Below are 72089 nucleotides of genomic sequence, written 5' to 3' on the forward strand. Positions count from 1 at the left end.
ATACCTGGACTTTATTTCACGTGACGTGGACATTAAAAAAATCTCAGTTTTGGGCACAGGCAAAGACGAATGTGCAGGATTTATGTAGGCATATATTAAAAACTCATCCTTGTCACTGATTTTCTGAGTTTAACATTTCCAAAAGACAAGGGACTTTGAAGAAGACATCAAAAAGGGAAATGGGGAGGGGGAGGGGAGAGGGGGAGGGGGAGGAAGCGAGACGAGGGAGATCTTTACTCTACAACAAAATCCACATGACACGCTAACATGCTGTGGAAGGCGTAATTCATGGCATATGTTACAGTCTGCTATTTTTCCTTGTGTTATTTAGCCAACTGATTTGTTTTTATTTCGCAGGAGGTGAGCAAGGAATTTCAGCTGAGGACACAAGCAAAGGCTATCGTGCAGAAGGCATATGAAGTAAGAGTGCCCGCTTCGCATTTGTTTTCCTTGATTTGTACTTTTCGTTACCTTTTTTTTGGAGACATAGAAATGGAAAGAGAAATATGTCAAGTATGAGAGAGAAAGGGGTGAAAAAAGCAAAGTAAGCGCTTCTCTTTTTCAATATTTTTATTTTCATAATTTTTTCAATTATTTAATATTTTAATTACTTTTTCAAAATGTTTGCCTTCCAGTTGATTTGATCTCTTTGTCAACACGGCTTAAAAACAAATGAAAGAAAAAGAAAAAGAATCTTAGATAATCTTGGTAAATTTCTTGCATTACAACGACCATAGCATCTACGCATACAAGTCCGGATGTGTAAATGTATCATTATTTTAGACCCAACTTCGGCTCAATCAATTCTATTCTGTCTTTCTTGCAGGCGGCTGGAGATCACAAGGCTGCTGAAGAATCAGCGGCAGTCTTTCAGAATTTATGCCTTTTTGTTTCATTTGAACACTACAGAGTATGATATTTGATACCCTTTGGAAACCTCACAAGAAGGCGTAAACAAACAAACGAATGTATTATCACCATTCACTCGTGTTATGACTCATAACACCCATCTCAACTCATCTTGGCAGTTCTATTGAGGTTTTAGAAGCCAGAACAAACTTTCGATTCCTTGTGTCTTTATCTCTTCTTTCTGGAAGATTGGAAGCGTTCAGATCTAAACGCCCAGTCAGTAACTATCATACCGAGAATGACTTAATTGTGTACAGCGCAATTAAGTAGTGCCCTTGTTTTTGCAGTGTCCTATACTGGCCTGGCGGTGAATCTTACTAGAGAGTATGATATTTGATACCCTCTTGAAAACTCACAAGAAAGCACAAACAAACAAACAAACAAACGCATTATCACCATCCACTCGTGTAATGAATAATGTCATCTATTTCAACCCATCTTAATGGATGAGTGGTAGTCATCATTTCATTTGTAAAGTTTATCGTTCAACCCTGGTTTATTTTCCAGGCTGCCAGAACCCACAGAGACGCCGAGGACTCTGCATTGACATTCTTCGACGGTGTTCTGAAGGTAAGAAATGCGTCTTCAAGAAGCATATTATTATCGATCCTCTTTTAAAAATCTTCATATAGTATTCCAGTCTGCTGACAATGTTCCTAAAAACGATAGTTAAAACACACACACATACACACACACACACACACACACACACACAATAATTAACCAAAGGATTACAGTCGTCTTACATTATCTTTCCTTCACGCAAAACATTGTTTAACTGTCTTTTTTTTTTGTCGTTTCTGTGTACAGGATATCCAAAAGATGTCAGAGCTGAGAGAATGTACACAAAGCATCGTTCAGGATCAGACCGACACATCATGGTCTTCTGTGTCTGCACCTGATGTCAATGGCGTAAGTGTTTATGTCGTAATCATTTTGATTTTGCTGCTGTTTATGTTCGCTTATTTGTCGTGAATATTCATGAAGTGATTATGTGATTAAAAAATCGGGAAATGGAACGACGACCAGGAATAGACGGAGCAGCCTCTCCATCACGTATTTCTGTTTTGTTTTCATCACCAACACATGGTGAGACGTCGGGGTTGATTCTTGGGCGTGTCCAGCCCCATTTCCCAACTTCAAAGACATTCTTGAAGAAAGATTTCTGCCTCCCCCTTTTCTATACAATTGATGTGCTTGGTGAAGTGTAACTTTGATGTACAGAGAACTGCTGTATCAATTTTATAGACCCCGTTTACAGTGCGAGGCTCGGCCGCGGCTCGGCCGCGGCCGAGCCCGCCTTCATTTCAGTGCAAACGCGCAAAAGGCCAAATGCGGAGCCAAAATTGGCCGCGCATTTGGCCACGCTCTGGAGGTGGTCTTGGCCGCGGCTCGGCCGCAGCCGAGCCCGGCCTTTTCTCAGTGTAAACGGAAACTGGGCCAAATGCGCGGCCAATTTTAGTCGGGCTTCCAAACCCTCTGCCCGTACTATTTCGTTATTCAGGATATTAACCCCCTCAACGTCGAAAACTAGTATAGTTTAAGGTTGTTTTGTCCTGCATAGGATTTTTCCTTCGGCAAAGGCCTTTGCCCGAACGGCGACTTCGTCGCCACGGAATCCAGTTGGCAAAGGGTCTGAAAACCAGACTATACCAAATTGCGTTTGTTTACAAGCAGAGCGCCACTACGACGAAATATTTAAAGGTTTGAATTAAAAGCGCGGCCGAGCCCGGCAGTGTAAACGGCCCCGCAATTGAGGCTGGACTCGGCCGCGGCTCGGTCCAGCCCCGCACTGTAAACGGGGTCATAGATGATATTGTAAAATCACATGCAAACAGGGTTTCATTGATGATTTATTCTTAACTTGTACACCTGTCATTCTTTACAATGAAGGATGATGTCATCGGCCTATTTCAACCGTCGCAAGACCTTGATGGTCCCGTTGACTACTCGGACCTCTGCTTATCTCAGAGTTACTACATCAATGGGATAAATATTGATACGGCCGATCCGCAGACGAGAAAGGAACTGCTGTCCAGCCGGGGACCATGGCCCGGAAAAGATGTCATCACCTACCAAGCTCAGTTTGTTGCCGATATGAGAGCACTGGAGGAAGAACTGGCATCGGGAGGGACACAGGACGGCGTCCAAGAAGCACGAGACTCCGACGATTCTGACAGCGACCCCGTCTTCTCTGGAGAGTCTGGACCCGAAAGCGACGATGACGATGAAGACGGTGTGACGATCTCATTCATTATGGGATCAGAAGGTGCAGAGCGAGATGCCTCGTTAGATATCATACAACGCAATGAGGAGTGCGTCATCCTCTCCAAAGACTCTGACGATGATGATGACGATGAGGAGGTTGATGATAATGGAGAAAATCTAGAGATCTCTCAATCGGGGAATGATGACAACCTTGGAGATGGCCCAATCTCCTCTCCACCAACGGCAGTGCCAGTCGTTCTGCCTCCGATCCCTCCTCCCCTCACTTTCCGGGATATCAAAAACCTCGAGCGAGTGGCTCTTCAGAAGATGATCAGTAAGGAGAGGATTCACTTTCCTCCACCTTACCTCCCCTCACCATCATCTTTAAACATCGCAGTGCATGCTGGAGGTTGCTTCATGGTTCCACCTCCTCCCGACCCCATGATGCCTGCTGCTCTACCTCTCCCAGGCGATGCCGCTTCAGGACCAAACACCTCAGCCAACCACCAGCAGCACGCATTAAACAGACGGATGATCACTGGGTATCCTATCAATCCTCTTCTGCCATTCATCCCTCCCCCATCACGGCTGGTTCCTCCACCCCCTCATCCACCGCCAGACGAGATGTCTCAGTTATTTCAGCTGTCCCGGGAGGTCAGAGAAAACGCTGCAAGGGAGCAACTCAACCCAAATCTACTGCATTCCAATAACCAGGTGATTATAATGATTATAATATATTTGATATCCATACACTGTGCCTAATTTTGCTTGTCGATTTTAACAATGATAAGATTATAAAAGACCTGACCTATTGGAGTCAACGAAAATATGTTTTGTTCCACCATCACCGTTAATTTTTTTTCAAAGCTACCGTAGTCCATTTTACAATTCGCCGATAGCATTACCAAAATTTGAGTTTATATGGGCTCCATTATTTATTGTATTATATGCAGGGCAATGTTGCTCAACACTGGGGGCGTCCTCCTGCAAATCGTACATCCGAATCGGACAACCGAAGACCTCCAAACAGGGCGTGGCCCCCTCACAGCATCCCTCCACAACCATTCTCTAGACCACGCCCACCGATGACAATACGACGATGCCATGAGCATATGCATCACCCTCGCAATCATCGCAGAGGGTACAACAACTAATGACTAAAGTGACATTAACTCGCGGAGGACAATGGTGGAACAGAATCCAGAATATAGAAATAACAACAACAACGCACTTTTAAATAAGGGTAGTTGAATTGCCTATGTCAATGGATCGTTTCTGTAATGTATTCGAATTCTGTGCATGTTTTGTTCATATAGGATTGCCTACCACAAAGCTTGTCGGAGGCTTGCTCTACTAATAGCAAATAGCTGATTGATGCTAAATGATTTCCTGCCTAACACTGCCTGAGAAACTTAATTGAAGGCAGCAGGTGAATAATGGTTCGTTACTATAAAAGGCTGTAGGAAAGGAAGCATCAGTGAATTTTAATACATTACAGAAACGGTCTGTGAGAGATGCACGCTCATATCCAGTTATAATAATCAACTTCACCTTTGACATCGCTTGCGAACTCGAGTTTTAAAAATTCGACAGCATAGGCCTACAGCGAATTCATGGTTAATATGCTTTGAAAAAAAAATAAGATGCTGGTAGTGAATACACTGTATAACATACTGGAGCATAGTAATCTTTTAGCAAACCAACGTTCGCAAACACTGAATGCCTATCTTTGAAAGGCTATAAGTACTGGCAAACTAGATCATGCATCTTTGAAAAAAATGATATCATTGCAATCAAATGCATGTCTTTAGAAAGCAAAAACAAACCGAGACAAAGTTTTCAAGCAGAATATACCACTACTACAAATATTATTTTACGGATTTATATCATAGAGGACAAAATAAACCTGTGCTTGCAAGGATTGAAAACGAAAGTTTTTATACTATCTTCCGTGAAGAGTATTTCAATAAAATATTACGGTAAAATTATGGATGGTTGGCAATCTCTCCTATGCCTTGTGTTTTATTTGTTGCCTGACCTGTAGTCCACCCCCACTATTTCTCTCTCTCTCCCTCTCTCTGTCTTATATGTGTATGTATGTATATATATATATATATTACATAATTTATGTGTGTGTATATTATAAACATATTATATATATATATATATATATATATATATATATATATATATATATATATATATATATATAGACTGACAGATAGATAAATGCATGTAAATATAAACTCTCTCCCGTACTCAAAATGTTATAGTGTCAATAACCACAGAGGGCGCAAGCCATGTTGGGTCGAGCAGAGCTGTCGCGCTCGGCCGAGCACTCTTCACCATATACAGCGAGAGGGCCTTGACAAAAAGCTAAACACAACCTGGTATGAAATGTTTGCTTGTCGACATTCTTTGTGTGGTAGAATACAACTGAGAACTAAGTAGGAATGTCTTGAGTGAACGTTTCCTCAGACACAAGTAGGACTTAAGTTCTCCATTATCGAGTAAGTGGAAATTACCGGAGAAATATTACACAGGCACATACCAAAAATCGCCTATATGAGTGGTCGCCTAAACTACACTCAACGCAGAGGGCTTAAAATGTATCGTGCGGTCTGTCACTGCAACAACAATTCATTCAAACTACGGACCTTTCGAGGTTTCTTATCACTTCCTGTCCATAACCGATCTGGGTGCATTCTAATGTTCTAAACACGTTGAATCGGACGGGATCACTATAAAATAAAAATGCATTTTTCGTGATGAGATTTGATGTTCAGCAATAGAGTTTTGGGGAGAAGATTGACGATGAAGTATAACAAATTAATTAGATTTACTGTTTACAGAAGCATGATACACATGGAATATCTCTTTTGTTGTTACTTTCAATTTCATTATTCGTTTTCAGTTATCAAAAACGTCTATGAAGTCACACGTGTGAGACGTGTACTCTTGTCCGCCAATCACAGCCAGGATAGAATAGACAGTTGATCATGCCTCTATCAGCAAGGTACGATAAACATCTCAAGTTAGATATTGATAATCTCGACTTGTCCATGTAATATTTATCAATGTTTAGATCAAAGTGTTTACATGGAAATAAAAAGCAAACAAATTTCAGGGTCTTCAGGGCAAAACCGGTATCCCATCCGCCATGCAGCTGATTATCATTTGAAAAGTCCAAAACTTATTATAGCACAAAAATCCATAAGACATTGTGGACCAGATGTATGAAGTCGTTGCCTGAGGATCTTAGACGCAGTGTTTCTCTGAAATTTTAAATCCTCCAGAAAAAAAACCCCAACAACCCTTTTTCAAACAAAGAAACATTCGAATAATGATACCACTCGTTGATTTATAGTTTATTTCGGTAATATCTCCACTGTTGTTGCTCATTTTACTATGAAGCCGGAAGGCTCAACATGACCTATATATAATTCCTATACTATAGGTAACAATTCTTTGATATACGATTAGAAGAAAGCTACGATCCTTCAAACACTGTTAATCTCTTTTCTCGCTTTGTAAGTTCTACTTCAGGTATCCCCTAGATGTGTCTTTCGAATTCGTCTTCTTATAGTCCTATGTTTAACTAAAAAGATCACTTCAACCTATGATTGTACATGTGCAGTGGATGAAACACATTGTGTTTCATCCACTGCACATGTTAAATCATAGGCAATGTGTTTCATCCACTGCACATGTAAAATCATAGGTTGAAGTGATTTTTTTTTCTTGTCGTTCCTCCTTCAGTTCAAATTAGAACTTCGATTTTTCTTATGTATCATGTTACCCGAGGCCGTCATCCCAGTCAAGCACATTGCTTATTGGTGACGGTCTCCTCCACTTTTACCTTGAAATATAATATTGTTCACACGTATGTTATTTCCTTTTCCTGTGCCTGTATATCTATATTATGTTACGAGAAAGATTAGAGAGTCTCCAATTTTGTCAATTTCATTGTGCATTTTTGTGTATTTCTGTATGAATTTGTAAAAGTGGACAAATGAAATTAAACTGAAAACTGAAACTGAAAATGAAAACCTTATTAGAAGATTGACCCAAGACTACCGACATATTTCTACTTCAGCGTTTTTATGTTTGTTAGAGTAAAAATGAAACTTAATCTTATTGTACTTTACATGGATAGCTATAAAATCATTTTAAGACAAAGGTTATGACAGGATTACGTGGAACTGATAAAAATAAAAGCACCTCAGGACAGAAGCAGAGAGCACAATGGAACATAAATATGCAAAGTCGACTTTGATTTATGTGATAGTCTTTAAAGTCAGGATTGATCGTGACCGTCTATATTTTGATTACATGGTTTGAGATAATGTTAGGAGATTGTAAAAGTGTAGTCCTATGTCTTGCAACAATGTTTATAGGGCCTACTTGACTAGACAAAAACACCTGACTGTGAGTCTAGGACCGATTCAGGGGACTGCTCTCACACGGGCACGAAAACAAAACCCAGAAATCCGTCGATAACATTTCCGATTTTCATTTTGGCGAGGGATAAATCCCTATCATCACAATGACTCATTAATCGAATATTGTCCTCACACCCCCTGATCAGAGGGATTCATCATTTAACATGCATAGGTATTGAGTGTCGTGCGGTATATTCCGCGAAACCAGCGCTGGGCGGGTAGGGTCAGCAAAGACCGTCATGCGACTTTGCTTCCACTATCATCAAACCATTATCATAAAAATCATTGGAGTCAATAATGCGGTATTACGGGTGAAAATGACGTCATTCTCCCTCTCTCTCCAAACACCAAACACCAAACACACGCACACACACACACACACACACACACACACACACACACACACACACACACACACACACACACAACACACACACACGCACGCGCAACACACAAACACACACGGAGACTGATCATGGATTGACGATAGAATTACGTTACGCATACCGCTCTCCCTTGAGGTCACTGTAGCGTGCTGTCGTCTGCGATCCGTAACACTTTTATTCGACTTCGATTCTCTGCGGTAGTCCTACATTATTTATCTTCGCTCCGTGACTCAAAAACACTACGTATGAAAGAAAAAAAAACCTATTTGAAATGTGCGTACAGGTAGGAGGAAGTGATGAATCATATTTCATTGTTGAATGAGCTGCAAATAAAGCCATCTTTACGAGCGCGTTGTCTGATAAAACTACTGTGTTCGCCGGTGTGTTCGAAAGCCTCCACATTCGCGAAAGATTCATTTAGGCAGTCTCCTGTTGCTTTCCGGGGAATCGAAGCTGTGCTAGAGACTACATACCACTTTGTGAAATGTCACACGCCTTGTGGTAAGGAATAAGATGTTTTGTTTTGTTTTTGGTATTGTTGTCAAACAGTGACTGCTCGTTCGACGTCCGTCACACCACTGGATATGGGTTGGGCCTATATTGCTGGCCTAAACGTAACCTAAAAATTGGACTGGTTATTTGCTACGGTTATTGCAGTGAAGCGTGCATCTGAAGATTACAGATTGTGAACAGTAATGTAAGTATCATAACTAATTGGGGATGATTTTCCTCGGTTAAGTGAGCCATTATTATCCATTATACGTACATTTTATGTATTAAGATAGATATTATACTGTAACAAGTATGATTAGTTTTCTATGTTAGAAAATGAATGATGTACATTGTATAAATATTAACAGCCATTTCAACTAACCATGTAATAATTTTTTCTTTTGTGTTTAGCTTTTTAGTATGAAGATCAAGGTGACCAATCTCGACTAGCACTTGTGCTAACTTTTGGTTCCCTTGTTAACAACAACTTTGTAGAATTATGCTACACGTATCATATCTAAATATAAATCTCAAATGTCATCCTTTAATTACGTATTGTAAAGGAGTAATAGATAAGTATTTTTTTTTCACATATGTATGTAATTATACAATAATGTTATGATTGAAAATGTACATGCTCAATTGTTGTTGCTAATAAAACTTCAAACTTCAACTTCAAACTTCAAACTTCAAAATGTGCTCCCTTTCTCTAATTGCGACTTTTTCCTTTTTGTTTTGAATGTAGGCCTAGCAACAGGAGAGAATCGAATCATCAAAATCGATTAGATAGTGATCAATAATGATTATCACATTTCCGTTCTAAAGGTATATAACCAGTGTGCTTGGTTTGGTATCTAATGAAATACAATTTTGTACACGACGCGCTCATCATGACTCGATGCGAAGGATATCGAATACAAATGTTGGAAAACTGACCGCACTACATTGCTGCAAATTGACATTTAGTAACATGATACATACATGAGAATGATTAAGAGGGGAAAACAGATCATAGAGATATTCATGCTGGTAGCACTATTATGAGTCCATGGATGCAGCAATAGTATTACTAATGTTGAATTCAGCACTTTTTAACAGTGATGTTGGCCTATTCTTTCCAGGGGAGATATATGATATATAGGGCTACTATAGTATGTCTCAGGAATAGCTATGATCAAGAGGGCAATCTTGCCCGTTTCTGCTGAAATAACGACAAAGCAATCAGTTTATTTCTTCTCTTTTTTCTTGAGGGTTCGATGCTATAATTTTAGGCCTACATCTTATTGTGTGTCTTTCTTCTCTTAATTTTGTATTTCCTCGGTCCCGTCGTGCAAAATCCCTTTATTATGACCTTCATAGAGTATCACATAGCTGGAGTAATCGTTAATGACTTGCGATGATATTACAAAATTATAATACGGAAATTGTATAATTAATCCTGTGAATACGTGAAGTTGATTGGGTTACACTGTAAACAGAATCTACTCTCCAAGCTTCGCAGGAATATATGATAGAACAAGTGACGGTTAGTGTGGCGGAATAGCAAACCTATCATCCATAATCCGCAAAACGAGAATAATGTATCAAACCGTTGGAAGTATTACGGTATTCCATTGTCTATGTCGTCGCGTCTTGTACTGCAAACAGCATATTTTCATAGCCGTAAAAAGCGGGCTATTTTTTTTTAAAGAGTCGTTTCACGAGACGTGTGTAAGGAACGCTCATTATTTGAGTGAGATTGGACTTCGGACTCACGCGTGATCGCCTTGAAGCGTGATAACGGACCGGGTAGCACATTAATTTATGAGCCCGTTATGATTTATAAGGGGGGGGGGGGGGCGGGGGAGGGGGATAATGTGAAGAGTAAAGCGTGGGGGAGTTTCTGTCAATGGTAAGGGGAGGGCAAAGCTGAAAAGATAGGAGCTTCTTCGTTTTGGCCAAGCTAGCTGTGAGGAAAGTATCACCAGTCACCTCCCTGGTATCACACATGAGGTTTGACATCACCCAAGCCCATACGTGCAATGTACATAGCTCCTTTTTAAAATTGTCAGGTTGGCGTCAATAAATGAGTAAAATATTAACAGACATGTTGATGAAGTAAAATAAAATTCACAAGTCGAACACACTGTCCTAAGGCTACATTACCATTTGTAAATGAAAAAAAAAAACAGCTTTAGTGCTTCAAAATAGGTCCATAATTTGAGTTAGGGGTAGAAACAACCAATGTCAAAATGCTATTCAATATCCAAAAGTAACTGTTAAATATACAACATATGAACGATAGTTTTATTAAAATTGTTTCCCGTTTATTTATAAAATTAGTGATATCTCCTTATAAATGTGGTGTCATTGCAAAATTTTCATATGGTAGGATATTTTGTGATGCAAAGTTCGAAACTATACATGAATATGCGTCTAATGCGATTACTTGAACATTCTTTTAATCACTGCTCCCAATGGTAAATAGTGGCTTTTGTTAAGAAAGCATGGGTTGACAAACTTCCTGTGTTTAAAAAAGACTCCACAGTGGTATGTCACATAACTTTGTATTATATTCACCTCGCAACTCTCTTATCTCACATAGCTCTCACATTCTATTTCATTCGCAGCCGGGAATTTAGTGTAAAGATTTGCCTGCGGATCAAGTGAAGATGATTTTTTGACGCACAATTTACAATGGAGTGATGTCGAACTCTATAATACCGCGAGAATAAGCAGGTCAGACATCCGTTTGAACGGCAGTGAATAGTCGGATGTAGCTGCGCTAATATTACTGGCTCCTCAAGCACTGCTATTCAAAAGAGGACCAACTCGTTTCAATAGTCCAAAGATATTGTCTCTTCAGTCAATTTTTACTTTCACTTCGCTTTGTCTGGTTGCCTAGTTTGCTTTTGCTGTTGTTGTTGTTGTTCGTTTGTTTTGGGAAATATTACTTACTCAAAACTGATTTTCTACTGATGCATTTTCCCACGCAATCTTCTTGAAAAAGAATTTCCCACACAATCTTTGTGCCTCTTTCAGAAAGCAAGAGAAATATTGTCCTTAATATGATTTAGTAACAAGCCAAAGGAATGTCTACCTTTCATAAGAAATGAAATTTTGTGAAATATCTTTATATTTTTCCTTATATCATTGTCCATGTGTAACGCCACGAACAGTAGGAGTCTTCTTATCCGGCAATGGTTGTACCAAAATGTAAAGATGAATTACTTTTGAACGGACTGTCAGATTTTCGTCTAGCTTTTTGTGATGTATTCTACTGATATTGCTGCAGTCAATGCCCATGTGCATTTAGTTTCATTCCCCTTTGTGTCCCTGTACTGGCACTGCCTAAAGTTTAAATTTCTGACATTATAGTTTAATGTATTGGTAATAATGTCCCTCAGAAATCTGGGAGTGTGATGCTGCTCCCACACAGAGATATCGAATTAAAAAGGTCAGTCGAAAACGCTTAAAATCACAGACACCTTAATCTATAAAACTGGTCTGGAAAATCAAATGACTACACTCGTTAACTAAATGTGGTAGTGAGAAATGAATATGAATATGATTACACAGTGTATAATATACGCGCATATTAATATATAGTGAAATCCAAACTGTAACGGCTCACTGACAAGAAAACTACCATGTGCAGCGCTGTTACGCATAATTATATCTGCTCACATTACAATGTGCAATGAATTTGTTATCTATCTCCAGCCGCATTTCTCACATATACTCCAACCAACATAACACCGTCACCCACAGAGTTAAGATAGAGGTCCACTTTGTCACATCAGTATAAAACCCGTTAACTATACTATGACGTATATACTGTGTCCAATACAGTGATACAAACTTCGCCAATTTGTGTTCAATAATGATAATTATCATTATAAACGATGCTCACAATTAAGATTTTAGTTTCGGGGTTGTGCGTTCTTCGAGCGCGGGGGCGATTTATGATGTATTCTGAATGTGTCTCCGTTGAGTGCTATTATGTTAGTTAACAATCGGTCGTTTATATCACTGTCTTTGTTCACTTTAAAGATCTAATTTCGGTTCCGGAGCATGATTTCAATATCCACACTCAACAATGATTTTATACATCTCAATGACAATGAGTGTCCTGTCATTAGAATGTCACCTGCTCTCTCTCTCCACTTCCAAAGGTCCTTGATGTATATAAATAGTGTATGCTGAAAGATGAGGGAATCAAAAGCGGCAAATATCCCCTAGCTCTATATACACCGACAGACATTCCAGTAGTGTGAAAATGTATTCGTGTCGCTACAAAACGAAACACATCTGTGTCAACTTGTTGAAAAGAAAGAGCACGAAAGAGCAGCAAAGACGAACGGCTTTGCGAGATTCAGTCTATAACATCATCATTTAAACGCATAGAAGAACTCGTTGATTTCGTGAACACTTTTACCTAATTAAGTTGTATAGAAACAGCTAGGTCATAGCAGTGGTTAAATGAAAGACATTCAGTAAGCATTTCCCCCATAATTATGACGTCATAATATGATGAATGTTCGAAATTAGGCCTAATTAGTATCTGAAAGACTACGTTGTAAAAACAGTGTCTCACATAATCACCGCAAACCATTGCTATGACAACACCTGCAACAAAATTGTATGATATAACAAAATAATGATTGTCATGCTATAAGCGTTACCAAAAAAGGATTATCGAACCTTGTCCTCACTTCACGCCCCCTCCCGTTAGCACTACCCCCCCCCCCAAAAAAAAAAAACAACAACAAAAGTGACAATCAAGCAACTCATCTCAACATCCGATTGTCTATTCGATAAAGTACATTGTCACGTCATGCTTAGGTTGATAGGCCTTATCAAAATTGATAGGAAAATAACACAAATATATAATGGGAGAGGTTCCATTATAATGATTCATTGTGGTTGATTACAAGTTATGAGAAAAGTGATACATTTTGACCTTTGACAGATTTTCAATTGCATTAATGATGACTTTGGTCACAATTTCATTTGCAAGTTCGACAAGGTAATGACGTCAGCGCTCCTACAAAGTCTTCCGTTAAATACACTCAAATTTCGCTGTGTGTCCCGTTCTTCATTGAATAAAAGGAGCATGACATTCTGACTGGACTGGACTTCTATACGATACCCTGGTTACGATGGCCTCTGTGTATCATGAGTAATACTTGAAGTTGTTACATTTGGATGCTTATCTATCAAAAACTTATAGGTTACCTGATTTATCCGTATTTTTTTAAACCAATGTTATGGGAGAAACGTACAGTGATAGCACACTACCTCATTGATGCGCAATGTATTTTGTCTTGGATGAGCGTCTGCAAGCAATATTATCACCTTTAGGCAAAACCAGAAATTTTGTTTTTCCGTATAATACCTCAACATGACGAAGTTTTTCAGCCATTCTGTCCGTATAATTCTGCACTTCAGTCAACTTATCAAGTATGCGTTTCATTTGCACTTAAAATTCAAATGAAGAATAAGTACAGTGATATAACAGCATCTCATTCTATATGCAGCTTACACAGATATCATTGTTTTGTGAACGAGAATGTCTGGTGGAGATGAGAATTAGGCTTTTAACTTTTTGCGAGATACCAAGAAAACACTTATGATCTAGTACAGAGCATACCATTTTAAGAGGAATTCAAAGTTTATTTGATATAAATCGGATTTGGAATGACTGAAACATTCAAAAACAAAGTCAAACAAAGCGATCTTTATTAGAATCGCTCTTTTTTGGATATCTCAGCCATTTCAAATCCTATTTTCATCAAATAAACGTTGAATTCCCCATAGAATTACATGCTCTTTCATATTTCAAAAGGGGTTTCTCATTATCTCACCAAAAAAAAAAAAAATGTTAGAAACCTGAAATTAGGTCTCAACCAAAACTATACAATCCCTTTAAAGGGATGGTATAATTTTAGTTGAGGTGGGGGCTTCAGATTTTTACGTCTTTTCGTGATGAGTTTTTGAGATAATGAGAAACCCCTTATATGAAAGAACTATAAATCTAAGAAAATTCAAAGTTTATTCAATGGAAATTGGTTTGGAAATGGATGAGATATCCAAAACAAAGCAATCATAACAAAAGGTGGAACCCAACTTTTATTACGATCGCTTTGTTTTACTTTATTTTTGGATATCTCAGCCATTTCAAAACCAAACTTCATCAAATAAACTTTAAATTCCTCTTAGAATTGGAATGTAGTATATATGTTCTTTAAATATTGAAAAAAAGTGATTTCTATCCATCTCGCCAAAAGTTAAAAGCTGAATCCTCAACTCATCCAATATATACTGTATTATATACTTTAAATTCAATTTTGATGAAACTCGACTATAAAATATACTTTTGCTCTACCCACCTTGAACATAATCTAGAATATTGCACTTTAAAGTCAACAGTTGCACACCGTTGCCGCGATGTCACGTGATTTATCGAAGGTCAAATTCCACGCTTTGTGCTCATGAATAATGCCCACTGCAATTTATAGAGCGTCACAAATGCAAATAATGTTGTAAAAGCAGCGGTTGAGGAAATGTTAGACACGACGTGCATGCGAAGTGTATATGATAGGGCAACGCTATTATATGGATAGATAGGTATGTGTCGATGCTAGCATGTAGGTCCTATAGGCATATGTGTATAAAGCCATAAACTTGGTAAAACGCACAACATAGAGGTATGCTAAAAGTTGTACGTGCCAATTTAACAGATGCATGTTTATATAATCTATACTTGGAATATATTCATACTTATGGTAATGCACACATATGTGAAATCCTCAATTCATATCAAATTATATACAGAAATGCCTAATTAGTCTTAAAAACATGTGTTAATGCGTTAATATTTGTATATTTATCAACGCATTAACACGATACACGTTTTAAGCACGCATTTTCTTTTTTAGCATCATTATGTTCTAATAACCTATGTTACAATATAAAACATGTTTATTTATATAGGCCTACATTGTATGTATCATTGGATTATTAATCAGGGGATCTTATTCGACGATTTGTGTATATCAGTTTCGCATATGGAGATTAATAATTTCTCAAACCGGATACAAACGGGAAGTAGATATTATACACTCGAAAGTTGTGTCTAGTTATCAGAAACCCTGATTAAGCCATCGGACATCGTCATTTTACTGTATGCGTTTTTTCCACAATTTTTCTGCGCTGAAAGGGTATTTCATTTGCCCCACTAATTCCTCAACAAACAGTCTTTCATACGAATAGGAAGAAACCTGACTACTTTGAAAATTAAAAAAAGAAAAGAAAAAACTTAAGAAATCCTATTTGGAACTTAGATAGGCTCAAGCGTGTGTAGGAAATTACGTAAGCGAACTGACGGGGTGAATTTCATAGTAGCCCAGAAACATGCTAAAAAAATAGATTTCATGTCACTAATAGGGTTAAGATACGAAGCTCTCAATCAATATTCTCAAGTATAAATTTCATACTGTCTCATACTCATTCAAAAGAGATATCTTTGTGCGAGAACCCAATGGACAAATGCGTATTTGTAAGGCGTGAACACAATGTACACAACTTGGACGAAAGGGATTCCTGACATACTCCACTTTAATATCCTCATTTCTCTGTGTCCACTGATGCAAATCGAATGAGGTTTTCTGTAAGATGTAGGCAAAAAGTTATCAGTTTCATACCTTGAAATTGCATTTCGATTTATTGACTATTTTTAAAGTTATCATTGCATAAAGTCGGATTGCGTTTTTTTAATTGGACATACGGTGAGTGCCTCTCATACTCTGCCCATTTTAGGATATAATTATAGTCGCAGGTAGAAAGGCTTGACTATTTATTTCACTTTTCCTTCCTCCCTTCCACGGTATCCTTCCTGTGTACCTGATTCACTGGGTGCGGAAAAGGAGAGGAAAAAAATTATAAAATCTATACGAGAGAAACCATTAATACAAAACCTCCACGGAAAACCAAACTCGCACCCTCAAAACCCTCAAACATAAACAAAAATATACCGGTAAAGAGAAACACAGACACACAGAGACACACCAGACCTGTAATACATACATTGAGCAGGCGAATTGATTGACTCTCTGAAACCCCAACACCGAAGAGAGGGGCAACACCAGCCTCGACCCAATGTCAAAAAAAGAGTTGAAGTGAACCTGTACTTGAGAAGACCATGAGAAAAGAATTAAATTAAGAGAGAGAGAGAGAGGGGGGGGGGGGGGGAAGCGTTCTTGCCTGCAGAATGATTGACCCGTTGACCTGCCGCTTTTTGTCATTTGACCAGAAGGAAGTGACCTTTATTCGGAGCAACAACTTTTACGTTTCACTTCAGCATCCTTGCGTCGGCCTGTAGCCATCACAATGATACTGTAAGTAGTGACCAAAGCATTGCTCGCAGCCTACATTTTGAGAATTACTTCACTAAGCAAGCCATTATAAATTCTTACTTAGATGCGGTAAGACAGTTTGCAGGTAGCTATCTGTTGTTTTTTTTTGTAATTACTAATTAATTACTCGCAGTCCTTCTGTAACTTTATAGTTGTGTGTGTGTGCGTGTGTGTGTCACACGAATAGCGAAAAGGCAAGTTCACAAGTATATATGGCGGCATTATGACATTGTACAATGAGATACAGTAACACTTCTACATCATGCGTGAATTTCAATCAATCAACTATATACTTACTAATTCATGTATTATTTCTCTCTCAAGGGGATATGTTTCTGTTTTAGTAACGCCAGAACTACACTGGGTTGTACAATAAAGAAATCCAATTATAAGCTCAAAGAGGTAAACTCCGTAGCTGATGGTCATTCATCATTTTACAGCATACAAAAATCGATGTAACGATGGAAACCTTAACAAGATGGGGATGTAGTTGCATTATTGCCTGACAAAGCGATCACAAGTGGCGTACAAATTGAAATTCTAACCATGTCCGAGGAATCTGAACCTCTATGATGGGTAATTAATCAAACCGCCTTAGTTTTGAACCCACACATGACGTGTTCATAGAAGAAGCCCTCGAGTCCAGGAGTAATTTCTTAATGAGAAAATGCGTGCTTACATCCACTCAATGCAGAGTAATTGAAATAAGATCGTTATGGCCCATTTCGTGTGCCGCGGATTTCTGATATTAAAATTCGGTATTTCACTTGAACCGCAACAAGTTTGTTGGCGATAATCCACCGGAAGCTAACAATAAACCCCTTACCTTTATTGAAAAAAAGGTTCCATATTCAATTCAATTCAATTCAGTTCAATTTATTTTCATATTTCTCAATGAAGGAATTTACATCAAATATAACAAAAACATAGTGAATCATAATATCCGGCTTGGATGCACAGTAAATTAATGTAAACATGTAAAAACATAGTGGTCAATCATCGTACGTTTGGTTCTGTGTATAGCGCTAAAGAAATATGATGGAACCTACTTATAAAAAGCGAGCTTGTTAAGCGCAGGTTCCAAATTCTGAACAGAGTGTAAAGATGAGGAGCACGGATGCAACGTAGGACCAAAATAAAGGACCAAAATAACAGAATCTTCCCAGTACAAATAGTGATATACAGACAACCACATTCTGCAGATGTAAGAACAGTTGATTTAGCAACTGATATTGATATTGATTCAGATTCGATGAAACAAAATTATCATCATGTTAGGTTGTAAGAGTCTATGAGGAATACTTCTGCTTTGTCACTTACATGTTAGTATATCTAATGCATTTTTTGTTGGGGGGGGGGGTTACACTTGCACTTTTAACCACGTCAAATCAATCATTTTCTCTTACATTTTTTTGTCTTGTTTTGTGATTTGCTGTTTTATTTGAAAGATATAAGATGTGTGTTCCTTAAAAAAGAAAGACAAATGTCTGACTGGTTTATGAAAGGTTAGGCTGATATAAATCAACTATTCAGTGACCCAATAACCCAAGACAGCTAGGTAGAGTGGCAGCCCATCTCAAAACACATTCTCATGATTTACTTTTTCCGATATGGTAATTTATAACCGGTGATAATTGAGGTGTCATCACAGTTATAAAAGACATCATTTGAGGTCTCATAAAATGTGTTTTGTTACATGCGCATACCTGATGCCCTTTTTAAAAGTGAAACTAATTGAAGCCTATATAAAATGTACTAATAAGTGAGCTCGGTCTTGCAAAGTTTTCTTGATATAGGTCAGCTTGGCTTGCACCTCGGTGCATATCCTTAAAGACAAAATTTTCTCTACACGCATGTCGTGGAATACAACTTCTCTATCCGTAAACTATAGGCCTACCCTTCTTTATTTCTTTATCATTGAGATAGTTTAGGCATCATTTTATGATTTAAAAGAAAAATCATTCCTACCGCGACAGGTATTGTCATTGTTATCATTATTTACATCATTTTTTTTTTCCTCCAGTGGGAAATCAATACTGCCTTATTCAGATTTGCTATTAATAAAACAGCATCTGCAATGTGTAGCTTACATGTATATGATCGCAAAAAGAAGGGCTGGCTCAAACTTCGTCCGGCACGCAATTTACAAGCCCTCGTAGATTACGGGACGTCCGTGCAAGTCGAACATTATAGGAGCAGTTAAGCTTGTTTTGCTTGAATGTTATGCTGTCAACATCCCCCCCCCCTCTCTCTCTCTCTCTCTCTCTCTCTCTCTCTTAGAATTGTCTACGCTCATGTTGATGACGTCATTATATTTTCATGTAGCATACAGATGTTATGGGACATAATATCGCCATCTTTTATAATCATTAAGTGGGATCGTAATAACGGTATAGTGTATTAAGGCTCAGGATTTGTAAACAAAAAGTTTGGAGTTCGAATCTTAATACCAGGTGCGTTTATCCTTGGACGTGACGCTGCAACTGGGGCACTGATGATGTCAAGATTCTCTGGGAAAACAATGTTAGCACTTAAGGATATAATTCTGGTACATAGTATAAACCATATCATTGTTCTTATGATTATTAATATACGTGGAAATGAAGATTCTTGAAATGAAATTTTCTTGTTGTCGGGTATCAACGCAACTTTTGCAGTTGTCTTTCATTCTATTCATCAAACTCGATTAAAAAAATGGACTGGTATTTTCACCTTTAAGTCCCTCAGTATCATTAAAAGGAAATCATTATTGATAGCTAGGGCTTTTATGAAAAGAGGGAAGTGCGTGGGCTAAAGCTATCGAGCATCCAGAAAACTGGCAGCTGACAAGAAATTCCTGGGACCCGAGTCAAGGTTTAGGTTCGGTGTCATGATATCCCTTTTCGACATTGCCCAAATGGCATAAATATTTGCGCGATGGAGTCGCGATGGGTGTAGCCATGTGAGAAGAGACATCCAAGCATCTCTCACTAGCTGGACGCCAATAACTTGAAGACAGGAGCGAGATGAGATGGTGCACCAATGTTATCATGATAATCATCCATTTATAGAATGGCCTAGTTTCGCGAGACCAGCTCCACCCGGAGACAACATCGAAAAATACAAAAATAAAAGCTATCCCTCAATCTAGCCTTCTTCTGTCATAAATATATGAAGACATCGCCAACTGGCCAGCAAGAAAGATTTATCCATCACGCCGCTCGTTTGTTGCTCCATGGGTTTTACATGTGCTTCCTTCGTGAACAGAAACATCCTTTCTGCTCCCGAAACATATACCTATGATGATGATAATGATGATGATTATTACTATTATTATAATTGTAATAATAATAATAGTAATAATAATAATAATAATAATAATAATAATAATGATAATGATGATGATGATGATGATTATTATTATCATTATTATTATTATTATTATTATTATTATTATTATTATTATTATCATTATTATGGCGGTGTAGCTTCTGAAGTACTTTTGCTCGTACACGGTCAACTTTAGGCTGTTTTTGTTTGCCGGTATCAATGACTATTCTTTTCTAGGTTTGAGAAATTTCGTTCAGTCAGTAGCGTGTCTGACCGACGATATCTTTGCTATGATGAAAAATGATTTTGACCCCGCGATTCACACAATCTGGCTCTAGCCTCTTCGAAGTCCAGTTGTGTCCACTCATCACTCCCGAAGAACGCATTCGCGCCTTTTCCCCATTTTTATTTGTCTCACAAAAATAACCCTGCATGATGCGAGATGTGATTCGTGTAGCAGTTCAGGGAGGTCATTTAATGGCAGGGAAAAAGATAGATGATTCGAATGGAAGGACAGGCGGGATGACACGAGAGATGATGAGATGAAACAGGATGAAGAAAATGGAGGATACGGAGGACAGACAATGATCATGGAGATGAGAAGAAGAAGTAGTGAGTGCAAAAACAAGAAAAAATTTGATGGTTAAGAATTTAAGAACTAGGAAGAAGAAGGAGGAGGAGGAGGAGGAGAAGAAGAGAAAATCCGACGAGGGGGAGAACAAGATGTCAAAATGTATGATGTTGGACTGTAGCGATTTCTTGACGTACTTGACGTCAGCGTGAGGAAAATGTATTAAAATTGAATAAGTATAGATAAAACAATAATAATATGATCTTATTTCATCCAGGGTACCCTCTGAGAACTAGATATGTATTCTGCTAGAGGTTACTACTATCATTAGGCCTGTATACCAAGCATTGTCAAGTTCCGATTTTTATAACTGGGTCGAGAAGGCTAGTTTGCAAGCACAAACCCTTCATTGGTCCGTGCAAAAGCTTCTCCTTCTTATTCCATCCACTGTATAGCTGCTTCCATTTGGGAGCAGTTGACAGTAAGGCCTACGGGACAGTGCAAGTGATGCATATTGTCTGTGTTTGTGGCGCAGACTCCTAATACGACCGACAAGGGTTTGTGCCTGCAAACTAGAAGGCAAACTAGAAGGCAATTGTACGTAAAAACACCTTGTCCAAGGACGCAAGCACTTGACCGGATTCGAACTCGGAACGTCCGCTTCAAGGGTCTGTATAATCCGGCACGCCACCGTGCCTTCAAAATGAGCTTTCGAAAATCGATGTTACGTCTGTCGGAACTCTGTGAAGCTTGTAATCAGATTGAAAGATTTAAGAAACACAGTGTACGTGTACACGACACTATTCATAATATTGTCGTATAATGAATTAAATATATCAATATCGAATAATATTTCCGCATTACTTTCTGCGGTGCAACTGAGTTTGTGATAATAGAACTGTTGAATTCGCCTTTGTACTGTTTGACATATTTTTGAGATTGAAAAGTCTTATCGTGACTGTTGTACAGCAATTTCCACTTCAAGTGCTGATAATGACATCAGTCCTTATCGTTACTGGACTTCGGGGAACTGATTTGGTTTACCAAGGAAGTAGGTTAGTACCTTCTTGGGTTTACACTAGAGTTCAAAGGTATATTTGTCTCTTAAGAGAAGTACACGTGCACACCATTGAAAATTTCTTCAGCGACTCCATTTCAAAACTTCCACTCGTTGAACGTGCAATCAATGTGTAAGCACCCAATACGGACTACAGAATTTTGACGGATGTCAATCCACCAAAACCTAGCCCCTGCATGGCTCCTGCAACCATGCATGCGACAGAACTCTCGCATTCTTCCTCAGTGGAAAGTTGACCCCGCTGGGTTCAATCCAAGGAGACATCCTTTGATCACGGCAGTTCACAATGGGTGATGGTCCCTGTACGTATCATGTGGATAATTGTCTGCTGCGATTAGGCATTTTCAAGATGTCATTGAATGAATCCATCCATGACATGGAGGACAAGGAAGCCGTGGGTAACAAAGGCGGAACAGAGCTCTAAATCACGCAGCAGACAAGAAATTAACCTAGTTTTCAGCGATAGCGATCCGATCTTTACGGCACAACAATCGTCCACTCTCGTACGTGAGACACAAAATACACAGTGCACGCCGTTAAACTGCATGAGTTCTTACCTCAATTAGCGAGTCCACGTACGGAACACAGAGTCCACACTCTGCTGCTTGAAACATGCGATGTGTTACAAAACCTGCACTGTCATAAAGTCTGTTTGAACAATCGGAAACCTCACATTGGGATATTGATTCTGCCATTGAAATTGCGGGAATGCGCGCCGGAGTAAATAGCAGCCCGAGACACACCTGCTCCGTAAGTAATGTTTAAATAAGCTAGCACACTCATGTTGTTGTGTTATACATGTACTTGTCTTTCTGACATAAAGTTGTTCCTGACAACTCAAAAGCTTGCCCGAGGCTTGCCCCGAGACATGTCAGACATTGTAACACCTTAATGGTATTAAACTGATTATACGGTCTTAAATGGAAGTCGCTGGCAGAGCCAATGACAATTAGGACTGTAAGGTCGTCAGACACGATGTCAGAGAAAAAAATTACCCATTACAACGGAAGACAGTAGTACATCGACTAATTGCGCTACAAAGTAATGTTCTCATAAGTTTCGAGAGAGAGGAAAAGGATCTAAAAACTTTCAAGATACTCCCGCATGTATACTTTTGTTTTTGATCAATAAATCTCATCTGAGTCCAGAATACCAACTTGGGTGAAAGACAACTTCCTATCACACTATAATGGTGATTGACTTCAACTTGGTAGCAGTGCAACGCAAAGTGCATTGCACTTCATTGCCGTAACGGTTGCTGTTCGTTATTCCGAAGGTTCGTTATTCCGAAGGTTCGTTGTTCCGAAGGGTCGTTAATCCGAAACACGCAAATTCAAAATACCTAGAGGTTCGTTAATCCGAAAATGAAAAAGGGTTCGTTAATCCGAAAATTTGTGGCGTTATTCCGAAGGTTCGTTATTCCAAAGATCGGTTAATCCGAAAATGAAATTCGGAACAATGAACCTTCGGAATAACGAATCTTAGGAATAAAGAGCCTTCGGAATAACGAACCTTCGGAATAACGAGCTGTAACCGCCGTAACATACGTTAACATTGCTCTCCTTGAGTCGCGCTCCTCCAACCCCTCCCCTTCTCCATCTCACCCCACCACCACCGTAAATGTCAATTTCTTAATTAAAGAAGGTACCTTTAACACCCACACCTGCTCATGCGTATATATATAATTTCTATATCATGTCATATCCTGTATCTAATATTCATATCATACGAAACCCTATGACATGTGTGAAAACACAGAAACTCATTATAGTGTATCAATGTTTCGATCTTTGGTTAAGACCCCGATGGGATACTAATGCATAAGACAAAAATTGTTATCATTGTCTATGTGCATGTGTGTGTGTCGGTGTGTGTATCGTTTCTATGTGTACGTGCGTATGTATATGTGATAGAGCGTAGCGGCGCTCTATCATCTTTGCTATAAGTACCTCCTTGGTTATCATAATAATCTGTCTTGTTGTATTCTGTTTCACTATGGAGCTAGCTCCATGGGTCGATTTATAACCTAATGCCATATACGGGTGGAACATTTCCAAACTTTTCCAAGTCAAAACAGAGATGCACGCCGGCGCTGGCAACACGACGACCGTTGCCATGGCAACATGAACCGTGAGTTGGATAATATCGTCTTTGGTTGCAAGTGGTTGGATGGGTATGAGGCCAAAGGAAATTTAATTGATCAAATATCAAGGGAACGACAATACATGTGTTATCGTGATACTATAGTAACGCACAAGCAGAGAGAGAATGACGTCACATTACTATGGTTACTCCCGTTTGAAAAAAATAACAACCTTCAAAATCGTTTGAGATTCTGCTATATAACATAACTGACCATGGAGGTGTGCCTCGCTCACACCTCCCTGGTCAGACAGAAGAAGCCATTTTTGTTTTGTTTTGTTTAGGTTTTTTTTGTACATCGATATTATGAATCACAGGAATTGATTTAGTTAAATCGATGAAGTTATTGAAAAGAGAAAACACGCAGATAAAGTGATTTGCTCCAAATTTATACAGAGTCACTTTAATAGTCATCTCACATTTTGTGACTCATTAGTCTTCGTATCTAGTGTCCCAATGTCATCCCCACTGACTAATCACGGCATTTGCAACAGAGCTTGCTGAAAATAGTTCCTGGTGTTTCAAGGGGTTTTGGCCGAACACTTTGTTCTTTCCTCTTACTGTATATGGAGATACGGAATGCCGGTCCCTTTTCTTTCAATGTCATGTTATACTTGCGTTGGTGTGTGGTGTCCAATCAGGCGCTTGGAACATAGAGCGCGTTTTGCTTTGTTGATGTGTTTTCATTTTCCTGTTACAACCATGACACTGAAAGAGTGCCATGGCCAAGGACCCTTGCGCTTCCCCACACAAAATGTAGTTCAGTGTGCTTGTCATAAGCGGATGGAGGGCTCTGGCGCCAGCGTGCATCGTGATAACGGCGCTCAAAGCAGGAATTATCTTCAATGATCTCTGGGAAGTGATACTGTCGATACCATTGATCGGTTCGTGATTATACCATATTTATACTAGTAGCTGATGGTGTTAAAGGACGAGGCTGCATACCATTTACTGTGAGTATGATAATATTTTGGCTCATTTACCGTCTGTATATGAAGAACGTTCTTTGTGCGAGGAGTGTCTTAGAGTTAAGATAAAACGTCGGACAGCAGTTTATAGGGCAGTATGCGATTTATCTACTCTTTGAAATGGAGAGCGAGAGGTAGTAATATCTCACGTTCTTGGTGTATTATGTTAGTTATCTCGTAAGTACGTGGATTGCCTAGCTACATTTTCTTTGCGTTAAGACATAAACTTTATCAAGATGGTTGTCCCAGATTTCAGATTAGTTAAAATGGTAATACAGCACGTTATTGGCTATGTGGAGACTGAATTGATAAATAAAAGCGAAAATAACATCCCCAATGCAGAAAGTGAATATGGTCAATGCAATTGTGAAGACTGAATCGATCAAAGAAAGAAAGAAAAAACCCACAATGTAGAAAGTGAAAATGATCAACGCGATTGTGTCTATGAAGACTGCACGTGACTACCCTAAACGCCTGCCGTTCGGCACGTTTTACAAACAAACAAGGAAGCGCTGGAAAAGGGTTTGCACAGGACGCAACGAGGGCGTATTTTGTTTCTTCGTTTATATCAATGCAGTCAATGGAAATGAAGGGAGGTTTAACTCAATAGGAGATAATTATAATTATTATTTTTTTTAATAATTATTATTATTTTTTTAGCATCGCACATTACTACTAAACCTCATGGACTAGGACGTGTCACATGGGTCTAGGGCAATTACCCCCTGGGCAATTACCCCATACATGCTTTTCTCCCGACCCTAACCCTAATCCTAATCCTGAATCTAATCCTAACCCTAACCCACACTCTAACCCTAAAACCAAATCCTAACCCTAATCTTTACTCTATCACTAACCAGTATCTAACCGGGGAAGGACGGGGGGGGGGGGGGGGGGGGTAATTGCCCTGTGGAACCAATGAGGTAGGGCCTACTTACCTCCTTGGTAGAACCAGGGCGTTGGCCACTCCCACCTCCCTAGAACTCCTCACACATTGTGGCAACACTACGGTATACTTCCTAATAAATGCTTAATGAAGCTCTAGACTCTCCAATAAGAAGTCCTCAGTTCGAATCTTGTCCTGTGTATAAGGACATATGGGAAAGGCGTTTTATACCCCTTTATTTCAATTCTCACAGGCTTCTTTATCCATGTGTATGAATGGGTACATGGAAAAAAGAAAAAAAAGACCTTCCATTTTACAGGACACGCTGTGAAGTATACGATTTCCTACTTGTAGAGTTGTGGACGTGCAAGCAGTAACGTTTCACTGCCAGCCGATATAGTCCAGGCTAGGCTCCATAGAAAGTGCACCTAACCTTGTTTTTCGATATATACAATGTTTTTTGATGGTTTCTTGTCAATTCGAGGGTGCTAATTCCAAATCCGATTGATGCCACTCGCGTAACCTTGAGCATTTTCGGCAAAATGCAAAAATCCAAAATGGCCGCCAGATATGCTAATTTGGCCATGATAATCCCATTTATGTCAATTTTATGACCGATTATTACATCAAACTTTTTTAAATTTTTGTTCCTTGAGTAATTCTATTTGCACTTGCTAGAAAATTTTCATTTAATGTAGGTACATTTAGTATTTTAAGCTTATTTTCAATTCAAAATGGCCGCCATTCCTATACTCATGTACTTTATGAATGGCAAAAAAAAATATGCATAGAAATAGAAGACGAATTTACTGTTTTTCCAGTCACATACCTACGCTGTTATCAAGTTTTGCATGTGCAATGCAAATCTGATGAGTGCCACTTGCAACACAAGCAAACAAACAAACAAACAAACAAACAGAAAATATATTCTTTGTAATCTTATATGTTCTTCTTAATACAAAAATTCAAAATGAATGCCACTCATATACCCCTGTACAATATGAACGATAAAATGTACACGGAAATAAACGAATTATCTCTTTTTTTTCTGTCATGCAGCAACACTGTTTATCAATTCGGGCGCGGATTAGAAATCAGAAGAAATCAGAAGGTTGTTTAAGGCTGTTTTATTTGTGATGCAATCATCCAAATTTGCTTCCTCAATCTGGATTTTTCACAAGGAATTTGGGAAAAAGTCCAACAAAACTTGAATTGATGCCAACATCACGATCGTTTATCAGGAATTATTAGACATGAACATTTGATACCTACTTGCCTTGAGATGTTCAACTTCATAAAACTTACTCTGATTTACTGAAGATAAATCTCAGATGATAACACAAATGAAATTGCCAAATAATTGTCTAAAATATCGAACTACCTAAAATAACTCTAATCTGAAAGCGATATTATACAAACTGTTCAATCACCTCTTCCGAGAAGGAACATGAGGCAGGGGAAAGTTGAAAAAAGGACTACCCCACTTCCTTCCCTCAAAAAATCTCTGATATTAAAAAAGAAAAAAAGTTTTTCTTGTTCACCCACAGTATGATATGCTCGAAAATACAAATGGCCTTCTGCCTGATCTGTATAAAGTAGATCACATTTACCACTGGTTCTGTGATGGCGTGATTTTTCACCTATTTGCTCAAAGTTGGTTAAATTGTAACAGCATGAACTTGTGTACTTTCCACTGTAAAATTGGTTACAGCTCGTTATTCCGCAGGTTCGTTACTCCGAAGGCTCTTTAATCCGAAGATTTGTTAGTCCGAAGGTTCATTTTTCCGAATTTCATTTTCGGATTAATAAATCTTCGGAATGACGAACCTTCGGAATAACGCCACAAATGTTCGGATTATCGAACCCTTTTTCATTTTCGAATTAACGAACCTCAAGGTATAGGGAATTTTTGTGTTTCCGATTGACGACCCTTCGGATTAACGAACCCTTTTCCATTTTCGGATTAACGAACCTCTTATAGGTATAAGGAATTTGTGTGTTTCGGATTGACGACCCTTCGGAATAACGAACCCTCGAAATAGCGAACCTTCGGAATAACGAACAGCACCCGTAAAATTGACACATTTTTGTGTCTGGAGATGAGTACACTGCTCTTACCTTTCCTTCAGTGATGAATTGTGGAATTATTGAATATTTACCAATGTTAGTACAATGCAGGTGATTCATGATAAATGTAATGGGATGAGTCCATTTTTAGTCAAGGGGCTTGTTTTACACCTGTTTGCCCCCATCTCTGCTGCTGCCCAGCCCTGCCCGACCGCGACCCCTGCAATCCTGCAATTGCCTTACAAGGTACTTAGGGGTCACTCGGTGATCTTGCCATAGAAAGAAGGTAAAGACGTGGGGACTTGCTTGAGCACTCCTTTACAGAAGATCGAAAGCCCAACCTTACCAGCAACCATCCACAGAGCTATCTGACAATAGACATGCTGACATTATTGCCTAAAATGTAGCCATGATAGGTGAAAGGCTTCACTGTTCTCGCGATAGATGGATTTTACCACCAGTTTTCTCGGAGTAAAATGTCTTTGCGTATGATGTCCAGGGAGACTCTAAGATTTCTAAAGTGCTGCCTCATTCTGAAAGCAGTGCTATGACAACTTCACACTGCTTGTCTTTAATTTTCAGCACTTGCAGCTTCAGGATTTCGCAGACCACCTGACTTAGGACTCTGAATGATGGCCTCCTCCAGGGTGGCTATAAACTAACTCCACTCCTTTTAACATGGTGACATGATAATTACTTCATGAAGGAAGTTTGCTCGTGCAGATGATCTTACCCTTACGTCTCATAGAATGTCCTTGGATGACATTAGCCGAGTACTAACCCCTCTCAAGACAATAGAGGAGTAATTCTCCTTCTGGAGACTTTGCCTCCACCTTTACATGATAACCATTAGGCCCATGCCTTCCATCTTAGCAACCATCTTGCCAATGCTATACAATGTTCAAGGTAGCCTTCTGTGGCAGGCACATAGGCTAAGGAAGTCTACCCTCCTTCACTGGTGCTCAATCACTCTCCCTCCTTACGCTGGAAGGAAAGGATGGCAAGTGTCCCCAGTGCCGTCTACGCATACCCCGATCTTGGCTTCCAGTCATGATAACCTGATAACCTGACCTTTTTGTCTGACAAATTTGTTCTCAGCCAATCAGATGCAATGGTTTTTAGGCTTATAACAGATTTAGGCTTATAACAGTCCCCCCCCCCCCCCAAAAAAAAAAAAAAATATATATATATATATATATATATATATATATATATATTTATATATTTATATATATCTGACAAACCGCTTCACGAAATGCCTCACCCCCCCCCCCGAACCTGCCATCAATGTGTCAGAAATCCCACAAGCCAATCTAGATCTCCCCCTATCCCCATCACTGAAAGCTTTGACCCCAAAACCGGATGGTGCAGAAGATGGTCTGAGGCCATGGACCATCCAAGTTACCTACAATTTACTGTCTCTGGCCTGGCAACAAAGCCAGACGGCTTCAACGGACTTTCATCCTGGTCCTATGGCAAATAATCACCCTCTGACCTTTGAGGAAGTCATGGAAGTGCTGAACATCATCAGATGTGGTTGCAATAAAGGTAATTGCGGGTCGGACTGATATGCATCTTTAGTCCTACAATCCTGCAAATTTGGGGCTGATGTCGCCTGGTGTCAAACATCAAATTAAAGAGATCTTTGAAGACAATACAAAAAGAACAGTTTTGGTTTTAAGACGAGAATGAATGACCTCATGATGTCAAAGTATATATAATAAACACATGGGACAGAACTGAAAGAGGTACTTCATATTGGTCCTTGGTTTCGAATAGTTTGAAAGGTATTGCGTTTGGACAGTTTTTTTTTATACCTTCACCACTGTTTGTTGTTGTTTTGATTCAAGAAGAAAATAAAGTTTGCTCGATAACATCAAAGCGGTACTCTTAAATCATATCATATAAAGTGATTGAAGTTATGATCCATTTCAAACTCACCACAGGACTCCCCCCCCCCCACCAATTCCTTGCACCATTTCTGTCCCTATTAATAACAGTTTCAGTGAAATACATGTTAGAAGCCTTGCTTTCTAGCTTCCCCTCCATTTCAACATTATTTAATAAATACCATGTATCTAGGTTCTTAACAATGTGTAAGTATTGCATTTTTATATGCAACCTGCATGCAGAACAGGATGGTATATCAATTTTTTTTGCGTGATGTGTAATGCACTTATATTCTTTGATGAAACAGAATAAAAGATAAGAAATTGTGTTAAACATCGTAACTAACCATTCATAATTCAAATAATTCAAGTAATAATCCAAATTTATGTGGTAAATAAGGACTTTTGCATCATTAAAGAATAACTTTTTGTTAAGAACATCCTTCAGATATATGATAAGCACTAGATCTTAATAAACAATGTAGTTGGATGTCAAAAAAAAAAAAACACCCAGCAAATTGGCTTTCTATTTCCACATATATTTTTGCCATTCATATTGTACAGAATAAGAGTGATCGACGACCACTTTGAAGAATAAAGATACATGTAGGGCCTTTATATTGTAAGTGGCACTCAATATATTTGCGTTGCACACGCAACACTTTATGACAGCTTAGGTACGGGACAGGAAATGCAGTAAATTTGTTCTATATTTCTATGCATTTTTTTACCATTCATATTGTACATAAGCATAGGAATGGCGGCCATTTTGAATTGAAAATGAGCATTAAATACCAAATAAATTTATATGAAACGAAAATTCTCTTGTAAATATAGATGGAGTAACTCTAGGAAAGGAAATGTACAAAGTTTGGCGGAATAATTAGTAATAGAATGCGCCTTATTCTGATTATCACGGCCAAATTAGCATATTTGGCGGCCATTTTGGATTTTTGCATTTTGCCGAAAATGCTCAAGGTTACGCGAGTGGCATCAATCGGATTTGGAATCAGCACCCTCGAATTGACAAGAAACCATCAAAAAACATTGTATATATCAAAAAACAAGGTTAGGTGCCTTCTAGCCTGGACTAATACTATTCATATAGGTATAATGCGAACAAAAATTAATTCGTAAGGCTGATCACTGGACCATCGTTTATGTTTGCTGTTCCTCTCGGGTCGACAACAATAACAACCACCTCTCGTCGATCGTGAATCCGAGATACCTAAATCTAGTTTGGATGCCGTTGTTGTCATGGGCAGGGCTCTAAAGCTCCGGATGTGCATGAAATAATGGGCACGAAAGAACTGTAATCCCGGCACGTCGGGCTCAAACTTCCGGTACCAACAACGAGCTGCCTAATTGAAAAAGCTCGTTACATTGGCATTGGGTATTCTTCCCCAATGCATTTGATGAAAATCAGTTCACATTATATTGCGAGCAGATATCAATTTCCGCTATCGGTGATGCTTGCGCGTCCACGCAAATTGAGACCTCTCGCAGTATTACATGATCACTGCCAAATATACGCCGACGGAGGCGTGTAATATCTTTGACACTGCTTTTATATTACTTTCGATATGCTGTATATGATCTATTTTATAATACTAAGACTTCTGTTTTGTTATGTTTGTGTGATCGCTATCCAAGTCCAGCTCTGCTACCGGTGACAGTTTGTGTATATTCCCAATCGTATATAGCGAACTTTAGAAGATAGGGACTCTTTTGACTCTCAACCACAAAGCCCAATGGTTGAATCCATTACATCTGCATAGACAGGACGTAAACGCACCATAGTCCCTTCGATTCAAGTGCATGTACAAGTGCAAACCAGGTAGCGATGGGTCAAGGTTAATGGCACCTCGGGTGAAGACATGAATAGCATTGGGAATACAACATACATTATCGTATTTTTATTATCATCATTTCTGGGATAAAAATGCTGATAAAATGCATCGACTGGGATTATTCTTGGGTGTAAATAAACCGATATGTGTTTTTTGATTCAGTGATTCTTGAATGGGCTTAACTCAGCCGCTTCGAATAATTCCTTAATCCTTAAATTCCGAGTAGTGGCTTTGCTACTGTGGTCGTCGATTTTAACTGGGTGAACGCTCTCATCCGTTATTAGTATACATGTATATAGAGCTTCCTTATCCGTAATTTCTGAAGCTTATACGTGTATCGAATACCGTAGGAGACTTGTTGAAAGTAACCATCAGGAAGATGGAAAGGGAGTTCATCCAGATGCCCTTTGTTCAGGGGAAGTAGGCGAGAAGGCGGAAAAAATGACTTGAGCTTGTTTATGATTTTGTTTCCTTCTTTTTGTTTCACAAGAGAGCTGCTTCGTGTGTGTTTGTTTGGTTGTTTATTTGTTTGTTTATATATGTATGTGTGTGTATTTCTTTTTGTCTTTTTTTTTAAGGCAATTAGCCTAGTTTTGTTAGTTCAGCAGTTAGTTGTTGAGGAGACTGCCAACACCAACCTCTGCTCCAACAATTTGATTCGATATTTTTCCATAAAAGTCACGGCATCTGTTGTATTCCAGTTCACGGTATTTTCCTCAATTACAATGCTATACTGTTTGTGTTTTTTTTACGTGTATTCAAATGTCTATTTTCAATCGCATTTTTGTTGATAATAAAACGAGAAGAAATGAAATGAATATGAAAATTTTCCAAAGGGATAAGACACTTAATTTCTGATAGGCTGCCAAGAAGTATGGACCAAGTGGCCCTTTTGCCTTTTAAGATTGCTTTATAGTATCGGGTTTCCCTGTCCACAACTCCCCAATCCGCCGTAGTATAGTTGTAACGAACACGTTCTACGAAAACGCTGCATTATTAACCCCCGTCTCCCCAAATAATTATAATAATAATAATGATAATAATAATAATAATAATAATAATAATAATAATAATAATAATGATAATAATAGTAATAATAATATCAACAATAATAATAATGATAATAATAACATCAACAACAACAACAACAATAATAATAATAATAATAATAATAATAATAAATATAATAATAATGATAATAATGATGATGATAATAACAATAATAATAGTATTCCCAAGTAGTAGGAGTAGAAGTAGTAGTTGTAGTAGTAGCAGTAGTAGATAATGAGGAGCAGTATCATCACATACATCGTCATCATCACAATCTTGCATGAGTTAGGAAGATGCTCTATTATCATTCCTATCTACTTAATACTTCCCAGTTTCGAGTCATTATGGTTGGTAGATGCATTACCATTGTCTTTCCTATTAATAAACTAGTGTTAAATTCAGCAACTTCCATCTCTTTCTCGGTAACTCACCCATTTTTTCTCAACTTCCTTTATCGGATGATACGTTGACGTGTTGAGTTGCCTGTTACACATGTCCCCAAAAATATTAATTATCTAATCAAGTTCATGTCTGGAAATTTATGTCGTCGTCTTGTCTTTTAGCACTTTTTATAGACGATGTATTGATTTGGTAATCTGCCTTTTAAACTCCAGTGTTACGTGGTTCAGCCGAAGCGACGCCCATTCACCACCAAGCCGTTCGAGAGTGTGGCGTTACACCTACCCACTTCTCTTTAATCATGTTAATGAACATTCTCTGGTTTGATTAGCTTGTCAACTCTTCTGCACGGGGGCCCCTTCCCGTCGTGACATCCCTAATCCCTGTGAGATCAGAACCGGATCTGCGGAGATTTGACCTGGTATTAGCCACTTACTTCCAATCTCTCCATTTTATATAAAGTGATTACGATCACCTCGTAACTGATATCTTCGGCGCTCACTTTTCTGGTATAGACACTGTAGAGGCTATTCTTACTTTCAGTTCCTATAATCACTGCAAGTTTATGGCGGGAAGTTGTGGTCAAATATGGTTTCGATTTCGTGTATTTGTACTAGGGAACATATTGACGCACAGGTATAGAATACATACTTGCAGCAAGAAAGCCATACACCGAAACTTTATTGTGCGATTATGACAGACAGACAGAATAAAAACTAAAGAAGAAGCAGAAGTAGCGGGGAAAAAAAAGAATTTGGAGGTCATCATCATCAACAGCAACAACAACAACAACAAGAGAAAGGTGAAAGGATACACACTATATAGGAAATTATAAATCTCAGATAAACGCTCGTAAGTGGCGGTATGATAAGAGTTGATGAGAACAAAAATTTAGTAAGGAAGTATAGGGCTCACACCCATAAATATTTCCCCATAGGGATGTGTGTTAACAATCAAATTCCAAAAATTCTTTAAAATAGCTGGGAGAAATGAGGTGTTTCAGCTTCACTAACCTGGATAAGTGAGATATACCCTTTCATCCATCAAATTCTCAGGTTGGATTCTTCAGCTCAAATTCTGTCCAGGGGTCCGCAAAGCCAGACTACGAGTTCTTGTCACTCAAAAAGTCACCTATTTTCCGTACACGTACCCAATGAAATATAGTCCCCTCAAATTCCATCAGAAAAGCTTTCATCTTCCAACCAAAATGCAGTTTGTAGAGGAATTCATACTCAATATCTACAGCTATTCAGTTTTTTGCCAAACTACATCATTGATTTTAATTAATTTTTTTCTTCATTTATTTTGGTATCTTTGGTACGAATTTGTGAAGGGGTCTGGGACATTCCATTGTATTTACGGGTGTGTGCCCTATATGAACGATGTTGGGGTATGGAACCGGTGAACGGGCAGGCAGAGAAATCAAGAGAATGAGTTGACGGAGTCGTGCTCAGATATGGTTGAAACCAATTCTCTTGGAGCGGAAACTATTACAGCGCTTGAGGCAACCGCATTTTGTTTTGATGGGGATATGCACGCTTAAACAAAAGGCGGGAACTTTTGAATAATAATTGCAGTTTGGACTCATCAGGTTGTAGTAAAAAAACAAAAACAACACACTCTCACAAAACAACTATATCCAACAGTTCGTCAAGTCTTATCATAACGTTGAAGGATATCAAATTTTGGGGTAAGCACTGTGATGCAGTGGTTACAACACCAGTATTCTAAAGAGATAGTTCTGGATTCGAGCCCTAGTCAGCACGTACTTTCATTTGTACATGATTTTGTATCCAAAATGTTGACGATGCTTTTATGGTATATTATATACTTATATATGAATTTATAGAAACACATATAAATGATAAGACCCTTATCAAGAGCAATATACTTACACCTAGGAGTCTGTCCTGTGGAAATAAATCCCCTATCAATATTCGCACTCGTAACTTTGTCATAAAGTAAAGGGCTTGAATAGATTTGAACAGCTTTAATTGATTGTCGATCCGTGCTGAGTGCATCAATTCATAACTCCATGCTTTAGATTCCATTTTCATGGGATCATTGTCCTGAAACAAAGTCTAAAGAGGTTGAGGCGTGTAATCACAGTTTTAAGTGACAAGGACGTATTCTTAATTAATGATATCATTGCAGCTACACACAATACTCTCGGTTTGTGGAATGATACTCTCCTCGGAGTAATATATCTTATCCAGATCGACCTTTACATGTGATATGTACCGGAGAAGGCATTAACCTCGTTAGACAAAAGCAAATTAAAAAGAAAATCAAACAAGAACATTCAAATTAAACAGCTGGGCCCGAAGTCATGAAGATGGTTCAAATTTGAACCCTGGTGTATGCAGATTTCTTATACAAGTACGTAAATATACGATTGACAGATTACGAACGCCAACAAACGGCCAGTAACACGAGCATGTCAAAGGTACGCCTATATTTCACGCTTATTTTAAACCTTCGTAATTTCGGACCCCAGGGTCTACATTTTAATTCAACGTGCGCCTTTGAAAATCATCGATCTATAAAGATTACGTAAGTCGGTAGTGGGTGGAAGTCACTCATTTATTGTAAGAGGACGAAGTAGATTATGATGTAAGAGAAACACAGAAAATGAAGAAAGAGATAAATAGAGAAAAAAAGATTAATGGATGAAAATGCGTTTTTTTTTTCATGTTGCCAAATGTCAAATATTGTCAAATAGTTTCGATGAAAAATTATCATGACCGCCAGAAAGTGATCTACCTGAGAAACAGTTTTGTACATCCAGCACTCCCAACCACCTAAATACGATATGAATAAGAAACAAAATAAATAAAAAGAGCATAATCAATGGCTACTTCTCTCCCTGTAATGAGAGAAAAGAAAAGTAATCCAGGATCTGTACCAGCGATTAATGATATACTAAAGACATTGCAAACAGCGCTGGAGTCATGACGACTTGACAATTATGAAAATCTGTTAGTGTTCATGATCCCTTCCTGCTGGAGAGAATTCCAAAGTGTCCCACTGTGTGTTCACACAGTTTGAAATCTCTTCACACTGTTTAAATTCGAGCGTTTTAACACTGTGAACACAATATGAGTCATCAGATCACAGTGTGAAGCAAAGCATTACTATGTGAATACTCTGTGAAACCACAGCACAGTGTGAAATCATCTTCACACTGTTTTCACATACTGACATAGTCGACTATGTCAACACACTGTGGGACACTATATGTTCTTTCCAGTGGGCGTTGTGCATGCATGAGGCTAATATACCACTAATTTTCAATCCTTTACAGATTTATTTGTGCCCCTCATGTCAGAATGAACAACGATCAATCTTATATCCATTTATAATGTACTTACTCAAATTATCTGACAGCGACTGACGCAATTCAACCCAGTATCCCTGTTTGGAAATTTCAGTCAATTGCCTTCATTCGCTAAAATAAATGGCGTAATGATATGAACGAAATGTTCACACACAAACACAACATAACCCTGCTGGAAAGAACACAGTGTCAAAATCTCTTTGACAGGGAGTGTCCCACAGTGTGTTCACAATGTGCTCACATTGTAGACTGTGTGAAAGCACCCGAATACAGCATGCAGTGTGAAGAGGATTTCACACTGTGGTGTGGTTTTTCACACAGTGTTAACATAGTAATGTTCTGCTTCACACTGTGGATTGGTGATTCACAGTGTGTTCACAATGTTAAAAAGCTCAAATTTAACAAAGTGAAAAAATTTCACACTGTGTTAACAATGTTTTCACACTGCGTTCACATTGTGCTTCACACTGTGTTTCACATCGTGTTTCACACTGCGAGGCACAGCTTCTTCCCAGTAGGAGACAGTGTTCCTCGCCATTAATCAGACGAACATCCGATAAATCACACGATGGCATAGAAATACCTTTCAGCAAAGTACGTTTACTTGGCATCATTTTCAGGATCGTATCTGTTTTCCTTTTATAGTTTTTTTTCACATTCTCTTTAATTCACCCTTGTTTTCCCATTGTTATTATCATGGGGGGGGGGGGGGTGGAATGGAGAAAACATGCCAGTCATTTGTGCACATGCAGTTCATTGCTTGTCGACCGAAAATAATGGAATAGAAAGACAAGTATGAACGGGTTCTTTTTTTTCTGTGAAATATACCTATTACAAAAAAAAAGAGTAGAAAAAGAGCTTACAATATTAAGGAACACTGGACTACTGGTAGTAATAAACAAAGTTATATTTGGAAGATTAAGTCAGATCTATGTAGAAAGACGTGGGCATGTTTCTCACGTCTCAAACATATCTGCCATCTTCCGCTCTCTAACCATGGATGTTGTACTAGCTGGTACACCGTACAATAATTATTCCTCCTTGCTCTAACTCCATCTCCACTGGGATCGCCACAGCTGTATTAGCTGACGTCACTTCTGATTTTAGAGATCTATGTAAGCTAATTGATGAATCGAGCCTATGTGACGTCATTTCGACTATGGTCACCCAGCACTGTGGTATCGCGGTTTCCTGCACAGATTGTGACTGTTATAGCTGTGATACTCACAGGCGTTTTTCGCTTTCATTTACCTTTTTGTTTTCGGTTAAAATTTTACTTTTTGATTGAGTGATTTCTGTAGGAAGTCCGCTATCCTGTAAAGACATTCTAATGCTTAAGAAAGCGGTTGAAAGTCCGGGTTTGCCGAAGAAATTTGGGATTCTGGCAGTCGTTAATGTTTGCCGACGTGCAACAATATAGTCTTTTCTACATCCCTTGTTAAGTGTATGTTAGAGCCTGTAAAATAATGAATTGAGATTATTACTTTGCAAAAGGAGAAACGATTTCTAACCATATGCTAACTGCCATAATTCTAGTAGTACGTGTTTCATAATGATAAACTCTGTTGTCGCTGTACGTATCATTTTAACAACAGATATTTCCCCTCAAACCAGACGCAGTAAATCCTGCATAAATGCATGGAAGCCTATTACATCTCAGACGCATCGATTATACATTTAGGTCTCCAATAATGTATATCATTATATAGTAATATGACAGATTAGGTATACATAAAATATATGTTTGCATAAATGTGATTGTAGCAAACAGTGAGCCAACATAACGTTATTGGTCGAATTGAACTCATTTCCAGTGAAACAAATTATGTCAAGGGTAACCGATAAAGACTTTCAGCAATTAGATAGCGTTCGTGTTTCTCATTTCGACCTATAGGCTACATGTATATACTGACAGTGGAGAACGTCTCCAATATGGTCTTAACAATTCGCTACCCACAATTACAGTGTTCATTTCTCTTCCTTTTCTTTTTCTTCATTTTTCTTCTCCCACTTTTGGCGGTGAGTTGGCTCAGTCGGTAGCGCGTCTGCCTCACGATCACGCTGCCCGGGTTCGAACCCGAGTCTGGACTAAGCAATGTTGTGTGTACGCATACCGTCCCCTCTAACAAGAGGCGAAACACTCTGTCCCTCGGATAGGACATAAAATGGAGGTTCCGTGTATGAGAGAGTAACAACTCATACACGTAAAAGATCCCGCTTCATTCTATCATCGCAAAGAGCGCGGTGAAGTGGTCCCACCTCACATCCAACTGGACCCCATGGAAGACCAGCTTAACGTAGCTGAATATGGGCTATCAAGCCATCTTCTCAGATGAAAAATGAGCAAAAAAACAAAACAATTCTCGTTTGTTTGTTTGTTTGTTTGTTTTTGTAAGTCCTCATTGCTTGTTCAATTTGTGTTTCAGAGTTTATTTTGTAGACTTTTAACACATAGTTAAGCTGTGCTTTGAACAATATTCCATCACTTTGAATTGTTATTCATTTGTAAATATTGTTTTTACTGTACAAAATATCGAGTAAAATTTACTTTAGAAATTTACAAAGTTTCTTATGTTATTCAATGCTGAAATAGACAAGTTTTGAATTTCGTTTATGCACATGTAGGCTACACGATCTGGTTTAAGAGAGAATCGTTACTGTAAACCCACGATGACAGTTTCGGTCCATAATTGAAGCCTTAATCTTTCACACGTGATGATTGTGACATTTTAAATATTGTAAGTCGTCGCATCTTCCACCTCCCTGTTTAAACCGATACTTCTGATCGTATACACGTTCTCGGTCAAGCCTTGTGTATATAAATCTTCTTCGATCCTTTAATCCGCCCCTCCCCCTCCGACTTTCAAGAGAAGGTCTACGAATAAATTGTTGAAGCATGAGTTGTTGTGATTTCTGTCAAACAGTTCTGCGAGTGATTAATAACGCGCGTTAGGGCCAGACGACGGCGCCTGGTGCGTGGCGCTGCGTATCTCGTGTCTGAGGATGCCCCTGTTGCTGTCAGATTCGATCACGTGAGCACATACGTCACTGAAGTAGGGAGGATGCAGTTTTGGTCGCTCCCCTCCTCCTCTTATAATCCGCACGCCGATGTATCTGTAGTTGTCATCTCGAAGAATGTTAATGAGATGGAAGATTCGTCACTGCCATAGAGAGATATACTAAATATAATATGTTTCTATGATCATTGTGTGCATTTGAATGCTCCGTCCAGGGGTTATGATGTGTGTATCTTTGCTTAGTCGGCGTCCATACGTGTTGCAACGTCTGGTGTTACTGTTTTGCAGATCTTTTTTTGACATTTTGTAGTATCAATTAGGTAAACTCCATTTGATGCAGTTTTCTCTTTCTTCCGCCTTCTCTCTGAGAAAAAAAAAACAGTCCATCAAATTCACATTATGATATTGTTCATCTTGGTTCTCTGTCCCCGAATTATTACAAGCTGTTGAGGAGAGAGGCACAACGTGACGGAGGTATTGTGTCTGCACGAGACATATTGTGACTATCTATGGTGTAGCAGTAAACAGCATGTTTCATTCATTCCATAATCAGCCATCTCACCGCCACCCTTCCACCACACTTGTCCACTGTTAAGTTCTTATCGTTCTCTGGTTTCTTTCTCTCTTCATGATCTTTGATACGCCGACAGCTACTTTCTGTTCCTACTTCCTTTCCGCTCTCCCCGTCATTCATCATCACCTCATCACACCATATCAGCAATATATTGTAAACAACACCGGAAAGTCACCGGGTCATGTTTTGTAGATATAGTGTACAGTGATACATCAAATGTACATGTGTTGGATTGATATACTGGAGAACAATGAAAAAAGCACACTTGCGTTTTGACTCCAGAGCAAAGCAGTCATGCCTCCTTCATTTTCTCACTGAGTCTTAGAGTCCGACTTCATCCCCACACACATAAAAACATAAAAGGAGGCTCTGACCTTTCACCTTACAGAGGGTCAAGAAGCAGATTCGCGGCCCCTGATTCATGTCTTTACCATCCTTCAGTAATTGGCTTTGTAGGATGAAGCAAAATCACAGTCAGAATGTCTAGAAGTTTCATCAAAATGAGACTTGACTTACAGAAGTCATGAAGGTTTAAGGTTTCGCATGTTATTCATCAAAATTAATAGTGATCAGGGGGGCATTTCATGAAGCGTTTTGGTCGGATATTTCTCTGACAAACTGTTACAAGCTACTGAAATCTTTGCATCTGATTGGCTGAGAGCAAATTTGTCCGACAACTTTGTCGGACAAAATGCTTCATGAAATGCCTCCAGGTGAGGATGATTAGATGGCAACAAAAGCTGATTAGCTGATGTGGTGATGTTACCAAGTCGCAACCCTCCCATTGGCTCGTGAACAGAAATATTTTTAAGTCATATTTTGCTTCGATGATTTTGAAAAAAAAAAAAATGCATCGGCCGTTAGTTATTTCAGGCAGTGCAATGTTATGCATTTAGTTTTCGCTGACGGAAAAAAATCTCAAGGAAATTGAATGGTCTCCGCTCAAAAACACGACATCCAAGTAGATCATGCTACGGCCAATATAAAGAACCCATTAACTCATGCCTGGCCATTCCGGTTCGCTAAGTGGGGCGGAGTTTAAAAGGGAAGGTATATTTTTTGTTGAGATGAGGATCCAGCTTTTAACTTTTTGCGAGAAACTTAGCATGCTTAGAGAATACAATACTGAGAGGAATTCAAAGTTTATTTGATGACAAGCGGGTTCGAAATGGCTGAGATATTCATAAACAAAGAGATCCTAATAAAAGGTGGGACCCACTTTTCATTAGGACCACTTTTGTATTACTTTGCTCTTGGATATCTTAGTCATGTCAAAACCAATTTTCATGAAATAAACATTGAATTCTTCTTAGAATTGTGCATGTGCTCTTTAATATTCTACAAGTGGTTTCTAATTATCTCGCAAAAAGTTGAAAGCTGAATCTCCATGTCAATCAAAAGTATACAAATCCTTTAATTCAGAACTCGTCTAATTATTATAGGGAGCATAGGCGTAGCCAGGATTTTTTAGAGGGGGGTGTTTAAGATTAGATCTATTCTTTATTTTAACTGAAAAAAATTGATTGACAGGAGAAGCGGGAACGCTTTGGAAGTATGGTGGAGAGAGGGGGTGGAAAGCGTGAAGAAGCTCAAAGGAGTTTTGTTGATAAACCTGAAAAATGGTAATAATAACGATAATAATAATGACAATAACAATTATGATAATAATGTGAATTCAATCAATTCATCGTTTATTGTCCATATGGGAATTTGTTCTCTTTACATGTAACTCAATGGAAATTACATATTCAGAAGATACAGAGACATGTAGACATAAAAATAAAACATGCAAATATATGAAAGTGACATTAACAGGAAACAAGGAAAAGGAAATGTCAGATTTAATTATTTCATATCAATCTTAACTATTTCTGTCATTCTGTTTAGTATTATTATTATCATCATAATCATTTTTATTATAATCATTATTATCAATCATTATCGTTATTATTATTGTATTGTATTGTGTTCGTAGTGATCTCATCTGAAATTTCATTAACTTTACTTCTCTTTTTTCACGGTACAGAAGTGTGATTTCGTCACCAAAATTCACTATAAGCCTGTAAGATAATTCCATCACCTAAGCTATCAGCCGAATATGACTCTGTCACTTCGCTTGCCGTCCGTAACCATTCTGCGAGCGAGCGACCGACAAGAAACTTTATTTTCTTTAAAACGTAGATTCGTCATCAAAATACAATAATTGATTTTTATTAAGTACATCTTCATGCCGCATCCGAGGATAGTTACCCAAATATTATGATATTAAGGCATCACGCTACTGGAAACCATCTTGTTCCTAGATTTTACGAGCATTAAAATTGGAATTTTGTATACTGAGAACAGGGGGGCATTTCATGAAGGAACTTGTCTTATAAAATATCTGACAAGTCAATTATATCCGACAAGTTTTGACAAATTCTTAAGTCTGATTGGCTGATTTCTCTGAACTTGTCGGATATAATTGACTTGTCGGACATTTTATCCGACAAGTTCCTTCATGAAACGCCCCTCCCCCCAAGGTTCTAGTGTATTGTTTCTCCATTCTCATGATGGTGTATATTTTATCGGCATCTTCCGTTCTCATAGTGGGTATGATAGGAATAGGCTATTGGTCACAGGCCATTATCCACTGACATTCATCTATTTTAGGTCAACCTCCGCCCGATTCCTTGCAGTTATATTATATACTAAAATTCTTTATAAGTAAAAGAATAATATGACATTAGATAGAGACACAAGATACAAACCAATTCCCTTTTATAAGAATAGTAATTATTAATACAACCTGCATTGCTTAAGATACTTAAAATGCGAGTGAGCGAAGGGAGCGAACGCTTCCGGGTATTTCTCTTCCACTTTCTTTTTGTTTGCTCTTCTTTCCTTTCTCTTTCCTTTTCTTTTCCTTTCTTTTCCTTTCCTACTTTCGTAAATGTTTTGTTGGGTTTTTTGACCAGCCAATTTGAGGGGACATGTGCCCCCCATGCCCCTTCCTGTAGTTATGCCAATGCGACTCATGGGCAATATGAACTAGAAGAGCCGTCGAAGGCGGCAAACCCACGTCTCTACAGTGCCAGAGCCCTGTTGTTATGAAGGAAATTTATCTTGATTCTTTTTCTTACGAGTTACATTGAATTTTGCTTTAACTTATAGATGTAATGTAGTATCCAAGAAAGTCACTGGGTTAAACATGCAGAGGCGTCACCAGCTTTTTTTCAAAGGGGGTGCGTTTGGACAGTAAATATAAACTGTGAGATTTTTTTTTCTTAATTTGGTTTATTGGCTCCAGTGTCATCATGAACATTTACACATGCTCTATAGTATGTACATGCATACTATTGTATACGTATATACACGAATCTTTCGCTATGAAGGACTATACGGGGGTACATTATGTGACGGTGTGAGATCCTCGGCGATGATCTATTCCACTCCTTCAGTGCGGAGGGTGTGGGAGGGGGATACCCCTCCCACGGTATATAGGAACTTTTTGTAAAGACAAGAGTGAAAAAGTCGCGTTTATATATAGAGCATAGTGAAAATGAAAATACTATGAAGGACTATTACGGGGGTACATTATGTGACGGTGTGAGATCCTCGGCGAGGGAGCGAAGCAACCGAGCGGGAGAGGGTGTAGGAGGGACTTTTTGTGAAAAGAAAAAAAAAAGAGAATTGCATAACAGTTAATCCGTTCCATACTGAATTCTAAAATCTCCATAGACTTAGTACACAGGCCGCCAGGTTCCCGTTATGGAATGGGTTAAATACGAGCGAGCGGAGCGAGCGAGCTTGAAAATTTTGATATTTTACAATCCCCCAAACTGCTGTTTGTAGCTAGATTTTTTCGCTTTGGAAATGAAGGGGGCGCACCGGGCGCAACTGCTGGAAATTCCTGGCAGCAACATTAGGATAATGGCATAACGATTAAATGCGAGCGAACGGAGCGAGCGAGCTAGAAAATTTTGACGTTTTACAGTCCAACAACTGCCGTTTTTAGCTCTATCTTTTCGCTTTGGAGATAAGAGAGGGGGGGGGGGGGGGGATGGCACACCGGGCGCAACTGCTGGCAATTACTGGCAGCAACGTCAGGAGAATGGCACAACGATTAAATGCAAGCGAGCGAAGCGAGCGAGCTCGAAAATTTTGGCATTTCACAGTGTAAAGAAAATGCAATTTTTAGCTACATCTTTTCGCTTTGAAAATTAAGGGGGGGGGGGGGTACCGGGCGCAACTACTGGCAATTACTGGCAGTAACATCAGGAGAATGGCAAAGCGATTAAATGCGAGCGAGCTTAAAAATGTTGACATTTTACAGTCAAAAAATTACCGTTTGTAGCTATATTTTTTCGCTTTGGAAATTAAGCAGGGCGCACCGGGCGCAAATGCTGGCAATTACTGGCAACAACATCAGGAGAATGGGATACCAATTGAATGCGAGCTTGAAAATTTGATATTTTACAATCCCAAACTGCGGTTTGTAGCTATATTTTTTCGCTTTGGAAATGAAGGGGGCGCACCGGGCGCAACTGCTGGCAATTCCTGGCAGCAACATTAGGAAACGATTAAATGCGAGCGAGCGGAGCGAGCGAGCTTGAAAATTTTTGACATTTTACAGTCCAAAAACTGTCGTTTTTAGCTCTATCTTTTCGCTTTGGAGATAAAAGGGGGGGGGGAGTGGCGCATCGGGCGCAACTGCTGGCAATTACTGGCAGCAACGTCAGGAGAATGACACAACGATTAAATGCAAGCGAGCGAAGCGAGCGAGCTCGATAATTTTGGCATTTCACAGTTAAAAAAATGCCGTGTTTAGCTACATCTTTTCGCTTTGAAAATTAAGGGGGAGGGGGCACCGGGCGCAACTGCTGGCAATTACTGGCAGTAACATCAGGAGAATGGCAAAGCGAATAAATGCGAGCGAGCTTGAAAATGTTGACATTTTACAGTCAAAAAATTACCGTTTGTAGCTATATTTTTTCGCTTTGGAAATTAAGCAGGGCGCACCGGGCGCAACTGCTGGCAATTACTGGCAACAACATCAGGAGAATGGGACAACAATTAAATGCGAGCGAGCGGAGCGAGCGACCTTGAAAAAATTGACATTTTACAGTCAAAAAAACTTCCGTTTGTAGCTATATTTCTTGCAGTAACATCAGGAGAATGGCATAACAATTACATGCGAGCGAGCGGAACGAGTGAGCTTGAAAATTTTGACAGTCAAAAAACTGCCGTTTGTAGCTATATTTTTTCGATTTCAAAATTAAGGGGGGGGGGGGGCGCACCGGGCACAACTGCTGGCAATTACTGGCAGCAACATCAGGAGGATGGCATAACGATTATATCGTCTGTATCACTTCAGTCAATCAATTTTCCTTACAACGTTTTTGTTACCCCAAGGTTCCACAATAATTATGTTTTCTCAATTTACTTTGTTTTGATTATGCAACCTTAGGCCTATTGTATGTTACCAAAGAAAGTGAAATGTTTGTGTCCTTTTCGAAAAATGAAATAAAGTTTGAATTGAATTGAATTGAATTGATTAAAATGCGAGCGAGCGGAGCGAGCGAGCTTGAAAATTTTGACATTTTACAGTCTAAAAACTGCCGTTTGTAGCTGTCCTTTTCGCTTTGGAAATTAAGGAGGGGGGGGGGGGGGCGCACCGGGTGCAACTGCTGGCAATTTGATACTGGCAGCAACATCAGGAGAATGGCATAGCGATCAGATACGAGCGAGCGGAGCGAGTGAGAGTGAAATTTTGACATTTTACAGTCCAAAAACTGCCGTTTGTACCTATGTTTTTAAGGAAATTAAGGGGGGCGGTGCGCCACCGGTAGTCGGATGTCGGTTTATGTTCATGATTGGGGGAGATTATGACCAGCGTGGGGGCGTCGAAGTGACCAAGCGGGGGAAGAATGGGCAAAATCTGCACTTTAGAGCATCTCCTAATTGTTTGTGTTTGTGTGTGTGTGTTTTATACATGGAATAGTTGGGAAATAGCCCAGGTCAAGGCTTATTATTAGCAATGCAAGGCCTTTTAATAAGTATTATTACTTATAGTATGTGAAGCAACACTCGGTGATCTATATAGCTTTGATATAACGAAGTGTAAGGTACAGAGGTGTACATTCTACATCACATTGCGCAACACTGCAGCGACTGTTTGCCGTTCGGATGTTCTGAGTACACTGCTACATCCTGCTTTCATTCAGAATGCCAACCAGGAATCACGTTGAATCACAATCTTTTGTCGGCTCCGGGCTTTTTGAACAATGTTTCACACTATTGATGCCGCTTTAATTATGGTTAAAAAATTTTAGAGAAAAAAAAATAATTTCTTGCTCGCCCTTTCATGTCAATTTCAAAAGCAGTTTACTAACCCTTGAATTATAATTTTGAAATTTTTCTTTTTACCAGCGGTGCCCCCCCCCCCCGTTACGCCACTGATTGGATGATTGGAGACCTATAACGGGGGAGAGTGTGGGCGGGGTATCTCCCTCCCATGCGATGGAGCTTTTGCATTTTCTGAATTGATAATCCGTTGCACAATGAATGATACCGTACCTATAAATACAGTATACGATCTATAGATAGTAAACACTGTATGTATAGCATCAGTGCTGCCAGATCCGGTGTGCGATTGTTTTTGTTTTTTGTTTTTGTTTTGTTTTTTGTTTTTTTTTCCTCCAGGTGCAAATAAAAAAAAATAAGAAGAAAAACAAAAAAAAAAGAACAATTATTTAGCGTCCGGCGTTGAGGTCGCTGGCAGACTGAAGCGTGTGTTTTTTTTTTTTTGTGTGTGTGTGTGTTTTTTTTTTGTGTGTGTGTGTTTTTTTTTAGGTTCAGAAGGGGGGTGCGTTCGCACCCAGCGCACCCCCCCCCCCCCCCCCCCCCTGGTGATGCCCATGATTGAGTAGCAAGTAACTTGCTACTCCCAGACTCATAACAAAACAATATTGGATTAGCTTGTGCCTAACTGCTAGAGCAGCCGCTGCACGTTGTGCGGCGCGCGCTGTCCCCGGGCTCCCCTCTCCGGCGCTAGCCTAGCCCCGTGGACCGCGAGCACAGCGTGCGGCGGCTGCTCTCGCAGTATGCCTAGGTCTAACTTTGATATGTCACCGAACTACCGAAGTACAGTATTGTCAGTTTGCTGTGTTAAAAATCATTATGCGACTTACGTTGAAAACCATCGTATATAAACAGAATTAGACCTCTAGTAAGTTAGCTTACCCTGAGATTCTGGAATCATTATGCGACTTACGTTGAAAACCATCGTGTATAAACAGAATTAGACCTCTAGTAAGTTAGCTTACCCTGAGATTCTGTGAAAACGGGAAAACGTGCTTGAGCTGCTTCCAGTAGGCTACTATACTGACTGTACTTGGTAGTTGATACTACTAACAATTACTTAGCAAGCAATTATTGTGCCTATAATATAGGCTGCAGCGCAGCATGCATTGCGTACACACATAATATTATGCATCATACACATTTACGGTACCGCGTACGGTATAACACCGGTAAACGGTGAACATTATATGCGCAATGTATCTTCGCGATTCGGCCAGAAAGCAAAGCAGGGAAGAGAGAGAGAGAGAAAAAAAAATGAACACGAAAGAAAGGAAAGGCGGAATTCAAAACGGAAATAAAAGCGGTAAAGACAGCTTTTGTTTCATTTTTCAACATCTAAACATTGTTGAAGAGGGGTGTTGAACAGCTCAAACACCTCCCTTTTGCCCAAGGGAGGTGTTTGAACACCTCAAACACCCCCATTTTGGCAAAGGGGGGTGTTTGAACACCCAAAACACCCCCCCTCGCTACGCCCTTGATAGGGAGAGAGCATAAACAGAGTCCCAGCATTCTCCTTCAACTCTACCATGATGAGGAGACCGAGCGAAACCCATCTCGTTTTCATCCTCAGTCCTGACGCGTTTCAAGGGAAGTGCGACAGAGATGCGATAATTACGTTCGTACTGACGCGTACAACGAATCAAAGACAGGTTCATAGCACATACTACATTGAATCAGCCGTGTCCTACCTTCATAAAAGATTTCAAATTAAAGGATACCGATCATGACCCCCCCCCCCAACTTTTTTGTTTTCTTGTACATGCGATACCTTGGAGATGATTCTCATGAATGTTGGGAAACCAAACTGTCGACCGGATGAATCATGCTCGATTTCTTCGATCTTCTTCTTTTATTATCTCCTCCCCACCCCCTCCCCAGTTCTTCCACTCTTTCCTCATCTTTGTCCAACCACCTTGTAGTCCCTTTCTCCTCCCCTCAGCGTTGTCCTCCTTTTCTCGACATTCGTAACCCATTCTGCAATTATTTTCTACTTCTTCCTTTTTTTTTCTCTTTAACGTCATTTCTTTCCGGGTTCTTCGATCGATACAAACATGTTGATAGACCGTCTCGTCGTTGAGCATAATTGTTTGCCTATCAGTCCTACAGTCTATTTTCTCCCCACCCCCCCCCCCTTCCCGCCCCGCCCCCTCCCTCTATGTGCTGGTTTTGTCTTTACCTGAGCCTCAGGTTACATTATAGTTGATCATTAACCCACACATCCTGTCATTCAATCAGCAATCGCGTGCTGATCGGAGCTCGCAGTTTTTATGACCACTTACCCTGAATTTATGTATAGTCAATTAGCTTTCACTGCAAAGGCGTATCGAACACTTTGTAGTTGTGTTTGTGTCACAGCTTTGCGTTGTGTGTGTGTGTGGGGGGGGGGGGGGGGCTGAAGGTTAATGGTTTATTCCATAGTATGTGGCCCATTATCCGTTTCCTTGTGGTACGTTAATCAAAAAGTGCATCAATCAACTTCACAGTCGCATAACCTGTAGTGCATGTGTTGTTGGCTTCATCAACGTACTGAATACGATCGCTTTACTGAAAGTATTATCCCATTTATCTCCGGCACCGTAATATGACGACGTTTGGAGCCCACCGCATTGTGAAAGGGAATGATAATATCTTCTTTATCCAGGGTAGCCTCTTCAGTGTTGTCACTGCTCTACCAGAGGGCTCTGCCATTATCATTACCCTACGATTATAGCGTTGCCAGGTGTCCATTCATACACCTGGGTCCAGAGGGACATAGTGGGTAAAAACATCTTGTCCAAAGTAGTCCATGGGCCAGGCCAGATATTGGTACCATCTGAGGTGGCAAAACCTTTTTGGTGTCATTTTGTTTGTCGGGCATAGATATGCTTATCAAGCTATGATAGCATTTCCAAATGAGTAGCTTAGTCATAGTAAATGGATTTGTAACCAATTTGGTCTCGTTGTTATATCTCTATACTTCTGAATCGAAACTAACCGCTATACAAAGAAGAGCACTGTCTTCTGTATGTTCCATAGGAGCTGTAAAATGCAGCTCTATGGTATGTTCACAGGTGTTCTATTGTAAACGCGGTGCGCTTAGTCTTTATTCAAGGCAGCGAAGGGAATATCCAAAGGTTATGATGTCCACAGCGCTTAGTCTTTATTCTAGACGGCGAAGGGAATATCCAAAGCGTATGATACAGTGTATATCCTTTTATCTAAAATCAACAACAACAACAAAAGCAATTCCTCGTGAATTTTACCGTATCTTTCAATTATTTATCATTTTCCCGCGAAAACGCTACGGTGAAAACGCTGATACCACGCCAATGTCGCTTTATTTCCCTCCAACAATATAAGATAATGCAAAAACAATGTACCGATACACTACGATACATTATAATGAATGATATTGTAAATGAACAGAGTGATTTTTGTTTAAAACTGATATATTTGTTGATAGGGTAGTATAAAACAGTATAGATAATCCCTTTTATGAGGAACTTTAGATATGATAACGGTACATTGGTCTAGATAAAGACTAAGCGCACCGCGTGACAGCTGTGGACATCATAACCCTTTGGATATTCCCTTCGCTGCCTTGAATAAAGACTAAGCGCACCGCGTTTACAACAGAACACCTGTGGACATACAGAAGGCAGTGCTCTTCTTTGTATAGCGGTTTAGTTTCGATTCAGAAGTATAGGGATATAAAAACGAGACCAAATTGGTTAAAAATTCATTTATTATGACTAAGCTACTCATTTGGAAATGCTATCATAGCTTGATAAGCATATCTATGCCCGACAAACAAACTGACACCAAAAAAGTTGTGCCACCTCAGATGGTACCAACAACCCATTTTTCGGCTCTTGGCCCATGGACTAAAGGATGTAAGCACTGGGCGGGAATTGAACTCGGGTCCTCCGATTGGGAGTCGAGAGTCTTATCCACTATGCCACAGCGCCCCCCCCCCCCCCCCCCCGGTGGTGATGACTGAATCACCACTGAATGATGGTGATGGAGCTGTGCAACAGGTTCAGAGAACTAAAGAGAAGAAGGGAATCAGTGTTTGTTTGTTTATATTTATATTTCTTCCCAGGCCAAAACAAAATATAATTACACTATTCAAATTCAAAAAATTCTTCTGTCGAGTTGTTTCTATTGCAACTGATTGACGAACTACATCGACGTTTGTTAATATAGGACAATTTGTCAATCAGTTGCAATAAGACCACTCGACGGAAGAGCTTCGTGAATCTGAATAATTATGCAGTACCTGCTGCATACTGTAAGGATTAAAACCAGCCCTGGCTGTCACGCGAAAGCTCAGTGGTCTAGTGGATAAGACGCCTGTACGGAGATCAGGAGGTCGTAGGGTTCGGATCCTGCTCGAGTATGTATGGCCATGAATTCCTTTAGTCATGGCTACTACAAAAACACTGATCAACTCAGTGCTTATTTATAAAAGCGTCAATGAAGGGCACTTTGTCAATCAGTTGCAAGTAGAATTACAGTTTTGTAAATAATTTACGAAAGCATAACTTAATCACAAGAAAGTGAAAGACAAGTAGAATACCATTCATGTGATACGTACTACAGTACAGTCATATTTTTAATGGTTGTAGAAAGAATAAAAAAAAAAAACCAGTAGGCCTATACTTTGAAAGGATGCAGGGGACCGTAAGCATGACATGACTGCGCTGACGGCCTCATGGGGAATTGAACTCAGCTCTGACTTTCACAATGAATATAGATTTTTTTTTTATTCACGTTCCACATTCCACATTTCATACAAGTTTTATATTCCATTTGATTTTGAAAAAGAAATGTGTTTTTTAAACACAAAGGTCAGTTTGAAACAAAATTGCACAAATGTATAAGGACGTATAATTGACATGTAATATGAGGAACCCACTAAAAAGCAAAGCTTGTAGAATGTGGGTTCCAAAACTATAATATAGGCTTTTAGTACAGTATATCAATGTCAAAAGTGACGTAACATTTATGTAATACTAGTAGTATGTAGTAGGAGACCTGTGATGGATGTTTACAGGAAGTGTTGTGAGCATGCAGCATGTACAATTCGTGTTTGTGTTGGAACCATGTAATATCATACATCATCATTCATCACTATCAATACACTGCAATGATAACAAAGGAATGAAACCAGAATCTAACCAGGGATGTAGAATGTACAGAATCTTCTCTTTTTCTGCAAACACGTATTTGCACAAACATATACAAGTATTCACTTCTTGGAGCAAGTACGAATTGCACAAGCTTTACTCACTGCTGACCCCCCCCCCCCAAAAAAAAAAAAGCAAGCAACTGCCCACTACAAACACTTACGACCAAGAGACGTCCATCGCTGATTGAGGTTACGTTTATAAAACCTTTATGGTCACAGGTGAATGATTACTTTCCTAATAGAGGTGCTAATGAGAAGGGAAACGTGTTGCTATGGTGATGTATTTGTAACGATCCACTTCGCCTGTTTGCGGATATTCGGATGCGAAGAGTGGATCCTTGTCCGTACGAATGGGATCATGCTTCATTGATAAATTTGTGTGCCAGAGAACACTTGAGTCATCCGACGGAGCGCCTCGCTCGTTAAAGGGATGGTATAGTTTTGGCTGAGATGGGGCTTCAGGTTTCCGACCTTTTTGTGACATAATGAGAAACCTTTCAAGAAATATGAGAGAGCAGAGAATTCAAAGTTTATTTGATGAAAATTGGTTTTGAAATGACTGAGATATCCAAAAACAAAGAGGCCCTAATAAATGGTGGGACCCACCTGTTATTGGGACCACTATGTTTTTTGATATCTCAACCATTTCACAACCCATTGTCATCAAATGAATTCCTCTTTGGACTGTATGCTCTTTTATATTTCTTATAAGTTTTTTCTAATTTTCTCACAAAAGTATAAACCTGAATCACCACCTCAACCAAAACTATACCACCCCTTTAGGTGGCGAACGTACGGGTCTCTCCCCTTGGCAAGACATCAGGAAGGTGGAAATCCCTTCTAGATGGCATACATGGTGTGTGCCAGACAGGCACGTCGCACAGCCGCAAGCTGTCTCGTGTTATTTTCACCAGTAAATGCCGTGATCGCGAGGAATCTTTGCAGCCACCACTCGACTTCCCTTCCCGTGGTCTCCGCCGCCGTATACTCTTTTGTAATAGTACTCTTAATCGTTGCATGTAAACATAGGGGATTCCCCGACGAATGGATACGTGACATCCGTTGCTCACAGGCAGAGTGTTAATGTCACTTCCAACAGCATTACGAACCACTTCAAAACACTTTTTTTCATTGCCTGCCTAAGTTTTCTTAACAGTAGGATTGTTTTCATTCGGCAGTAAGCTTTCAATCAGACACTATATCACGTGGTTATGATAATATTTTGCCGAATATTTTGATAACCATGGACAACGAAAGTGTTTTGCACTGTGTGTATAAACACCAGTCTCTTATCTAAACTCTGTGCAGCTTTTTACTCTTTCCTTTTTGCAAATTTCTTGTCTCTTTTTCAGTGGAAGACGCCTGCCGTTGACCAGAGCCACACCGAAGTGTTTGGGACATGCGCACGCCGCTTTCCTCATCCTGCGGTATATCCCCGCCCGGTGCAAGGTCTGAACAATCACGACATCAGGAAGTCATTGTGACTAATTTGCTCCTACAAATTGACTCCCTTTGGGATATCCTCTGACGTTATCTTCCACTTCTAGTTCAATAACGTATCTGCCGTTATTGGACGCATCATCGGTGGTTCCGTTACTCCATTGGGTACTCAATATCATGACACATTTGACGTTACTGGCAGAACCAGGACGGTGATAATAACTACCGTACTGCTTGTTTTTGGTCAACATTACTACACGTGAACATCGTCGAGAGAGCAGAGGTGGAACGTTTGAGTTTCCATTGACGCAGGCGGCTCCACTCCCAGCGAAAAATTGCAGATAAGTTTGCAAAGCGCAGTGTGAACGTTTCGCCGTCCAGAAGCCCCCGACGACCATTGCAGCGATGGCGACGGTTCCTACACCAATCCTCAATTTGACCACACCCAGTGTGGTATATGCTGAAGAGGTTGGAGGAGGACCAACGACAGCATTTGACATGAGTGTGACAACACCAAGTGACCTTGGAGATGGAGGAGGAGTAGGAACTAAAGCCTTGTCAAACGACGATATCTTTGCCATCGTCCTCTACTGCCTTTTTGGCTCGATTGGCATTGTGGGTAATCTCTTGGTGTGCGTCGTCTTTAGCCTCATGCGATCACGGCGAAGTCAGGTATCCATGACAACCGTATCTTTTGATAAAAGTTGTTATATAATACTTTGCGTCTGAACACACACACAAAAAAAAAACAGTTGGTGAATGTTATTACACAACTAAAGACAATTCCACCTCTTGCCACATTTTAAAGTGTGTTTTTAACATATATGGGGACAGGGGGAAAAAGAGGGGTCAAAATGTCTTTCATCTTTTGTGATCGATGATGGTAATTTCAGGTGGCCCTCAATAGATTTAACAATAGAGGATGATTTTTCTATAGTGTTGGTCTCACCATGAGTTAAAGGGATGGTACATTTTTGGCACAGATAGGGCTTCATGCTTTGTTTTTTTGCAAGATAATGAGAAACCACTTATGAAATATGAAACAGCGTATAATTCTAAGAGAAATTTCAAAGGTGGATCCCAGCCATTTCAAATCCGGCATTCATCATATCAACTTTGAATTCCTTTAGGATTGTACGCTCTTTCATGTTTCATAAGTTGTTTCTCATTATCCCACAATAAAATAAAATGAAATAGAATCTTAAACCTCATCTCAACCAAAACTATACAATCCATTTCAATGAAAGGAGTACGAAGGAGATTAGCTGATCGATGTCGCATTGATCATGTTTGAAAAGTTGTCGACTTGTTGGCTACTAGATTGCACCAAATGAATGATTGCAACACTAATATAATTGCTTTCTCGTTGTGGTTAGGTCTTTCTAAGACCAGCAGTATACTTCTTTTGCATACTGCATTTCATCGAAATATCGAAAGTTATGCAGGCAATGTAGAATTCGAGAGTAGCTCCAAATCGACCACAACTTCAAAAGCGCAAGAAAATCATCTGGGCGAAAAGAAATATTGATTGGTCAGGTTGAAATTGGTCACTTCAGAAATTGATTGGTCAGGCAGTCATATTGGTTGGTCAAGTTGAAACATGATATGAAATCAGCGGCGCGTTTAGTTTCAGCATCACTGTGTCTCTTGAAAATACTTTTGTGTGCAGTTGTACTTGGGGTGGAGGATCTATCACGTAATGGTTTCATCACTGTACTATGGATATAATTTTGTGTAATCTGTTCCTGTTTCTCGTTCCTCACTGTAGGTCAACCTCTTCATCTTTCACCAAGCGTTTGTCGATCTCTGCACGTCAATCCTCCTCATCACGTTTGGAATCACAACGATCTACAGGGCGGAGATCACGGCGATGACGATCCGGACAAGGCTCGTGCCAGCATCCGGGAACTCCTCGTATCTAGGCAACGATACGAGCTTAACAGGCGCCGATGGCGAGGTCGTCCTCGTCGAGGAAAAGTACGTACCCCGAACCCTTGCGGTATTCATGTGTCAGCTGTGGTGGCCGCGCGTCTTTCTGTTTTCTATGTTCGTCGTTTCGACGTTCAATTTGACGACTATGGCAGTGGAACGTTACATGGCAATTATGCATCCCTTCTTTTACGCGACCAAGTTCCGCAGACGGCACGCAATTGTCATCATCGTCTGCATTTGGCTCCTTGCGCCCATCATGCAGTACTTTCCCGCCATTTTCCAGTACGCGGCGGAGAACGCGGCGGGAGAGTGTGGAATCCAGGAAACGTGGACGTCGTCTGCGCAGGCGGCATTAGGGGTTTGCCTCATCGCGTACGAGTTCCTCATGCCTTGCACCATCATGGGCTTCTCATCCGTCAAGATCTACCGAAAACTCCGAAAGCGGGAAATGTACCTGAGCAAGGCGACCAATTTCTTGATGAAGAAGAAAAACGACTCACCGCCGACTCCCGAGCGAAACCTGGAGATGGTGAAGGCTAACCGCAACACAACTATGGTTGTCATCGTAATTTTCATCGTCTACATCATCTGTTGGTCGCCCAATCACATCACATTCCTTGGTTTTAATCTTGGAATGCACCTCAATTTCAGTGGCGTGTGGTATCAGACAACGGTGCTCCTAGCATTTATGAACTCATGTATCAACCCTTTCATCTACGCCATACGACTCCGCGTGTTCCAGCGTGGCTTGGTGCACATGTTCCGGTCGGGATGTAAACCGGTCGACTCTTCAAACTTTGACTCTACCGTTGGTGCCAATTTATATGACGTCACTGCTTCGACCATTTGAGAAAAGCAAGAGTAAGGACAAAAACACAAAACCGGCTCTAAGCATTACTTGATGAGACTGTAAGTGCTATATTATACGAAAATAAAGGTACTATGAATAAGAAACGTGGCTGTGGTTAAAGAGGCTGTGTTTTGTTTTAATAAAAGGTTAAGCTGTATACTCCTGGTTATATTTGATGAGTTCGCGTAAAGATGTCGCCTGTCCTCATATTATGCTAAACATCGCTTTCAAAGTCCGAGGTAAAATGAGTTGTCTGGAGCGGGAAGATGGAAAGGGATAATGGATGAGTCACCCAGCAACCGGCTCCTGACACTTTGATTACACAGACGTTTTTAAGACAAAGCGAAATACATGTATTTTGATATGGAGGCGATTGGAACTATCTGTAGATAATAATCGATGGAGATTCGTGGAGATTCTCAAAGAATGTTATATATAAAAGGGAAATAACTGTAAATCAAGCTCCTTCTAACTCCCATGTGTGGCACATACAATTCTGATTTGAAATTACATAATGAATTCAAAATAGTCGTTATAGCCCAATCTCTGTGCCGAAATGGAAACCTGAAGTCGGTAGGCCTACCTTCATCGGTTGCATGAGGCTGCCTTTATCTAGTTAACCAACCACAAAATGAGGCTGTGCTAAAGCTATGTTGATAAGATGGTCTGTATCTATTATAGCTCTGATGGAAATGTTTTTAATTTGCACGGAGTGTTCACCCTTTACGATACGATATGCATTTTTGTTGGTCAGACATTCGCGACAACAATAGCACTTTCTGGTGTATTTACATTGGGTATCATTATGCCACCGCCAACTTTGTTTTAGCGAGGCTTCTGAAGATCCTTCATCGTCAGCGCTCCAGTTATGTGAACTTCCTCCGTGGAAATGTCTCAAGTACGTGTTCTCTGTGCTAGCTCTCGTAATGTCAAAGCTATTCCATCTGTTTGTATACTCACAGATGTCTCGGCAAGTAACGTAGATGTGGCAGACTTTCCGTTCACTTGTGATTTGATTCACCATCGCTCATTGGATCACAAGCTCGCAAATGGGTCACGGGTCTGAAACGAGTTAACATCCCATTCGCACCGCCAGTGGGTTCTTTCACTTTTTACACGTGATTCGCTGAGTTGTAGAATAGTAATGATGGTTTAGACACCAGTTTAGAATTGTAAACTAGACGTTTTAATGCAGTTTCACATACTTGTGCGATAATGTGTGCTTTTTAGTGGTATTTGCTAATATGACACGCTAAAATGCTGAGCAGTCGGTGGGGAATTCTAGCTGTTGAACTTTATCACTGTGCGTGTTATATCTGAATACCCCTCACTGTCAAAATGTCGATATCCATGATTTACTATGTGGCACCATATCAGTTTAATTGTCCACTGCATACCCTAACTGGCCCATCTGTGACACTGATACCCAAGATAACGGGAGGTACATAAAATGATGTGCCAACTGCATGAGACAGTATTGCCTTTACTGGCTAAATTAAGGGGCCAAACAGTAACATCTGTAAACATCTGTAAATCGCAACACGGGAGATACTGTTCCCTCTGCTGCCGTTACATCCCGACACGTCTCGACATAATCAGGCCTATCATGTCGAATGAAGGCGCCAATTTAGATTCCGTCGCAGCATCCACGTGACAGCTGCAATATGAGTCCCCATGATTGTTGTCTGACATTGCTTCGTGAGAGGCTCATTTTTAGCGCTACCACATGATCATCGAACGAATGGCCCCATAGCAGTTAAATGAGCGCCCTTTGCTCTATATTGGGCGTTAAAGGTAGTTGATCTTTTTATCTTCCTTTTTTTTTTCTTGTGGCCGTGTTGCTACCTTTTTTTTTAACGGGCTAATAACTCAACGGGACTTCCATTACTCAGTACAAAGTCCAACCCTACAGTAGACTCATGATCGAACCACATCTCCAAATGGGCCAACAAACAGGACAAAAAAAAAGCAACAACACCCAACCCTTCCCGTCTCTACCAAGGGCGGAAATAAGACAGGTTTCACAAAGGAAATACTTCAAATGTGCACTTCTGCTGAAGTTTTGTTTTTTGATGATGCTATGAAAGCACACCTAGAATATCATTCCTTCGTGAAACGACAAAGAGAAACAAGGCAGTACTTAGCCACTATTATACATGAGAAATACATCTACTGTATTGTGTCATCGCTGTATAAGTCACGTGTAAAGCAGGGCGTTTTAATCCGTTTTGACTATTAAAAAGGGGATAATTTACATCATGTTCATATTCTTTCTGCGGATAATTCTCACGTGCTGCTGAAGGAATTAATCACCTCTCTCATAGGGATGTATTGCCATTGCATGACTATAATGGTTAGCATCATTACAGTGGAGTTGATTTTAATGTTAAATATTTGGCAGGAACACTTTTCGTTTTTTTGAGTACTTTACGAAACACTTTCTGCTGCTTGACTTATGTACTAACTTGCCAAAACTTTGTTTTCTGCTAAATGTATAGATAAGTAATGTCAATAATGATTATATTGGTAATAACTGTAAAACACCATGTTCGTAGTACAGTCGTGTAACATGTCGGTTTGATATTGTATTGGTAAGAAATTGATATCTTTATTCACTCTGAAATTTTTAAATCTACTGAAATATCTACACAGAATGCAATGAATTATGAACTTTTAAAAGGTATCTGCGTCTTTATTTGAAAGTACAGTGTATACGCATTATAATTATAGATATGACAGGATCTTTATACGTGTATAGGCCGAAAAGTCACGTTACAGCCAGGAAAGATAGGAATGAATGAGTGGTTAGTATGAACTTGTCTATAGCATCATTATCTTAATCCATTTCCTCACTGTATATAGTGCTAGTGATTGCATGCTAGAGTTGTTCGCATAGTGACTTCAAAGAAAATCCTGAGTCTGAAATTATGCATTTCTGTTATCTTTTTTTCTTCTTCAATGTGCCCAATCTTTCCCCTTTTGCAAGCGAGAATTACATTTCAGTACTCATACGCTGTTGCTATATTATCATGTAACAGGAACGTAGGCCTATACTTTTATTGCATTGTGTGTAAAGTCTATAGTGCAACTATACCCTTACAAGCAGTGATCAATGAGTCCTCGTTATTATAAAGTACTGACTTGCTTTGTGTTTTTGTGTAAACGTATGTAAAGTTGATGCTTCACTTCATCTCGTAAGGTATCTCTTCATAATACTGATACATTCATGAGTTTTAGAGTAGGCTTATATGTGTGTAAAGTATGTGTTTCAACTGTCCTTCGTGGTTTTGAACCGTGTATATCATGCGATGTACGTGTTGGTTATATCATATTTGTATTCTGTATGTAGAAATATACGAAAGTCATGAAAGTAGTCGAGGTGAGCTGTGCAGCAGTGAGAGACGCTTAACGTTGAATACTTTGTATCGTATCGTACTTTTGTATTGGACAGTCTGATTTGTGTCTTTAACTTATGCCTGCGGTACCATCTGTATAAAACGTATTTTTGATATTGAATTTAAAATTGTTACATTCTCTTGCCCCTCGTGAGTAAAAACGACTACAAATGTGTTTAGCTTTAAAACAAATGACTGGCCAAAATGTTTGCCAAGTTATTCGTCATTCCGCATGCACTTTTATTTTATGGTAATGTTAATCAGAGCCATTTGAAGGACTGGAATAAATTGAAAGAAATACCCGGAGGTTCATGATTCCCTTTGTCTACAGTTGTGTGTAACAAGAGTTTATGTGAATAAATTGCGTTTCCTATATGCTTTGAAGAGAGCAAAACTCATGAGTATTTGTATGATGACCCAATATTTTCAAGAATGTTACAAAAACTCCAGCTTTTTTTAAATGTCACTTTCACCTATCCATAGTATATCCTGTATACTTTCGGACCTTGTTCAAACAAGCTGTGCTTTATTTAGGTCATTCGCAACATTCAGTACATGAACCTGACTCAGATTTGTTAACTGATATGTGAACATGTTCGTACATGTATGTATAATAACTTGTTGATTTTATGTCAATGTTCGTGAAATTAAACTGAAACTGAACTGAAACTAAACCTTGTTTTCATATTTCTCAATGAAAAATACATCAGATATAACAAAATAGAATGATACATGATATCCAGCTTAAATGCACATTTGCTGAAATGTATTATTTCAAACATATAGAACATGGCGGTCAGTCTATGGCATATGAATCAAATGAAGTAAAGATGCTAGCGAAATACGATATCACATATTTAAAGACAAGCTTGTTAAGCGTATTAGGTCTCAGTCAGTTGAAAACAGGGCGAAGAATAAGATAAGGGGCGCGGATACAAATAGGACCAAACTATAAAGGGAAGGGGAGAGTAAATTAATGTCCAGAGATTCACAAATTCTTCTCAAATACAATTTTGGGAGAACCAACAAACCACATGCTGTACCAGACAAACCAATGGCTGTTATTGTAATCATTATAGCGATATTGAGAGTATCTATAGTATGATATTGCGATTGAGACATCCATTTAAAACTATACAATGTGTCATGAATGATATCCAAGCCGCTTCGAGAGAAGACCCACTTTATATACATTCTTTTTTTCATAGTAGGAGTTTCACTAAAATCGGCCATTATTTAGAATATTCAGGGATTTGCTAAGAAATCAGGATATTCTTTAACCGCAACCACTCTTTCTTTATTCCATTTTTGTGAAGTTGAAAAAAAAGAAAGGGAATGTGAAAACACAGAGAAAATTCTGTTATCTCATTTAGTGTGCACATGCGGTTGCTTTGAACAGCACGGGAATGAAAAAACAAAATGTGAAACGTTGAGATTATGTCCATTTTTGTCCAATTGTAATAAAATTTCTTCTTCTCCGTATGTTTAACTTTTACTCTATCTATAAAATGTAAACTTCAACATAAAATGGCTTTCCACTTCAATGGAAGCAGCCTGCAGCCATTATGGATTCTACTTCGCAAGCCTAATTCGTCCACATTTCTGCTTCATAAAATCATAAGAATCAACTGAAGTAGCCCAGGTGAAGTCGCCCATCTTCCATAATATACCATATTCAATTTGTTTTCATTTATTTTTCATTTTCACATAATACTATAGCAACCTGGATTCGAGTGCTCAGTTTGATAAGTTTATTACCAGAAATAAAGACAAACAAACAGAAAATTCCTGTCATCGTCAAAGATCGTGGCATTTTCCGGTCAAACAAGGTATAGTATTGTTGGCTGGCGTTATTCCAATAATAGGAAAAGCTATGTAATAGTATACACCTCTCAACAAACACGACAAAGGGCCTATTTCTGTTTCATCATCATATCATGTTTGAAAGGGAAATGAGTTAAAAATTCATGAAAGGAAATGAATCTTGACACTTACCGAAAACCGATAAAATGCATCAGTTTGTATATACTCAAAACAATGAGTCATGTCATGCGGGGGATTATTCAGCGAACACTTAATGATGTGTCTCTATTTTCCCAGAGTCTCAGAATATATAACCATAATTATGTGATAAAACTTAAAATGATATAAAAATGCTTCATCCCGGTGGGGAAGCGCATGTTTTAGAAAACAAGACACCAAACAGGTTAGTCATCGCGTTCTTTATCAGCGACCAGGATGCGATGTGCATATACATGTATATATATATATATATATATATATATATATATATATTATATATATAGTGCATGAGGCTGAATGCACTATAAAAATATATAAGCACCGACAAATTCTGAATTTGTCCCGAAGGCCAGTTATATTCAATGAGGCCGCAGGCCGAATTGAATATAACTGCCTGAGGGCAAATTCAGAATTTGGAGGTGCTTGTATTGTTATAGTGCAAGAAGAACTCATGCACTATGTGTTATATAAAATAGCATACATAGCCAGGTGAATTATAACAATAGGTAGAAATAGGGAAGTCCAGATCACTTACCAATACCAGTTTCTTTCAAGCTGTGTAGACAAAATCCGGAAGTAACAGTAGAAACTCTTAACAGTCAACAGTTAACACGTAATTAACGCTCTGGAACACCGAACACAAGATCCAAACGTGAAATTCCATACTGAATGGCATAGTTCTAGGCCTATAACATGAGACCATGCCCATCACATCGTCATTGAGTTTGTTCGTTTACTTCTGATAATAAATTTTGACTTTGCATCCATGAAAATGAAGTTGCTGGTGAGTACTTATGTTGGAACTGATGTTGATAGGAGAAGTGTGGGGTGACGCGAGTCCAGCCGTAACGTTAGGACTAGGTCTAGATGTAGGCGTAGATCTGCGAGCGACAGAGCTAACGTTAGTAGTACTAGTAGTAGGAGTAGGACCAGGTCTAGGCGCAACCGGATTCAAGCACGTGCTTGTGGCAGGCATTGTAGGCGTCGACTGGACCCGAGAAATGGTCAAACTCATTCGTCGCTTTTGCTCTTCCTCAACTCGAGAATAATGCTTTATGCTTGTCTCAGATTTGTGTCCGGAGATTGCCATTATATGGCGTGCTTCGAATCCAGCATTATCGAGTTTGTGAATTGAAGTTGCCCGAAGGCAGTGGTTGGTATACACTTTAGAACAATGCGCTTCAGCAGTAATCGACGACATTTTGTTCGCAAGAGTATTCACACCTACGGGAGAATTGTCGTACCATGGATGGCCAGGCCTTGTGGTTGCTTTTGGTCGTTGCCACAATGCATCACAGTGTGGATGTAGGTGTGAGACATATTTCACGAAAGATTCAACGGGGCAGTCATCCTTATGGGTCTCATACATACGACCTTGTTGACTTTGTTCGTCATCAAGCCCTTCCCCACGGTGATTCTTAGTTTTCATGTCTCTAGCCAGATACACATACCTTTGATTCGAAGAGTCAGTTGTGACAGCAAAATCTCCCTTGTTCATGTTGCGGAGATTTTCTCTTCCCCTGTTGCAGAAATGCAACATTAGATCTAAGAAAACCTTATTCTGGAGACCCCTTGGTGTCGTAGGTGAGACAGCAGGTGAAGATTTGATTTTTGACATATCTTCGTCGGTGATAGGGTCCTTATGCCGTACGGATCCTTTCCCAGCCTCTTTCACTTTGTGTAGCACAGCTTTAAACATATCATTTGCACCTTTGAAGTCACCATCGCTACAAATGTTTACGTCAAGCGTTTGTTGAAAGTGTCGCTGAAGACCATAACGAAGTGTGATCAGAGAGCGCTTAGCGTATAGTTCCCCATTTCCCCTACGCACCTCCGCGTAAAATGTACGCAGAAAGCGGCACAAGTCCTGGGCTGACTTGCTTTCAACATCCGTCAGGCTGATTCCTTTTTCCGAGCAGTACGATTCCAAAATTCGAAGCGCGTATTTTATGACATCTTTAGTTTTCTTTGCGTCCTTATTGTCCAAGATGTCGCTTAGATCAGTCTCTGTTAGAGTAGCGAACCTGTTGTTTTCAGCTTCCATGTTTAAATCTACCGCCGAACTACTTAGTAGTCGAGTCCCCCACTACAGTAGTACTACATGAGTTGCTGGCGGCGATATGGATCAAACTTCGATAATAACGATAGTATCGAAAAAAGGTATCGTGATTGTGGCGCAATCGCGTCGATAAGGTGCGGGATTCAGTACTTGATGATTGAAATGAGGGAGCAAAAACCGATAACAAATCGATAGTGGGTTATCGTTGGCAATCGTTATATTTTACGTGCACTATAACTGTTGTCGTGCACTGCCGGCCTGTATCATAAGTATGTATGCTATTTTATATATATATATATATATATTATATGTTTATATATATATATCTGGTGGGTCATCTTCATTTTTATTTTGACTCGCAACTGCATGATTTGACGGATTCGGTGATAGCTAGCAATGGCATAGTGTATTATAGGAGAGAGAGGGAGAGATATGTAGGTGGATGATAGAGATATAAAGGGGGGGGGGGGGTGGGCGGTGGGAGAACACTATATCAGTGAAGTGAATGAGAAAGATGCGCCTCCCGTGGCCCCATCTTCACTGACCTGAGATCCGAAGGAAATCCTCTAGGGAGTGATTATCTCCTTCCATGCAGCGGAGACCTCGACAACATCTCTTCCGCCCTCGGTGGCCATAATTATGAGATTGCATGACTCGCTCCGAAGCTTCTTGTTAGTCTTATCATTGATACTGCCATCGCTGGTGTTTTAATAATGTTTATATCTTCTTCTTCGTAGTCGGACCGGAGAGATATTGAATTTGTCAGTTTAGGTATACTGTTTCCTAACGGAAAATAATGATCCTCACAGTTACAACTAGTGGCGGATCCAAGGGTGGGCGCAGCGGGCGTGCGCCCCTTTATTATTTTTTGTTCTGCTTTGTTTTGTTTTTTATTTGTTTTGTTGTTGTTGTTGTTGTTTGGTTTTTTTTTTTGGTTGTCAGCCGATGAGACCCGGAAGTGGCACGAGAAACGGAAAAAAAAAAATGCACGGGAGCTTATTATTCTTTTAAAGATCTTTTTATTTATTTTTTAATTTTCTATTTCATTTATTTATCTTCTTATTTATTTTGCTTGTCAGCTGATTTAACCCGAAGTGACACCAGAAATATGTTTTTTGGGGTTTTTTTGCCCCCTTAATTTACAGAATTCCTAGATCCGCCGCTGACAAAGCATTTGAGAGTCCTGCCGTTCAAGTTTGTAACCATAAAGGAGGCTTAGTTTAGTTTTATGAAGATTAAGCGCGCCAAACTGTGTATACGTCATTCTCTTTCAATACTGATGTGCAGGTGTTAAAAAATACAAGAAATGGAGCATGTCATGGGGGAAAAGGGAATGTACTGTTGATAGTTTAATGATTGGCGACAACCACGATTTCACGTTAGACGCTGGCGTAACATTCTGTGTTAGGAAAGTTGATCGGCGAAGTAATATTAACCCGTTCCCTATAGACATTCTAAACTTTGTGACTGATTGCATCAGATTGCTGTACATATAGAGTTAATGCCCTATAAAGATGGATGAAGAAGACTGAGTAAAAACTCAAAGTTTACCCGGCTAACAATCGAATCAGGCAGATCAGCAATGAATTATGATAATAAGGTTTTATTTACCCAGGGTATAGCCTCTTCAGTGTTGCCATAACTCTACCAGAGGGCCCTGCCATTGTTATTACCCTATAGCGCTGTCAGGTACCCATTGTATACACCTGGGTCGAAAGGGACATGGTGCTTGGGTACAAGCATCTTGTCCAAGGACGTAAGCAATGGGCGGGATTCGAACTCTGGTACTCCGATCCGGAGTCGGAAGTCTTATCCACTATGCCACAGCATGTTGGGAAAAAAAAACCTTCATGGAAAATAAGTTTCAGCAATCATATGATTATCTTCTTTTTTTTTCAATTGAAGAGAAAACAAGGAAATTGCTCGTGCTACATAACATAAGAAAATTCAACGTGGAAATGACTAGCAAACTCTCTTGAAATTAAATTCATTCGAAAAAAAGTCAATTTGATTTATGTAGTTTATTAATCGTAAATTATAGTTTGAATCGCAACAGGCGTCGCATAACAGAAAAAAATAAGTATGAGTTTAGAAATGTCATCTAGAAATGTGACAAAATTGTATCTTTTGCAATACAAACTATATATCATACATCAGATTTAGAAATATGAAAATGCGATAAAGGGGGAGATCATAATGGGTTTGATGGAGTACCTTTGTACTTTTGCCTCCGACAGAATGTTACAAGGCTTTGTCCTTTTTATATAATGAAAATGTATAATATGTAATGTAGAGAGACATGACATCGCGGCATCGCAGTAATTCACATTAGACGATTACATGAATGGGAAACTTCACTATCTTTGATTTAAACATCTACAGTTCTTTCGGATGCTATTTTTGTTCATCTAGATGTTGACGTCAGTGAATGCCCTGCCACGTACTCGTTGTAACGTATCATGTTATCACGCATGATAATGTATAGGCCTACACTCAACAAAACGTCACTGATATCATAGTTAGAATCCAACGAGAACTTATGGGTATAGATCTCTTTGTTATAATCTCACATCATCTATTTAATTTACCATAGAGGCGTTTATCTTATTCAAATGCAAACTTACATGATGGCTTATTAGTCCATAAATGAATGAATAAAAAAAAAAGTGAAATGAATGAATAATTGAAAAGGAAAATTTTGAGATTTAAAAACCAAGAACCAACCAATCAAACAAACTGTATGATACAAAGATGATCGATTCATAGTGTTCTATGTGTGATGTATTGATAAGTTAACCAACGTGTGGCTTTTTCGTGTCTTTTCGTCTTGCCGTATGACTATGACTATTTCGCCTTATCATTCTAGTTGCTATGGTTACCGCACCGTGCGTGTGGCCCTGAAAGGCCCATCGTTCGCCCAAATGCCACACCACTGCAAACACAGGAAGAACAAGAAATGTCGCTATGGCGACTGGTATGCCTCCGCCATAATGCATGGTTCTCCTTATAGGTCTGTAGTACAATGCCTAATGTGTGATGACAGTTTCACATAATTGGCAAAATATCAAAATGACAGATTTGTCACACATGTGTTGAATGTTCACTTTCCTTGAACTAGGTTTAATCAGATGAATGGCTACATTGTCTAAGAGTGCAGGTATTTGGGGATGTGAGGATTTTTACTTGACGTTTGATACTTTTATAATTTCATTCATTGAGTAATTTCTAAAGGTATCGAGAAAAAGTGTAATTTCAGTTTTATATAGTAAAATGTTAGCACTTTAACCTGGCCTTTGACCCTTGACATTTGACCCTATGACCCTATAATTCCCAAGAGAACTACTGTCAGGTAGAACATGCATAAATATGTGCTACAAGGTTGTAAGTTACATGGTAGATACCTTGAGTCACTTCCAAAACATGGAGGAAGAAGTGAATTTTAGCACTTTCACTTGACCTGTGACCTTATGGCAAAAAACTTCCCAGATAAGTTTTACTGGGTAATAAATGTATATACTGTATTAAGTTTCAAGAAAAATCCTGCAGGCATTGCATAAATATGAGGGAAATAGTGAAATTTTGAGGAGTTGACCTTGAACTTTGACCTCTGACCTTTGACCCATGTCCCCCAAATTCCCTGGATAATCACTGCCAGTCAGTACACCTATATGTACTAAGTTCCATGTAGATACCTTGAACCATTTGCGAGATATCTAGAAAAAAGTGAAATTTTGAAATTTTCACTTGACCTTTGACCTCACGACCTCAAACTCTGTGGAGAATTTTTATTTTGTAGTACATGTATACACAAAGTTTCAACAAATTACAAAGATATGCGGGGTAATAGTGAAATTTTGAGCATTTGACTTTGACCTTTTGACCTTTGACATTGAGCATGTGCACCCAAAAGTTGATAGGCACAATTTCGTCCACTCATACTTATACGTGCCAAGTTTTATTAGGATACTTTAAACGGTTTTTTAATACGCTGTCCACAAAATTGATTACGGACGGACGGACGGAAGAACGGACGGAAGGACGGACGGACAACCCGAAATAATGCCTCCGGCGACACTTCGTGGCGGAGGCATAAAAAGCTGGTAAACTGCAGACGATATTCCATCGAGTCAGTCGAACTACAGTAGAACATCAAAGATAGGCTTAATGAACAATAATTATTGATACTTAGTTTTAGTATAGAGAATAGAATAGAGTGGAATATGAAGAGAGCAAGAGGAGGAGGAGGAGGAAGAGGAGGAGGAGGAGGAGGAGGAGGAAGAGGAGGAGGAGGAGGAGGAGGAGGAGAAGGAGGAGGAGGAGGAATAAGAGGTGGAGGAGGAGGAGGAGATGAGGATGTAATGAAGAGGTCGATTGGTAAACGATGTTTACAAGTAGACAGATTGTTGTAAGTCAATTTCAATAAAAAGTCGAATAATGTTTTCGTGTCGCCCCTTTTACCACTTGGCTTGTTTACAACAGGAGGTCGTGAAATGGCGTCGGTAAAATTTCCTGTTGTCGCAGTTTGCATATCAAGGTAATTATTGAAGCGTCGTTCTAAAGCAAATACGACTTTGAGGTAAAATATTGCGGAAATACTGTATGAATATAGAACAATTCGGTAGCCTCGCATATAGGAAAACAGGCTCATTAACCTCCACTACCAATTTCCTACTATTAGTTTCCTGTTTTCGACAAACACATTGCCCGCTATTAAAAAAAAAGAATGCCGTTTATGCCGTTTGAATTATAACAATCATCACAAACACAGTAATCAATCTAATATACACTAAAGTACTTTTATTTTCATACTGTACCATGGTTTACTAACCATTCATGTACGTGTAATTTCCTTTTTATGATCAAAAGTGATTCAGTACAACGGTGATGTATGTAGGAAAAAAGCAAATTAAAACAAATAATTGAAATAAATGTATCCAAAAGGATACAGTCATCTGTAAAGAATAGCGATTTAAGAACATGGTCAGGTATTCACTGGAAAGAATTGGATCAGCATGTCCTCTCCTCGAACGAGGTGAAATTACAGACTTAGAAGCAAATACAAGCAATAGTTACACAACACCTATAGGGTCTGTTGCATAAAACATTTAACCTGAGAAAAACTCCGGTATGATTATGATAAAGACTTACTGACAACTCCATTCGGAATTTAATTACTCAGAAAAAGAAAAAAAAATCTGTTCAAAATCGACCTGAGAAAAACTCTGGTACAATATGATGAAGAACTGATAACTCCATTTCGAATTTAATTACTCAGAAAAAGAAAAAAAGATCTGTTCAAAATCAACCTGAATTTTTCTCAGGTAAAAGGTTTTATGCAACAGGCCCCTATAAACAAAGACGCACAGATTGTTGTTTTTTGGTGTTTTTTTTTTTTAGTTCTAGAAAATAGTGACCCTGCAACATAATTATGGCCCCTGCTCTCGGTTTAAGTGCTCCCATGAGATGCTTATCTGTCGGTAAACCCTACTCTGCAGGATAGGTAATAGCTCCGCCGACCTTGCAGTTGAGTACATTTTTCTAGATCACTGACGTATACCCATTTGCACATAATGATTATTCATTAACATTAGTCATAAAGATCGCATTGCACTATTTGGATGAAAGGGTCCAGTGTAAAAGTAATGTTCTGTCGCAATCTAGAGTGAAATAAACACTGAATGGGGAGGGGGAGGGGTGGCACAACAATCCATAAATCATTAGATTTTATCAATTTATCATTGCAAAATTATGTAATTCATCATTATATTTCATTATGGAATGGATGGGTGATTTGACACAGTGTGAAGGAATCGTTCGATTTGACAGATTTGTCTTGTTTCCTGAAATACATTTTTAATGATTTGTGACCTCGGATGTATGGATGATAGAGATTCAAGTATAATAGCGTATTGCGTGTCCGCTTCTATCAGCGACAAGTTGGTTTTCAGTCGGAGCTTTTGTTGGTTGGTAGGTTTGGTTGATTGTTTGTTCTCAAGAATGATATGGTTCGTATAACCTGCTGTGGTATGTTGTTGTTGTTGTTGTTGTTGTTGTTGTTGTTGTTGTTGTTGTTGTTGTTGCACATGCCTTTCAAAATATGTTCTATATCTGAGAATGAAAAAGAAATAGTAATGGTATAATCACTTTCTTAACCGCGGCAAATCCCAACCTTCGGGGTGACATGATTGCGGTAAGCCGACAGGATTTCTTTACCAATGTCACTCACTCGAAACCACAAAATAACACGTAGACCACTGTAGACAAGTGGAAAACCATAAAGAAAGAGTAAATGTGACCGTGCACCTCAAAACGAACATAAAGTCGCACACACTGGCTTTGCATGAGGACTGAAAATAAGTGAAATGGGTCAACCTAGCCGAACTTGACTTTTTCATATTTTCTGATAGAGCGGGTCTTCTTTTACATTAGGCTAAAATTTGGGATCATAAAACGGGCAGGAAAGTTTGTTTTTTTAGCAGTTTATCTCGAACATTTTTGGTAGAATAGTGTGATTAGGTGTGTCATTAGAATCCCTTTTTCATTTCTGAGAAACCTTGTCCACACTCTTCACTTTCAACTCTAATAACTTTTGAAGGGATAGTGCTACTGCTTTGAAAGTTGGCATTAATTATGGACAGAATGTGTTAATGAGGCATACTTAATTTCAATTTAATCTGATAATCCCTTCATTGTTGTTACTCTGGTGGTTTACTTCCTGTTTTTTTTTGTCCCATTCATCGCACAGCCAGCACTCTTTGGTATTAAAAGATTAAGCGCTTGAATAGACACACTCAGAGACTCTTTTCTCAGTTCACACTTTTCCTGAGTTTGTGCTTTCTTTCCAATATTTAGATAGGTTAGGAGAGTCCATTTGATTTGAGTTATACATCATTTTAAAGCTTAAAGTCTGCTCTTTCAGAATATGGTCTTAACTAAAAATTCATGTCTGGCGATTTTTGTTTTGTTTTGAGGTGCAGGGTCACAAATGGTGTTACTCGTAAATACCATTGATGGATTGATATTTCTTTTGTAAGTAGCTTAAGTACACTTTGTCAGTTGCCGTGAGGTTATATCTCTAAGCACTGCATTGCACTCAGGGTAATACAAAAACATACCGACACACAAAGAAACAAAACCTAAAACCAAAACAAACAAACAAACAAACAAAACAAAACAAAACAATGTCTCTTGACCATGTTGATGCAGAGTGGTAAAAGAATCAAGTCTTATAATACATTTTGCGAAATGTACCAACTATTCCGATATTGATAAATCACAAATCAGTCGAGTCCGATCAACAGCAGTTCATCAAAGATATCTTGATATTGATTAGTGTCTGATACAAATTTCACGTGACATAGCTTTACATTCATAGCATTAATATGAGGACTCTTCACGCTACAAAAATCAGGGGACTATTATTCAATCCCGTTACGTGACAGGGTTGTGCAAAAACAACAGGGGGCGCAATTCCGTAGGGCCTAATGTCTTGAACACGGTCATACCCACTAACACAGTTTAAAAATGTCTAAATCGCAACTCTCAAAGTCCTATAACTTCTGTATTTTATGTACCAACTTGATGAAAGTCATTCCGAATTCTTTCGTCGATTTTACCCTATAGATGGAACAAGGAGTGGAATTCACTTTAAAGGGATAGTACAGTTTCGGTTGAGATGGGGCTTCAGGTTTCCAAAGCTTTTCAATGATGAATTTTTTTTTTCAGATGAGAAACCTCTTATGAAATATCAAAGCGCATAATAATTCTAAGAGGAACTGAAAGTCTATTTGATGAAAATTGGTTTTGAAATGGCTGAGATATCCAAAACAAAGTGATCCTAACAAAAGTTGGGATCCATTATTTATTAGGACCACTTTGTTTTGCTTTGTGTTTGGATGTCTCAGCCATTTTAAAACCGATTTTCATCAAATAGTGGCATTAAGATGTATAGCTATTAGAAACTCTGAGGAAAAAAAAAGAATTTTGGAGAGTTGATTAAGTTCGAAATTACACAAAATGAGCAGCGATTGTAACTTCAGAAATGCGAAGTTCTTAGCGTCACCCATCCAAGTGATTCGGGTTTGGGAAAGAGGATATGCCTGGATTTGAGACTGATTTAAGACGAAAAAATACAAAATTTGTTTGCATTAGAGAATAATATTATTTTCGATGGAAACTGCAGTGACGCTGTCTTTCATCCCCTGGAATTGTGTTTATCATCATAATTATTTCTACTGCCCTCTCGATCATGTCTTGTCAGATTCGTGCGAGGGGGCAGACGTGACCTTTGACATCAATAACAAGTTAGCCCTTTCCTTCTTTTACTTTTGACGATCAACTCCACAGGAATGCCTGTCTGCCATCTTGAATGCCATCGCCCCTCTTCGAAATAGATCGCAGCGGTTACCATGGTTGCAAAAAATGGAATGATCCATGATGATCCACTAAATATCCGTGGTATGATTAGGTGATCTATCAGGATTCTGAAGAAGCTCGACTTTCTGACACATGAATTCGGCTGAATGCTAGTCTTTACATTACTTAACATGACGCAGAACTATGGCTAAACGAACATCAAGCCGGTCTGCCTGACATTGCCTGAAGGCTACTCCTGTCACATTATTTGTGCATGGCTTTGGCAAAAATGATGAATAATGGCAATAGCTTTCATGTTGCCCTTTTGCATACTTCACCATTTGTATATATGAAGAATAAGTGCTCTTGAGTTAATCCGCTTTCATTTTTGCATTACATTATACACAGCACTGGTAATTCTGTTCATGGTTTCATTTATTATTTTCATTTACAAATTAAAAAAAAAAGTATCAAAACTTTGATTTGAAAACTCGGTCTTCAGTTAGTGTAGCTTATAAGTCAAATATAAACGATTGCCCTTTGATGTTTGA

At 39.2% G+C, this 72089-nt stretch overlaps 2 protein-coding genes across 3 annotated transcripts; one reads left to right on the forward strand and one right to left on the reverse strand.

Annotated features, from left to right (window-relative positions):
* Nucleotides 1-8523: 8523 nt before the first annotated feature.
* On the forward strand, nucleotides 8524-57635 carry LOC139730919 (galanin receptor type 1-like). 2 transcript variants are annotated; one of them, XM_071641800.1, is made up of 3 exons: nucleotides 8524-8642; nucleotides 52838-53597; nucleotides 54694-57635. In XM_071641800.1, exons 2-3 carry the CDS (start codon nucleotides 53331-53333, stop codon nucleotides 55705-55707), a joined length of 1281 nt encoding a protein of 426 aa, XP_071497901.1. In that variant the 5' UTR covers nucleotides 8524-8642; nucleotides 52838-53330; the 3' UTR covers nucleotides 55708-57635. The 2 variants fall into 2 exon arrangements, with proteins under 2 accessions (XP_071497901.1, XP_071497902.1); XM_071641801.1 differs by lacking the exon at nucleotides 8524-8642 and adding an exon at nucleotides 22373-22541.
* A 4222-nt stretch (nucleotides 57636-61857) lies between these two features.
* LOC139730932 (uncharacterized) lies at nucleotides 61858-63168 on the reverse strand. Its single transcript, XM_071641814.1, has one exon. The coding sequence runs from the start codon at nucleotides 63166-63168 to the stop codon at nucleotides 61858-61860; it is 1311 nt and encodes a 436-aa protein (XP_071497915.1).
* Nucleotides 63169-72089: the final 8921 nt, after the last annotated feature.

This window comes from Diadema antillarum, unplaced genomic scaffold (assembly GCF_040938485.1).
Source record: "Diadema antillarum isolate AM-2024a unplaced genomic scaffold, OU_Dant_1.0 seq00000343_RagTag, whole genome shotgun sequence".
In the NCBI taxonomy this organism is placed as follows: Eukaryota; Metazoa; Echinodermata; class Echinoidea; order Diadematoida; family Diadematidae; genus Diadema; species Diadema antillarum.

Bases quoted from the DNA above. Each gene is read 5' to 3' on its own strand.
- LOC139730919 (XM_071641800.1), top strand. From the start codon at position 53,331: ATGGCGACGGTTCCTACACCAATCCTCAATTTGACCACACCCAGTGTG. The intron at 53,598-54,693 runs GTATCCATGACA...TCCTCACTGTAG, and splicing joins TGCGATCACGGCGAAGTCAG to GTCAACCTCTTCATCTTTCA.
- LOC139730932 (XM_071641814.1), bottom strand. From the start codon at position 63,168: ATGGAAGCTGAAAACAACAGGTTCGCTACTCTAACAGAGACTGATCTA.